A 72,089-nucleotide genomic window follows, 5' to 3' on the forward strand; every position below is an offset into this window, starting at 1 on the left:
AACTCCACCCTTACGCTGCGCTGCAGCTCTGGAGAGCATCAAGTCTGGGCTACCGCTGCACATGGCAACCACAGAGGTGAAGGGGCTGGGTCCACGGAGAACCCACCAGACTCTTGTGGTGCGGTGGCTGTGTCCCCAAGACCAGCTCTCAACGGGCCTAGAAACTATAATTGACACCAGCATTGTGCCCCCCTGGGGTGCCGCTTCGTAGCTCATCCCTGCTGGGGGGCACTACGACCCTCACTCCTCCAAGCTACCTCGACACCGAAGCACAGCTTGAGATCGATTCTTGACCAGATATGGTGTTCAGCTGGAGGCGGCGCACCTAAGACACAGCAGGCTATCTGCACATCACCTAGGAGCACTTAGCACCTGCAGATATTTCACACTGCCTAGGCCCATCACTGTTGTGAGATGCACCCGTAAGCACAATTGTGGTTCTTTCATGCATTTGGCCCCTGCAAGGCCCAACAAGCACCCGATGCCTACAGGCTTACTATCAGCTATCAGTTTGGACACCCATGAAGCTTCTAGAATAACATCAGCCCAACACCACCTGCATTCTAGACCTTGTTCTCAAAGAACTATTGCTCCCATATGTCCAAATTGCTCACTTTACATTAATAGTTGTCGCCTTCTACCAACATACTCCCACTCTAGATGTGTAGTGAGTTATTTTATTGACAGAGACATCTGTCAAGAGAGTGGGTAAGAGGGGGGGGGGGGGGTGTCACATTCTATACAGTACCTCCTGTAGCAGATGAACCTAGAGGTGATGCCGGGATCACACTGACAGTTTTACGTACTGTATTGCTCTGCCATGAAGGGAAAGTTAAAATCTGCCACGCCTCAGCCACAAGATACAGCGCCTCCGGCCTGACAGATGGTACTGCCAAGGCCTTGACTTACCTGGAGACTACTCTCCCAACACACCGCCCAGTTCAACGAGGTCCTGCAAGCTATCCTAGAAACCAGGACATCTTTAGAGAGTAGGACAGATGGAATCTTCATTGATGTAAATTTGTTGCTGATGGATCACTGCAACTTGACAGACCGTGCAGACGCAACAGAATACTTACTCACCTCTATTCACCCCTAAGGTACAAAATTACAAAAGCAAATGACAGCTGCAGGCAGACGTGGCTTCCCTACACCGGAGAGCAGAAGACACCAAGGGGAGGTCTAGATGTAACTAGATCAGGATAATGGGCTTCCCTGAACGAGTAGAAAGTCCCAGTATGGAGCTCTTAATAGAAAACTGGTTGATAACCAGTGTGTTGGCAAGTAAACCAACTAAGTTCTTCTCCGTGGAGCAGGCCTGTAGGATACCTGGGAAACACCCCCATCCCGGGTGCCCCGCCACACGCTACTATTGCACGCATTAATTTTTGGGACCCTGTTCTGGTGCTACAGTTGATCTGCACAAAAGGCCCATGGCACTTTGAGGATGTCATGATCAAGGCCTACCCAGATCTTACAGCCAAGGTACAGAAGCTTTGTAGGTCTTATGGCAAAGTCAAGCAACATTTCATTATAAATATGCACTAATTTCTGGCGAAGCTCCGAGTAATAGACCACGAAACGATCCATGTGTTCGTGACACCAGATGTGTGGAACTGGCTGCACGCAAAAGGTCTAATACAGTCAGTCCCAGAGAATCCCCACTGATGAACCCCAGTTGACAGCTCACCCTCCTAGGCGTAAACGCAAGACCCCTAAGGCTAGACCCTCCCGAGCCCAGGTAGGAGTTGAACAAGCTAAAGCAGTGCTTGAGGAATCACAACTGACACTGAACTCCTTTTCTCAACTACAAATGACTCACCTAGCAGACTCTGGTTATGATGCAGGCACTTCGACGTCCTACCAGGTCGCGCCTCTGGCAGACCCGGTGCTCACCCTGCATTCAGCTGATGATCTATGAGCTAGTGAATTGCCAGTAAGGGGAAGTCTTCCCCCATAGATATGAACGCCCATGACGGCCCGACCCAAGAGTCTGCACCTACCTTATGCTGGCTCCGGTTGCCTGTTCTTTTACCTCTGTGGGCCCAATTTATGGACTTCCCTCATTGGATTGCTCAACACCTTCTGCTGTATTTTCACTGCATGGACATTGCTGAAATATACGCTCAACATACACACCAGTCAAATTTCTTTGAGGGTTTTGGTACAACACCTACAGGTGTTCAGGCCAGGGATCGGAGAGTTGTTCTGCATCTTGGTATTACCGTATTAGTTACTCTGGCTGGAAAACTTGATAACCCAAACGCAGCGGAGAGGGTGGCGGGAGGCAATGAGGGTTGGGGACACTATTACCATTTGTTCTTATGGTCATTATATACACCACTATCTTGGAACATCCGTGGTATAGCCACCCCTACTAAAAGACATCAGATATATGCTTACCTAAGGCACAGGGGCATATATTTTGCATGTCTCCATAAGACACCTCATGATGGGGGAACTTGCTAAAATACCAGACGTTGGAGTGGACAGATGTATGGAACAGGATACTCTGCTTATGTCGGGGGGGGTACTTATATGGGTTGCTCCAGAGGTTCCATTTGTTAAACTTAAAGTACACACTGATACAGAAGGCCAGTATATTTTCCTGGAAGGCACCCTGGATAGTCGCCCCATCACTACAACCTCCATTTATGCCCCCAAACCGCACAGGGTACATTCCTGTACTCCCTTTCCCAAACTATGTTTCTGAACCCCCACACACCCAGACTCTGGGGATGCAATTTCAGTTGCATACATGACACTGATTTGGATCGCTCTGTACCTCACTCCAGAATACAGCTAGCTCAATAGCCAACAAACATTTCCGACTCTGAACCAAATCCTTTGATCTGCATGATGTTTTGCAACTCAGACACCAGAGTGATAGGGAATACTCCTATTGCGCATTAGGCCATCAAATACACACACAACTGCACTATTTCCTTTGTACTACTGATTGCTGGACGCTTATCCAGAGTTCTGAGTACTTGGGCAGAACTCAGATCACAATCCACTCAAGCTCACGTTTCAATGGGGAGCAGAGAGAACGCCTAGGCAGAGGCACTACAAGACAACATACAAACAAGGAAAAGGTACACATATTTACACATACGTCAAAGAAAACACGGGCTTGGTTGGCAGCAGTGGGATTGAGGGGTCATTGTAGCACCACAACTTTCAGAGTTAAATCCTCTCTTACATGCAGTATATCAGCACTAGAAGATCATATAAGAGTCCATGAGAACGAGGCTGTCACATCCCAAGAGGCGCATTCCCTCCTGACTAATTTGCAGCACCAATATCAAGATGAACTGCGACTCCTTTGTGATGCAGACTAATCCTACCTGACCTAACAACATGCAGACGGAGACAAACCAGGGAATACAGAGAGAGCATGGTTGTTGCGCTCGGAAATACCTAGAACCATTTGATGGGCGATATGTGATGATAGGACTCAGGTGAGAAACACCCAGGCAAACATTAATGTAGTCTTCACTTGTTATTACAAGCAATTGTACTCTTTCCCCTCTGGACCCCCCCCCTGTTGCGAATTCAAGCATACCTGCTGCGTCAGACGCTGCCTCAATTGACTCCCATCCAATTATTAGACATGGAGCAACCTCTACAAATGGAGATTAATTTAGCGATTCGTCAGATGTCCCACAGCAAGACCCCGGGCACTCACGGTTTTCTGGTTGAGTACTACGCTGCCTTTCAGACTGCCCTGGCTCCTCAAATACTAGAAATGTACACTGAGGCTACAGACAGGGTGAATTGCCAAGGTCGCTGCGAGAAGCACTTAAAGTAGTGCTGCCCAAACCAGGCAAAGACCCTCTCCAGGTGGGCTCCTACTGACCATTACAGATGTTGAACATTGACTAAGCTATTGAGCAAGATCCTCTCTAATAGACTGCTTCTGATGTTTGGCACCTTTATCCACCCAGATCAATGTGGCTTTGTGCCACAGACAGCAACACATTATAATATACAGTGCTTATACCATATAATCGATGCAGTCTCTGGGGATGCTGCCCACCCAGAGACGGTCTCCCTGGACTTTGAAAAAGCGCTTGATACATTGAGATGGTCTTACGTGCTACGGGTATTAGAGCAGATTGGGACAGGACCCAATTTCTTAGACTAGATAAAACTCCTATATACTACACCGCAGGTGAGTAGCACGGACACCCAGATCTCCTGTCCTTTTCTCATCCAAAGAGGAACACGCCACGGATGTTCTCTAATGCTGCTACGCTTTACCCTGGCTATGGAACCCCAGGCAGCTTTGTGGCGCAGTAAGTGGCCTGGTTGGGGAGTCCGCGGTGGACAAAACTGGCACGTAATATTGTTATATGCAGACGATGTATTGTTCTGAAAGACTAGGCCTTCACTTTATCAGCCCTGTATGACCTGCTTGACTAATTTGGGATGATAGCAGACCTTAAAGTAAATTGGGGTAAATCCTCCATCTTTCCCCTTCGTGCACTAGAACCGGAATACCAATTAGTCCCCGAGGAGGGGAAGCCTTCCATGGTCCTTTGAAACCTTCTGCTATTTTGGAATCGATAAATAACACACAGACGCTTACTTGTTAGACGCCAATCACAGGAGGGCCTTAACCTCAATACAACAATCCCTATCATTCTAGACTCGACTTCCCCTTACACCTATGGGGAGCAGGTCAGTCACCAAAATGTTAATCCTTCTGTGGCTTTTATACCTTTACGCGCCCCTACCAATGATACCCCCGCAATCCTACTTTAGGTCCGAGTAGCTTAAAGGCTGCGCTCTTGTGGGATGCAGGAAGTAAACAGGTCTCCATTGCTTCACTCCAGCAACCTTTGCTGGAGGGAAGTAAACAGGTCTCTATGGCTTCACTCCAGCAACCTTTGCTGGAGGGAAGTAAACAGGTCTCTATGGCTTCACTCCAGCAACCTTTGCTGGAGGGGGGACTGGCAGTTCTGGAGGTGGGACGCTACTTTGCAGTGGCCAATGCGCTGGATTGCTGGTGACACAACGATGGAGGGTATTATTGTTAGGGCAGACCTTGGAGATGAGTACGTCCTGGTGTGGCTTCTTTCACCGGGCTCGCACAGACCGCCGTTGGCCCCATTCGCACCACAGCTCCATTTATAGAGCATCCCTAAACTGAGGCGACGCCTACTGCAAGTACACAATTCCACCCCATGGGGAGGGGCCGGGATTACTCTGGTGGGAGATTTGTACAGAGAGGGCACTCTACTGTCCTTCCACGATCTCACAGTTAACTATAATCTAGTGGCAGGGCATTTCCTCCCATATGCTGCAGTCAGGAAAGTCTTTGGAGGGATCTGGGGGTCTGACTTGGCTGACCCATGAGGGACTACAATGTGTGCTAACCCATGGCTTAGGGCAGTCTCAATGTTTTAAACTGCTTTAATTGGGGATGGTTTGTCCCAGATTCATAGTTAGTCTAAGTGGCACAACTCCCTTGGCACAGCTTTGATCGCTAAGCAATGGTCCATGGCCCTGCAACAGGTGAAGTGTCTCACAATGCACACCTGAAATTCAGTTTAATTACATGCAACAAACATACCATACACCACATCATAGGCATGTTTCCAGGAACGCCACTGGTTTTTCCCCAGTGTGACCACAGAGATACCACCTTTACTCACATGACAAGGGACTGCCTGCTGCTGCAAAACATGGGCCCAAGTGATGGAACCTATGGCAGAGGTGATAGACATCATGCTCCCTCTGGAACGCTTTTTCTGCTCGCTAGGGATCACGAACCGAACTAAACAGAAAAAACACTATTTGAAATTTGTAGACCCAGCACTGGTTTATTTAAACGCTTAGTTGCCAGGTCCTGCAAGACCACCCCCCCTCCCCCCCATATATGATTAATTGATGGCTGCGAGCAGCCTCTCCCTGGGCCTCGGCAGAAACAAGATGCCCTTACATGCGACTGTAAGATACATGGGAGAGGTGATTAGGCCACACAATGGAATACTTATGTATTGAAATTATCAGATAAATGACATCCACCCCCTCCCTTGGGGAAGGAGTGACTATATGTATAGAGCCCTCCAATATCTACTATACTGAACCCCCATCCCAACGCCATGCAATTTCTGATGACTATACCTGGGCCATTTCTGCTCACCCAACCACTATCAGCAGTACTAAACTCACGGGGCGCCTTCCCCCTGCTCCTAACCCACACCATGTACACAAACCACCAATAAGTTGGCCATACCTCCGTAACATCAAGTTTCATGGTACGCACATAAGCTACTTTGATGATTGACAGCCCCGCCAACCAGAGTGTTATTTAGAGGTTCAATTATTATTTGTTCTTTTGTGTTTTTATTTTTGGAATGATCATTCCTAGGCATGATAGCTGGTACTGTGATCACTTACCTAATTAATCACTCTCACTGGTTCTCAATCTAAGAAGCTGTAACCCTCAGACCAACCTATTAGTTTTTCTTTATACTGGCGTAAATGTTACTGTGACAGGAGATGTATCCATGCCTTTGATATATTTGAGAATTGCCTATTATATGTTTTCATACCGGTTATTAATATCTGACAAATGCAAGTAAAGAAGTTTAAACAAAAATGTGGCTCCCCACCAACACAAGAAAGACAGTAATGCATGCCCTCATAACCTGCTGAATGGACTACGGCAACACACTATGTAGGCACCACCAAACTCATGCAAAATTTCCAATCGATCCTGAACGCAACCACCAGACTGATCCTCAACCTGCCCAACAGAACATCACCACCTAGCTCCCTAAGAGACCTCCACTGGCTTCCGGTCCAGAAGAGATGCCACTTCAAGCTCCTGCCCCACACCTACAAAGCCCTCCATGACCAAGGACCCAGCTACTTGAACCAGCACCTGCACTTGCACCACCCCCACAGGAACCTCCGCTAGGCACACTTAACCCTCACACAAGCCGTTGTGGAGGACACTCCTTCGCCCATCTCACTGCCAAAGCCACCTTCACACCTCCCCCTCGCTGTCCAAATTTAGGAAGGTGCTCAAAACCTGGCTCTTCAAATGAGACCTAAAACAAGCACCTGGATTCCCTGGCAGGTGAGAATCCGTGCTTTACAAATACCAGATTTTGTGACTGCCTAGACACCTTAGAGGACAGCCAAACATGAGCAGTTTGAGGAAGCATCTTAAAAAGGAAGCTCTATTCCATCTCTGTGTAGTGCATTGCTCTTACAGATGTTGGCACCAAGACGCCTTGGGGCATTTGCTGCACTCTACAAATTTATCAATATCTCTTTGGGGCTGCCTTACCATGATCGAAAAATAATTACTTGCAGCATCTTGGGCTGTGCAACGGTTCAGGTTATACATTTGGGGAAGGAAATTTAAAGTATGTACGGATCACAAACCCCTGGTGAACATACTTAGGCCTGGGTGTGGTAGGAGTGTAACTCCTAGGTTAGCAAGATTAGCTTCTAAATTGCAAAAGTACCATTTTGAAATTGAATTTGTTCCTGGTAGAGCTAACGTGATGGATGGATTGTCGCATCTGCCTATGAAATGTGGAACTAAATAAGAAGATAATAAGCAAATGGAATGTGCGGTTGCCTTCACACAAGAAGCTGTGATGAGTAGTATGTGTGGAGTGACAGACCAAGGTGTGTTGGGTGTACCATTATGTGAAGAAGAGTGGCTACCAGGATTGGAGAAAGAAGATGAATTACAATCCATTGTAACTTACATAAAGAAAGGGTGGCCAAGTGAACGAGCAATGAGAAAGGACAATGCCACTTTTTGAAAGTTAAAGGAGGAACTGTCTGTGAGCAATGATGTGGTTTTTCGAGGTGACAGTTATTCCGCCTGTAGGTGTACGTGAGATTTTGGTGAAGAACAATTATGTAGGACATGCTGTAATGTCCTGCACAAAAAGGCAAGTTAAAGAAAAATGTTGGTGGCCTGGTATTGATGGAATGGTGGACAGATGGGTAAGGAATTGTACAGTATGTGCACAAAGTGACAAAAGTGTGAAACCATGTAAAAGTACCTTTGGTTACTGTAGCATTACCAGATAGACCTCGGAGGAAGTTATCTATAGACTTCATGAGACCTTTTACAACGCTCCCATCAAGAGCGTGTTACGCTCTAGTTCGGATTGATTATTTTAGCAAATGGACTGAAGGTCTTATGGTTGGGAAGATCACAACTGAAGTGGTGATAGAACTTTTGGAAGACATATTTGCAAGGAAAAGAGTACCAGAAGTATTGGTATCAGACCATGGGGTACAACTAGTGTCTAATAAAATGAAATTGTTCCTGAGTAATCATGGAATTAAGCACAGCAGAGTAGCCCTATATCACCCTGCTGTGAACAGTCAAGTTGAAAGATTTAACAGGGTAATTAAAGAAGCTAGCTTTAAAAGCAGGTATTCCAGAGAAGAAATCCTTACAAAGAATTATTTTGCTGTAAAGAATAACACCACATTCAGTTAAAGAAAAAAATATATATTTTTTTAATTATTAAGAGGAAGAAAACGGACAACTAGTTTAATACATTGGTGGTTAATGGAGAACAATTCCAAGAACTTTGGCTATCTAGTGAACAAGGAAATGGTGGAAAGGGTGAACCAGTATCAATCATGCATGAGGACATACCATGCTAATGATATTCTTAAGATAGTGGAAGGTCAGTATATCCACATAAAGAAAAGCTGGATTTATTGAGAAAGGGACACCCTGTTTGTCGGAACCGGTAAGGGTCAGTAAAGTATTGGGCAGTGCTGTTCAAGGAGAGAACGGGAAAAATATGGATTCTGCGACGTGTGGCTGTTTGCAAAAAAGAGCATGTCAAATCAGACAGATTGTATGAGGAACATGAGTGTGCAGGATATAGGATGGGAAGTGAAGGTAGTTTGGAAACAAATGCAATTGAACACAAGAGGAAGTGAATTATGATCATTTTCAGGTGCAGAAAAGTAACAGGTGCAGTGAGAGGGACAAAAGGGTTCCAACTTATCTAGAGAATTAGGTTATAGGATGAACCTCGTAGGCTGGCCACAAGGAAGGACTAAACTCACAATTACAACCTGGAACATGGCACACCTTAGGTCAATTTGACAAACAAATCCACGCTGACCTATCTGGACAGAAGTGACATCCCCGGCCTGCAGAAGACCTGGGCTCTCACACTATCGATTTTATATGGCTACTATGAACTCTTTAAACCTGCAAAACACACCAGTCCTTTTCTCCACCTGTCAAGGGGCCTCTCAATTTTTAATCAAACATTCCTGCAAAATCAAGGCCGTGCCCAATAATCAAAAATTTCCAGCTTGATAGGCAGTGCTAATTTGTGCCACATGATGCAACAATAAAGACACCATGTTCCTTCTAATAAATTGTTACCACAACACTTTGCCTGCCATTGAATCTCTACAGGACAGCCTAGATCTTTTCCTGGAGTTCGCCTCATATGAGATTCTGTTTGTTGGAGACTTCAACATCAGGGCACTCAGGACCTAATACCTCTTTATGTAAAAGCAAAGGATCCACTGAACAACCTTTTGTCCAATTGTAATCTACTTTCTGCTGAACACATTTCAAGAACCCTACTTGCAGTTCCCTTCTACATATAGAGGTATTTCAACTATTGACTACATCTTCCTTTCATCCACTTTATCCAGCCACCAGGTCAACCTTGAGATTCTCAACTGTCCCGAAACTGACCATAATCCTGTGACCGCAACACTTGATCTGAATGCGGTCAGAGCTACCAACCTTCAAGAAGTGGGTCGATCCACGCAGGCAGAAGCAGTTAAGTTAGTCAGGAGAATCAAATGGCGACCCTCAGACACTACCAAGTTGGGAAAGGCGCTAGAAGAGGCAACCTCAAGGTTCAACCCCAACCTTCAGGGAGACTTTGATTACAGATGGGACAGCCAAATTAACAAGCTAAGGGTCCACTTGTTGGGATCTTGCACCTTCGAGCATTGCCTCAAGACTCCTGCAAAGGAGGATCCCTGACTACTATAACAGTCATTACTTCTGCCTGAAGAGCACTAAGATTGGCACTCCATGCTCATAAGCTAAACCACACCACAAATTCAGCGAAGTTTATCATTCACATGCGTAAAATACACACACAAAAATGTCTGGGAGGAAAAAAATAATAATAAACAAACACACAAGCAAAACAACTGCCTAAAAATTCATCAAGTGTTACAAGAAAAAAGACTTGCTCACTTCTGGAACTATGTTAATATTACTCTTCCCCCCCCCCCCCCCCCCCCAAAATAAGTAACAGGCATACATAATGCAGTTTCAGATGTGCTCTAGGCAGGACACATTAAAGCATTATACAACAGCTCATCAAAAGGCCCAAAGGACGCCCCAGTTTGGGTGGGGTGGAAGATCAAATGCCTGGAGACAGTCAAGCCCTTGCCACGGAGGCTCATGTCTGCAAACTGATAAAAGCTATGAAAAACAATGGCGTGCCAGGCCCCAAAGGCCTTCCAGCCAACATATTGAAATGTACTCCAGGGGACTAGGCAAAGGTGTTAACTTCCCTTTTTAATTAAGCCTACAGTGATGCGCAGACCCCAAACTTCTGGAGGAGATCCATTTTATGGCCCATAACTTTTTTTTTTTTTTTTTTTTTTTTTTAAAAGGGAGACCCGCCAGTGTCATCCAACTACTGTGAGGTCAAGGCCTACGCTCACATTTTTCTTTAAAGAGCTAGAGGACTGGGCTGTGGTAAATCACATCTAACCTTTCTTCCAAACCGGACAACTGACAATATTACAGCATTTGCTATTTTGAGCCACTGAGCAGCCCAAATGTCCGCCTCACCTGGTTAGCTGTTTTATGGATTATAGCACAGCATTCAACAAGGTGGTTCGCAATCTGTTATGGAGGACAGTAAACGCATTAGGTTAGCCCAGCAACTGCTCAGTGCCATTATTTCTCTGTACTCTAATACCTGAGTTTGCGTAAGAACAAGCTGCAACACAGTAATCTCTAAAATTACAACCGAGGACAGCCTGAGCAGGGATGTGTCCTCACCCCTCTACTCTTTAACCTATATACGCCCAACCTGTGCAAGTGTCTGGCGAGCAACTTCCTGATACAACCACTTCTTGGCCACTCAAAAATGCACATCCTACAATACGCTGACATTGGCATCATGGACCATTCAAAAGAAGGTCTTCAGCGGCCCCTAAACAAACTCCAGGAACACAACGATGCAAATGTCCTTATCAATCATGGCAAAACCAAAGTACTTATCAGTGGCCGATATAAATAGAAGTGTCTTCAAACCTGGCACATGGGGGCTGCGACTATCAAAACTACCACAAACTATAGCTATCTGGAGGTATGGTTCCATGAGACCTCCAGCCCAAAGGCCCACTTAGCCACCCTGAAAAATAAACCTGGAGCTAATAAATACAGCCCGACTCACCTCAACAAGACCTTACACAGTGCTGAACCTTTACTAAGGGTCATGAAGGCTGCGCTCCTCCAGGCAGTACACTATGGGCTACTGGCTTTCCTAGAGGCGTGTGCCCCCCCCACTTTAGAAAACATCCAATGAGCTGGCTATGGGAAGGTATTCAAACTGCCCAGATATATAAGGAGGTCCAGACTCTGCTTGGAATTTGCCCTCCCAAGACAAACGCTTGCATATGAGGCTGATAGCTTGAAATTTTACACAAGGTTCCTTAATGCTCCACCAAACATGCAAAAATCAGTCTAAAAGACATTTGAGGCACCAAGGAACCCCTGGTACTGACAAGTTCCAAGGGCGTCATCATCTCTAATCAGAATGCCTTCCATTGAACTCGGATGCTATTCCTTACTTAGCCTGGAAAAAGGCAATTAACAGGAAGCTGAACTCAATCTCATACCTACTGGACTTTTGCATTTTTGAGCCTTCAAACCTGTTCTCCACCCTGAACAATTCTTACACCCTGAACAACTAAGGGGAAGACACAACCATGTCCTCCAGAAGCCATGAGCAGACAAGTCAAGCATTCTATTCATGCGACTTTTGAGTCTTCAAGTGGCGGATTTTATTCCATGGGTACAACCGGACGAGGAGAGGGCCTGCAGACTTTGCAACTTCAAGTATGAATCTTGGCTACATCTTCTGTGCTGTTGCCCTGAACTTGACACCTAGAGGAGACCCCTTCTAAAACCAATGCATCAACGGATGGGAATTTGTTCTTGTCAGGAGGCTTCCTCACTGTGCTTTTCCCACACAGAAATAAGATTCCTATCAAAATGTAGCAAACATGTTAAATTACTTAACAACTGATTTCGACCCCACACAGCAGAGACTCCTTCCGATACCTTCTCGGACTACTTCAGACTTAATGCCAGAACCAGATGCAGGCGTGTCAAGGACTCCCCTGGGTAAACTTAATACTCTAGCAGGGGAAGTGGTTTCCTTTGTCATCTCCTGTGTTCCATGCCACCTAAATCTACTTTGTTAAGATCAGGCTTGATGCACTCACATTTCTTTCACACCCCTTGGGGTCATCAACAATTGTTTAATCGTTTGAATTGTTTTTACTTATAAGTTGTGGGTGACCGGTATGGCCACTCATTCATATTTATTTCTAACTTATTTTTAATGGAAAATTGTTGCTTTTAATTAACCCAAGAATAATTCATTCATTCACAAGTACTTTATAAGAGAGGTATATTTATTTAAACATTTAGAAAAATGAAATGTAATCCCGTGTATTGAGATTATATCCGTGTGGAAAGGTTATTGGTTTTAATCCAATTTCGCAGAATATTATGGTGAGATTGTTACCTTGGCAAAATTTGGTATGTTCTATAAATGCTGTAAGGTTTATGAAGTATCCCCAAAAAAATTAGGGGGAAGATGTGTGGTATTCCATGGAAAATAGCGCGCGTGTCAAGTCTACCTACTAACGTGGGCAAGAGGATTCAGAGGGGTGGCCGCTGGAGTGAGAGAGTTCTATATAGTGGTACGGATGCTGAGGGAAGCACTGCCCAGGATTATTGCATCTTTTTTCAAATAAATGTTAACTACAAATGAAACCATGTGCTTGAAGAGGAACAGTGTTTCCTTTCTGGGGCAAAGGCCACAGTATTGTATGTGCACATGATCAGTATTCACTAATATGCTTTAGCTCAGACAGTTTAAGAGGGTCAGTGCTTCATTCAGGTGGTGTGTACCAGTCTGGTTACTAACTCTTGACCTGAATGAGGAAGGCCTTCGACAGACCAGAGTCCAGATTTGCCCTCAATGAAGGGCCTCGATTTGAGAACAGCAGGTATTTGGGATTGTTCCCCAAGTATTTTCAGTGTCCACAGCATCAGAAACAAGCCACATTCTGCCTCCTCACTTGTGACAGGGGTGGATGTGGACCTCCTGCAGCCAACACATTCTTCAGAGAATTAAAAAAACAGGATGTTACAATCTTGGTAAAGACCCGGGGAGTAGCATGGGCACCAAATGGTAGATTCCTGCACAGGTACTGTTTGTTATACATGTTTAAGTTATTCTTCACTTTGTGACAATAGAGAACAAGCGTATCACAAACGGTTTATTCATTTAGCACTGACTGGAGCCAAAGTTAGGTCTTTATCTTCTGAAAGGCATGAGCATTAATATGGACAAGAAATCTAAGCATGTGAGCACTGCCATTTTCCCTTATTAGGAATTAGAGGGGGAAATAATACTATGAGCAGGGCCACCACCAAAGCTTCTAAAAAAGGAAGCTTTTTGTCTGCCCATGTTTTCGTGGGATGCCCACTGGGTCAAAGGTGGCTTGGATGGGGACATCTATGAGAGCTGTATAGCATAGATGTTCCTTCCAAATGAGTAAACCCATGCATCAGTCGCTAGCGGGATAGAGGCGAGAAAACCCTTCTTGCACCATTGGGGGTTGCGCTGCAACAGCACAGAGGACAGCAAACCCCATGGAAGTCACTGAAACTTCCTGGCCTCTGGTGCAGTCTCCCCTTTTCTTCAAATAGGAGCAGCATACAGAAGCTTCAGCCAGGGATGGGCAGCCAAAGAACAACCTAAACGTGAAGGAGACGTCACCAGCAGAAAGATAGCAAATGGTCTTACTGAAATCACTTGAATGCTACTTTCTGATTCCGATGCGACCTTGTCTGTTTTGCACTAGTGCAGAAGCTCGTTGGTTGAGGGAATCAAATAACCTTTCTTTTGAAAAGAGACTCTGGCTTAAGGTCAGAGGGTGTACTTACAGTGCCAGCACAAACCAAAGTACTTTGTCCAAACGTTAGTTTTGACAACATCCCAACAATCATTTGCAGCATTTTAGTCCAGCTCATAACAGTCATGGTCTGGAAGTGAGGCAGTCTGATAGAACTGTTATAAGTATACTATAGGTGCAATCCTGCATCTGGCCATGTCGGGAAGGCATTTTTAAAAAGGTGCAGGGCCAATTTTCTAATTCACTGGAGCCGGTCTCAGAACACCAATTCCTGGTTTATTTTTCCTATGTCAAGCTAAAATTTTGGTGAGTTCAGTCTAATGAAAATGTATTTAACAGATTTGGTTTGAGTATTAAAACAGAATTTAGAAATAAATGTGTCCTACAGGGCAATTTTGGTTTTAAATTAAATCCACAAATACAACTATATATTTTTACTGTTGGGTCTCGCACGGCGAGGGGAGTTATTCTACTGTTTGTGAATATTGAGCTGACCATTATGGGGCAGCATTTTTATTTTTTCATGTGCATTGCCAGTTTAACTCATTGAAACATATCCTTAGAAGCACATACACCTTGCTTATTTACCTCTGGCAGGCTGTGATTTTCAGGATTTCAGTCTGTTATTTTAAATTTACTTGTTATAGCGCATGAATCATCCCGAGGGGGGTATCTCAGGCACCTAGAAGGGCAGAGCATATGTTGCTGTTAAATTAAGAGACTACAAACAGAAAGTATGCTGCAAGGAAGGGAGAACATACAGATGAAACTGAGAAGGCCCAAGTTCTTGAGCGGACTAATCCAGAGTTGGTGTTACAACCCATCTCCATCCACCCCTCCGAGATGAATAGCATCAAGCTAGCCACTTGCACATTGGGTGGTCCTATTTACAATGTGGTGGCCTGTAGCAGACAATGTCTGAGGGCACTGTGCTACAGGCAGATCAGAGTAGTAATAGAGATACAGTCAAGGGGCAGTGAAAGGTACCACATTCCACAGACGTACAAGGCTTGGTTACTGCATCACAATGTGAAAGCCACAATGGTCATTACTGCACATACACAGGTTTAAGGCCAGTTGCTCTTCTGTGCTGGGGCTGTGAAAGCAGTCAAGCTAACTGTTGAGCACTATGAATAGGATTATCAACTTCATGGAGACAACTGTGCAGTGGCGGGTGGCTATTCAAGGAGAACAAAAGTGCCACCCCAGTTGCATGTACAGGTCAGATCCTTCCTCAGTGACTGAAAGCTAAGCGCACCAGGGAGCTCCCATGCAGTGCATGTCCAGTTCCCCTCCCCAGTTATGTAGAGTGCAGTACTCACACCATGATAAAACCCAGAACATACATTTCCTTCTCATGTCTGATATCATTCATGACACCAGAATCCAAATTGTCAGCTTGATGGTGTACATTATCACCCAAAATCCACAGGCACGACTACTAACAAAGAAGCGACAAAAGTTTTAAGAACTTCTTTTATTTCACAAGTTTCCCCATGAAATGCACCAAACCTCTTGAAGACGTCAGGTCCATGTGTAGTTTTTATTCAAAAAAGAATCCAGTCACAAAACTCCTTACAGCAAATTTGGAAAACTCCAGCAGCAGCAGAAATCCGTGTGGTTATGACACTCAGAACCAGAACTTGGATCTTAAGAGTCCAACCAGAAGGACATTCTTGACCAACCTCAGATGAGAGGGCACCAATCTTTTTTTTTTTTTTTTTTCTTTTTAATTGTTAAAAAGGTTGCTGTTTGGAAAAAGATTACTACAAACGGAAGTAGACTCCGGTACTCGAGTACTGAGCTACTCCCCTCTCCCACAACCCAGGTGATAAAAGGAGCAGCGGTAGCATCTGGTCTCATACTCATTCCAGCCAGAGAAGGGCCCCATTTTAATTAACTACTTCTGTTTAAGATCTCCTGCTGGGGTACTCTCCACAATACACCAGCTTTCTGCCCATCTTTCCTCCATAATCTCATATTGGCCAGGCCCTTACATTATTTCATCACAACAATCAAGCATGTATTTTGATTTCTTTTATGGGTCAACAAAGCCCCAATGTGCACAGGCTCAGAAGAGTCACACCTCTTCTGAAATCACTGTCCAAGGAACACACTTCCAGGTCTAGTCGCATGCCAAAGTCTTTTCCAAAAGCCACCATGACTGACATTCCAGGCAAGGAGTCGAGGCGTTTACGTGCAGCCACAGTGGAAATCTGCGTCCTTGACTGCATTGTAGTTACAACCCACACAAGCCAGGTGGTACCACGCATCGCAGTCGTCACACTGCACCCACTGCACAGTGTCATCTTGCGGCAGGTGGCATCGCTCTGCAGCACACTGCTCCACAGTGTACAGGGTCTGGGTCTGCACCTGGCAGCTGCTCCACGGTGGATGCTTGCGAGGCCGGCCACGGCGCTTCCTGAAAGAAGACATTGTGCGTCAGTTCTTCTACATGCATCTATCTAGTAAAATTGGTAACAATACAATGATACAAATGAGAAACATCAGGAGGGCGAAAATCAGGCACCTGGAGTGACGGTCATGTTCCTGGAGGGCTCTGTCTGCGCCGTCACAGAGCAAGGTCACTCCAGGAACTGGAAATCAAGCCACCCAAAGGCCAGAGATTGCAGTGTCAGCTTGTGGGTAGTATACGTACACATAAAAACTCCCAGTTTAGTTTATTAAACTAAGATTAGTCTGGAATTCCCTCAAACCAAGCAACCAGAGGTGCAACAAAATTCTCAAACACCTTGCCCATTTAAAGAAAGCAATCAGAAGAATGGCAAGAACTAGAGTTCATAGTTTACGGGCAGAGGAGTTTCAGATCTCACAAACTTCCCCAGTCTTTCTGGCCTTTCTACACAGGTCAACTGGAAGGGTCAAGTTTCCATACCCATCTCTCTTCTGCCAGCTCTCTCTAAGATACTGGAGAAGCTGGTCAATTGCCAGTTGTCTAATTATTTAGAACAAAGCCAGCTGCTGCATCCTTCCCAGTCTGGTTCCAGTTCCTGCTTTATCACAGAATCCATATTAGTGGAGGTCACTGACACCATTAAGCTGGCGGTAGATCATTGGAAACAGGTTACATTGTTACTTCTAGATTTATCAGCAGTCTTTGATATATGTTCTCACCTCATTCTCTTGCCACGGCTGGAAAATATAGGTGTAAGTGGATCTGCACTGGCCTGGATTTGCTCGTTTCTGTCTGACAGAAGCCTATCGGTTTGGATGGTGTCTTAGTCCTTTGATCAAACCATTAAAGTTTGGATTCTCCCAGGCCTCCTCCCTGAGCCAGACGCTATTCAATATACACAGCACCCTTGGCTGTATTGGTGGAATCTTTCGGTACCCAGATTGTGTCCTATGCAGAAGATACTCGGATCCTTCACACTCGACAAACTCACCAAATGCCTTTTGCAGATTTAAGACCCGTTTGCCATTTTCTATTGGATACATCACAGCAACTTACATTATAATGCGAGCAAAACAGAAATCCTGTTATTTGGCACACCTAGAATGGGGAATTCTGGCCCAGACTTGTCCCATCACCATAGCTCGAAATTTAGGGATGACATTGGACAGTCAAACTTTTTTTTTTTGGGGGGGGGGGGGGGAGAGGGAGGGGGAAATTGGGAGCAATCCTGCTTTGGACTTCTACAAAATCTCTAAAGAAATGTTTGTACCTGCTGCCTATTCAGTTTCAGTGCCCTCATCACTTCCCAGCTCGACTATGTCAATTCTCTTTACTACGGTCTACCTGCATAGCAACTCCGCTGTTACAAAATCCCACTTCCTGGCTTTTATTAAAACTTCCTAGAGGGGCTCATATTTGCCAACATCTTAAGGAGCTACACTGGCTGCCAATTAAGGAGAGAGTACAGTTCAAGGGCTCATGTTGGCCCATAGAGCCTTCTATCAGGCAGGTCCTCAGTGCCTGGCCAACAGGATTATTCCATATCATCCATTAAGAAGTCTCCACTACTGACGCTGTGCTGGCATTGGTACCACGAATCGAAAGAAACAAAAAAAAAAAAAAAAAAAAAAAATCAGCCTCTCAATAACTGTTTCAGTTAGAGGTGGTGAACGAGTGTCCGCGCCAGGACACTCCCCGAGTAGCTGTGCACTCTATAAAACTTTAGACTGATTGAGGCGTAGAGTCTTCCTTTTCCAAAGAGAACTCTCCCATCTGCATTGATGCTTTGGGGTGGCAGAGATGTGACCCTCGAACACTCCTGCAGTGACATTGAAATGAGCGGATCAGCTAATTTCACATACATTTTATCTGTAATGAGGTCAGCGTGACAATTTTTTCCCCTCTCTGTAATGACAAACAGCCTTGGTTGCTGGAGAAGCTCTTCCCAGCTCCACAGGCTGAAAAGTGTGAAAGTCAATCTCTCTAATGCTGGCACCAGAGAGATTTCCTGCCCCTGGTGCCAGGTCAGGCTGGAGCCATCCTCAGCACCAGATACGGCTTCAGCACGTCCTTAGTACCAGAGGTTAAAATGAACATACTTTGTAGGACCGTTGGCCCCCAGACAGGCACTGTGTTCATATTTTATTAAAAGAAACATTGTTTGCACCATATATCTCGAGCCACAGTCACTTTGAAGACTGCCTATTAGTTCATGTTGGACGTAGGGATCCAAGTTATGTTTTTATACTACAAGGGATCCTACAATTCCTATGTAAAAGCCCTATCCAATTTTGTTACTAGAGGCAACTTGTGACACAGCCCGCTGCATGTAATAAAGAAATTATGTAGCTGTTTGACTGTAAAAACGTATTACAGTTGAGTTCTGACATCACATTTGCTGCCAGCAGCTGAAGAGAAAGGCAGAACATGCACCATAATTAAAAATACAATTTAAAAAAGAAAAACTGCCTTCTCTTTGTTCTGCTCAGCTTTTCCACATAGCAGTGATGAGCAGAAAGGAGATATCCATGGCAACATTTTTTGCACATGTTTAAAAACTATAAGATCAACAGAATCTCTGCATGTTTCTACACAATCCAAGCTACCGTTTTTTTTAAACTGACTTCTATTTAACAGATTGTAATATATATTTTCAACAAATAACTGATTTTTCTGTGTGTAATGTTGGATTGGATATTTTACCTAAAATTCTTCATGTTTACAAACATCCTAACTTTCATAGGAAAGAGCAACACAACAAGGATTTAAGATGTTTGTGGGCAAGGTGATCAGGAATAAAGTACACCCAGGCATGCATTATGAGCATACTGGACGCCACCTTGGGGTCCCATTACCTTGTACAGGAACACTGCCTTCTGTCTCCATCAAGCTTGTCATGGCACTACTCGCTGACTTGCAATATCCCTATAATATATGGCATGGGTTACAATATCTCATAAACAAGAGAGCCTGCAATCCCTCTATAAAAGCCTTATCTAACTTCCTTATTACAGGCATCATCTGACATCCCTAATCACCTGTAATGACGAAATGTTGTAACTGTTCACCTGTAATAAGTTGTTACAATGGAATTTCAATGTCACAATGGCTGCTGCCAGCAGCCAAGGTAAAAGGCAAGTCATGGAGCGAATTTACAGCTGCAGTTTAAACAGTGAAAACGGGAACTGGCTTCTTATAATATTTTTTTCCTAAGAAGAAAAAGTGATCAGCAGAAAGGAAGACAATCTGTGTGCATGTTTCTACACGTTCCGGGCTGAAGCTTTTTTTTTTAAATCTGTTTTGCATTCAACTGATTCAATTATCGTTTTGCAACAAATATCTGAGTGCTATTTGATGTACTTAATCTCGCACTACCGATTTTACTGCATTCTTCATGTGTACAAATATTCCATCTCCTTCAAATAAAAGAGCAAGACACAAAGAAATTTAGCGGTTTGTGGGAGGCGCTAAGGTCTGCCCACGTATTGTAAGGACTAAAGTACCTCCATACATAGATTAAGAGGTATTGCAAGTCACCTCCATGTATAAAGGAACAACACTGCCTTCAGTCTCGTTCCTCTGTAAATGTATCCAACTCCTCAATATTCATAGGATTTACAGCAGGAGGACCATTATCCTGTACATACAACACATAATAGTGTGGTTAAACTTAATACATTTGGGGGTCACATCCAGGTTCCAAACGGTGCCAGCACATTATCTGTTTTGAGTGCATCAGCTTTTACTGCTCTTTTTAAATAAGATAGAGTCCTATTCTTCAAAGAGTTCTGTAAGAGACCACAATATTTATTGTATTATACTCATCTGAACCTGTAACTATTGCCTAGTAACCAAAGATTGCCTCAATGCTTCAATAAAAGGGCTCAGGGCGGACAACATTTGAAAGCAATTTTATACTTCAAACAGAATGTTATGAACCCCCCCTGGTGGTTAATTTTTGGTATACTTATGACTGCCTTGCTTCTAGGGGTATTCATCTATTTTTTCAATTTCTCATATTCTATAATACACTGAAGTGACTTCATAGAACAAAATAAATAGGAAGTCTTTTTAGAGTAATGGACAAGAAGCAGGAGGATCACCTCTAAACAGCATACTGGACAAGCCAATGCAAAAAACATTGATCAATATCCTGTTAAGAGTCTACAGCCCTACCAGCACAGGAAAACTGAAATTTTTCTAGAAAACCGTTGAACTGGATGCTCTCTCGTCTTACAATTAAATCGAATCAAAATTGAATTTACTCTCCTTTACTCCAATGACCCTCTCCCTCCTATAAATGGCTAATACCCCCCACAGACTCTAGGGTGCTTCCCCAGTCTGATGCCTCGAATTGAAATTTGTGGGCTTCTCGAAGACCTAATGGGTCACATCAGCAAACCGACTCAATCATCCTCATTTCCACAAAACCTGTTTAGGTAACTAAATCCATACATTCCAAAATCGGACTTAAAGATCAACAGTTCAAGCTCTAGTCAAGAGCCAATTGAATGGATGAAATGAAATCTTTGCAGGTCTTCTTAGAGCTTTGCTGGTGCCTATAAAATCTGTACTAAGTTCAGCTTCTTGCCTTGTCAAGGAAGCCATAAAATGTAATCACATTACTTCCAACGTAAAACACCTTCACTGTCTCTCACGGGGCTTGAGGGGTGACTGCAACATTGCTTGCTCAACAAGAAGCATTATATCATGGCAAAGCATACTATCTGATGGATAAACTTCAACACACCAGGAACACACTATGAACAGAAGCCATTTAATGATGGATTACTCTGCACTCAGAGCAAAAAAAAAAAAAAAAACAGGCTTTCTCCTGTCTAGTTCCCAGACTGTCGAACTCTATCCCTGACTAAATCTGAACCACCTACTCACGCAAGAATCTAAAAACCATCCCATCAAAATGTATCTACCCCACTGTTTCTCTAAATCCTCTGTTCCCCAACTCAACAATGTAGGTTACAGGTTTCCTTTTCAAGTTGTATATCAAGCACTCAAATGCCCCTGTGACTAGGTATGCACTATGGATATAGTGCAAATTCTCAAAACAACTGTCTTTAGCAAACTGTCAATGTTAAGCTGGCTACTGGTGTGTTGAAGTTTATCCATCAGATAGTATGCTTTGCCATGATATAATGCAAAATCACCTACAATAACACAACCAAAAATGTTCACTAAGCTGCGTGAACAGCAAACCTTGCTCAACAATTCGAACCCTGAAAAACTAGAAATCAGTCATTCCAACCTTGATTTAATCCATGCAACATCCCCACAAACACTCCAATACAAAATGGTAGTGATCCCCCCACTCTTCAACTGAGGCCCACTAAGCATCCACTCATATTGTTCTCCTGCAGCCCCTCGAGGTTATGGCCAAGGCATTTTAATGAACTCAGTTACCCAATTAAAAAGTAGGAAACGCCTCACCCATCTGAAAATGTTAAGATGTAACATTAGCCTTATACAGAGAAGCTGCCTTAACGAAGCACAAGTCTCAAGCTAAAAGAAAACTGTCCAGGAGAACAATGGTGTTGCAATACTCTACACATAAGCTTCAAGCGCTATAGCAATCTCAACCAAAAACTTAGATAATATTGGAGTAATCATCGTTTCAGATCATGCCCCTATAAGGATCACACTGAAGAACAGAATGATCAACACTACCACCCTAGCAAGAGGCTCAACACTGAACTGCTGAATGCCTCAAATATCTTACAACATTTCAGAAGAATTCTTTCTTTAACAACAATAACACAAAGTCACTCTCTTCAGAAACTTTCTGGAAGGATGCAATGCTACTCTAAGAAGCAAAATCATAACCATTGTTGCTAAGAAGAAAAAAGAAGCTGCTAAAGAAGTGAAAAAGCGTACTGCGTCTGGTGTTGGGCATTGTAAAAAAAAAAAAAGAAAATCTCCACACAGCTTAAAGCTCTGAAAACTGAAATGATAGCTATCCTAGCAGATGCCAACAATGCAAAGGGCATCAGTCTTGAAAACAAAGAACAATTTGCCATTCTTAGCCAGGATATGCTGGCCACCCAATCGGCACTGGTTTGAATGGAGTAACAGCTGAAACAGTGATTAATTTGCAGACCTTGAGGATCGGTATTGCAGTGATAACAAAAGAATACAGAAGGCAAAAGAAGCAAGGGAAGCCTCAGATTTTGGAAAGTTTTGCACAGACCTGTTCAGTTCTTATCTTGGGTGAGAACGAGACCCATGTAACCCCAGTTGTGCAAGGCAAGAGAATAGGAGCTCGAAGCCTCGGGGGTCCTGTCCCAGAGACATGTTGGTGAAGCTAGGCTGCCACGAGCTGAAGGACAGATTCATTAGGGAAGTGGTCTACTGACTCAGGAGAGAAGGCTGGCCTACTGGGGGAACGTGGTTACTAAATATAGGTCCTCTTACAAACTACCCTCGGCAAATGACACACTGGGAGCAATCACGTCAACTTCTGCTGCAGCAAAACTGATATGCCCGTCTTCCCATTGGCACTCTGGTTCCGAATTGGATCCAAAACCCATGTAATCTGCACTGTGGAAGAGGGGAACGAAGGCTTGGGGTATTGAACTTTTCACAGCCAGAGACTTCTCAGGAAATTCCAAGCACTCCTTTAAAATCCTTTTCGAGCTGTCCATCAAAATCTTGGGTGTAGAGTCTGTAACCACTCTTAGAAGTTCAGTAAGGTTGAATTGAAGTTGTATGTTGCTATTCAGTCTATATGCTATGTGTGCACACCCCTGAGCTACTGGACAGTGGGGAAGGGCCCCAGGCAGGTACATTTGGCAGGAAACATTCCACTGAAGCATCAGGGATGCATCCAATTCACTCCCGAGAAGATTGTTCTTATGTTAGAGTTGGCAATCACTTTAGCGTCAAGGGATAGGGAGGAAAGATACCTATATAGGGGACAAGGGCATATTGATGGTGGGACACCCAATTGTTAAGCTTGGTCCCAACAGTCAGAACCGATATCTCACCCAGCATCGTCATGGTAAAGATAATCTGGCGTGTCAGAAGCTTAAACTTCACTTGTCATAAGGCAAAAAATTTGGAGGGCAACTACGGATGAGCAGCCCAACATAAATTACCTCCAAGAAGCTCACCTTTTTAAAAAGGATGTCCTCAAAATAAAAGGTATTCCCCAAAACACCTTCATGTAACAGCAGAGGCCAAGAGATGGAGTTAAGACAGCACAAGGATTGTAATAAAAATAAGCTTAGACTCCCAGGAAGGAGGATTTATCTATGTTACAGTGGCCACGGGAGAAAAGGGTGAGCTATTCTTACCACATATGCACCAATCGCAAGCCATGAACTTTTATTCATGACAATACTCAAAGTGAAGTAATGGGTCCAATAGATGTGGAAAACTTAAATTTTCTCCCGGACCTCCCACACTTGCTCACCACCCACAGAAGATACTCACAGGGTACTATGTCAAGCAAACTGCAGGAAAAATATGCTAGAACAAGTGCAAGCTGGTATTAGGTGGGGACTATGAACAATTGAAAAAGATTCAACATTTTTTCCTTATTTCCACAGGTCATATTCATGGAAATGATCAAGCCTGAGGCTCTCCGCGACTCCGTGAGAGTTAGTGGAGATTGTGATCGCAGACCACACAATGTTGGGCTTGGGGAGGATGGGGACCTCAGACCTAACATGAAGGTGAATTGTAAATATGATAAATTTCTGTTGAAGAATAGACTGAAAGGCCATCAACTAAGGGAGATTATAATTCAAAATGTCCAGAAGGACACAGGTGAAGTATCACCCAGCACCTTGGGGGATGCCTTCAATGTAGTCACCGGACACCAATGCATTGCGGTGAGACTATAGCAAAAAAGAAAGAGTAATCTAGTAAAGCAGAAATTGACATGACCGGAGAAACACAGGCTTAATCAGATGCCTTAGACCTGTGATCTCCCTAAACAGCCAACTGACTCTTAGCTACAGAGAAATAGAAAAAGTGCTCCTGTTTGAAAGAGGTTTTCTGAGAAGGCTAATTAAGTGGATAGCCTGCATGCACATTTGCATCAGCCATCCTCAAACACAAACCTCTCACCCCCTCCCCCAAAACATCAGAGACTTGCAAGGTGTGGCCTTGCAGGGTGAACAAGCAAAACAAGAACTTTAGGGAACACAAGCACAGGCTCTGTATTGAGAACCCTGTGAATTGAAGATATCAAAAAACGTTCTGCCCAACAGTATGAATGCACTCTTTGTGACCAAGACGTAGATCTACCCTGCAAGCCCATAACAGTGGAAGTAGCAGCAACAGCCATTAAACAACTGCAAACCAGTAAAAGTCCAGGTCAAGATGGATTCACAAAATAGCTTTGACAAACACTTGAACATCGCTCGCTCCACACCTCGTGAAAACGTATAATTCTTTTCTCCGGTCCAAAATGATAATGGCATCACTGAAGGAAGCAAACATTACCATGATATACCAACTGGGGAACTCTGTGGATTCCTACACCTCTTCAAGCAGAAAAAGAAAAAAACTCTCCACCAAGCCATATACATCAATTTCATTCAGTCAATGGGTTAGTTTCCTAAAGTTTCAGTCTCTCAAGAGGAACCAGGAAAGGCTGTCTTCTGACCTCTACTCTTTATCTAAGCCCTTGAACTGGTACAGACGAGAATTAGATTAAACCCAAAGATCCAGGGCAGCAAAATACAAGCTCACTAATATAAAAACAATCAGTGTAAACGGACAATATCCTATTCATAAACAATCATGTAAGATCAATTCTCCCAGATGAGGAAAACAGGAAATAAAGTTTTAGGATGCAAACTTAAATAGGACAAAGACAAAGCTGAGCTCCTCCCCTTAGCCAAGCGTTGCCCTAAACGCCGGTTAACTAACTACACTTAGTGCCCCAAATCAAGTAACTTAACATGGATATTTTTTTCCAACAAATTATACTTTTGCCTATCTTTAAACCAGAATAAAACCTTAGAGGGTATCACAGGTAAAACATCGAACTGATTTCAACCCCCCCCCCAACACCACCTTGACACCATCAAAATGATGCGTAAACCACTTATCCAATACACTTTGACCATGCTTCCAAGCCTTTGCATGGAAATGACAAATTTGAAAACCTCCCTTGCCAAACTCAACAGCCTACGTATTTGGGTGACATCAACTTCATTACTTATCACACAGTCACTCAGACTAATGCAAGCTCAACATTGGTTGCTCTCCCTTGCAGTAACATTGACTATCATGGGGGAAACTTGAAAAATTCTTAACTCAAAGCCCTTTAACATCATTCCACTCAACTAGCAACAGAAGGGACAGCTCTTTATCCATCACCCATTTAGCCAAGAAAAGCATAATTAATCCTAACAAACTCTAGGCTTCACCGAAACAGTTGAATAACTCCCTAAGGTACAATGTAGAAATATGTACCCTTTGCTCACTGGATTGCTGGGACTCTTGGATGCAGCACTCTACACCATAGGTCAATGTGGTATTTTCAAAGCATTCAGAATTTGGCCTACAACATTAAATAGAAAAGAACTAAAAGAAAATAGTAATCTATATAACAAGTTCCCCCTATAAAGAAATTCCAACAACAAAAACACAATAATTCCCTCTGTTTCAATGCTATATAGGAAAATCCACAGCACTTATGGAAGGAACCCTTACAACCCCCAATGCTCTAGATTTATGGACAAATTCTCCAAACCTGCAGCTACATTAGACATGCACGAATCATTCTGGAAAAGAGCAAGCAACAGAGAACCCTATGGTCCACCTGAAGAATGCTCAGCTTGACTGCGATACAACGAATCACCAGTCACTGGAAAGACTTCACACAGCCCACCCAAAAGCAATGGCTGAACTCTGTCCATTCAACTCACAGTCCAAACAAGCACTCATCTGAGGAATATCTAAAAGACATACGGCTCCAATGTCTGTGTTCTTACCCACGTGACTTTCTTTCATTTCCATCTCCATCTGATCTTACTGTCTGGGGGAAAAAACCTTCCAGACAAATCAATAATCGGGATCCTACAGGTGTTGCAACTAGACCTTATTATATACATTATGAATGATTCTAACCATCGGCCTTTCTGTAATTCACAATGCTTTAAATAACCAGTTTCCTTACTTCTTCCTCTTTCCTACCACTCTATGATGAGCTGCATGTGTTAACATATTTAGTTGTATCGTTTTTATTGTAATTTAACAAAATTCAAGTTTTGTTCCACACACAAAAAAAAAAAAAAAAATCAGAAGGCATGAAAGGTGATAAATAACATTTAGGAAATAAGAGCATATGAGGGTGGAGAAATAACTGAAACGAGAGCTGGAGGCAGCTGGAAGTGCACTTTTGGTAAAGACAGTAGCAACCCAGTAGATGACATGGTGTGTATGGCTACAGTTCTGGCAGCGGAAGATTAACAGTCTTTTCTAGGCTATCCGGTACCCAGTAAATTACATCAAAACATTTCATAAAGAGTACACAAGTATGCTAAATCACGACCCAAAAGATGCAAGCAATAAAAAAAGATCCTGGATCTATATTTCTACATTCAAGAGATAGAACTGAGAACTTAGAATCACTAATTTCTACACATCTAGTTCCTTCCTTTAACTCTCCGTGATATCTGACTGGCAGACAGCTTGTCTACTTGAGAAACAGTTGACCATCTTCTCACCTGTTTGGAGGTGTTGCATTAAGTGGCTGCTCTCCCTCCTCTTCTGCTTTGATCCTCTTTTGTCCGCCTCCAACCTCTGACGCTCTCCTTCCTCTTTCAGGACAAACAGCGCTGTAATGACTGGGCTCATCCGCCTTGTCAATGTTCAGTTTTAGTCCCTCCACTTCCTGAGACACCCTCCTACCACCTACAGCCCAAGTTGTACTGAAATGGCTGGTCATCTCCTCCCTTTCACTTTTTGGCTTCTTTAGCCCAGTTTCATCAGGTGTTCTTTTGCCAATCACAGACCAGGCTGCACTGTAATGGCTAAATTCGTCCTCACTCTCAATTTTTGGCCTTTTCAGAGGGGGTGGTACTTCAGCATCCTGTGGAACTTCATCCTCCAGTTCAGGCAACACTGTGTGCGCTGACTTGCGCCGATTCCGGCCTTTGGGCTTGTCCTTAAGAGAGGCGGAGCGGGAAGGGGTGACTGGTGAAGCTGCGGGGGCAGCAGCTGCCACCTCCTCTTCCGCAGTTCGGGATGGCTGTGGCAAGCTTGCCTGAGCCTGCTTGCCAGTCCATCCTGGGCTATCACCTTTGGTGCGGGAGAAGGTCAATGGCTGAGGCTTGAATTTGCTGATGCTGCCAATGGAGTTCAAGATGAGTGTGGCACCTGAGCTGGGAGGGAACTTGGTCAGCTCACGGATCCGATCGCCACTAGAGTTCATACCCTTGTCAGTGAATTTCACCGGCTGGAAGCCACAGAGGCTCTGCACCTTAGGGGCAGTGATGGCATCGAAGTCCTGTGGCCTGACACGGACTTTCTGGAACATGAAGTAGAACTCAGACTCCTGTTGCATGGATAGTGATCCCTCCGGCAGACTATCAGAATCTTCGTGGCCAAAGGTGATCATGTCCCCATCAGAAAGCTCCACCCTCTGGCTACGTGTCATACGGATGTCATTTATAAAAGTGCCTACAGTGGAACAAAAGGAAACCACATTAAGATAGGACAACACTCGCAAACAGTATCACAGCTAGATCACTGCCAAATTCCACCAACATGCTCTTCTATTATGCTCAAACTAGGCTAGCTTCCAAATACAGAAACATTATCATGCATACATTTCAATATACTATCGCAGATACTGAAATCAACTCATTTAGCATAACATCATTCACAACTTCAAATGTATTTTGAATATAAAATGTCAAAAAATTCCATCTAAGTTCAAGGGTACAGGACTGCGTTAAGTCCAGGATCAAGCATTTTCTCTGAACTTTGGAATTCTGGAACATGCATATAGGTAACCACAGGACTGAATAGCTGGTGGCAAACGAGAGCTAAATAAGGTGGTTTAAGAGGAGGCAAACAAGAAGAACGTGGTACAATAGCTGTACTGAACTCGATGGTCCATGAAGGCCAGAGCTGAAGAGTGGAAGACTGTGCTGGCAATCCTTGTGGAAGTGGCCTCAGTCTCCATCCACACACCTCAAAGTTCTAAAAAGATCCCACACCTCTGCAGGTACACTACCACATAATGGATTAAACATGTCTGCCCTGATTTGCAGGGTCCAAAATGGGGTGGCATGGCGGGCAAAAAAAAAAAAAACATGATGGATTAAACACCGATCTTTGTGACAGGAGGTGAATGGTCGCATTGTTCAGCATTCCGTCCATCTGTTCTTTTTGCCTGCATAGACCCTGGAAACAATTTCAGTTCAGGCTCCAGCGCCAACCAGAACAATGCTATCCCAATGTCAGTCATAAATGGCCAGGCTGCTTCTAAAGTTTACAAAGCCATAAAAAGCCAGGCCTGATTAAAGAAACTGCAGAGCCAGGTGTAAGGCCGGTGGTTACCTTGTTGAGGAAGAGGATGGCCTTAGACAACAAAGCCCACTACCATGGAAGATACAGTCCATCCATTTGAAGATGGAGATCCCCAGATACAGGGAAACTCAGTAACTGAGTAGTTATTTGCCTCTAGAGTGGCATAAAATCAAGCCCCTCAATTAAAATCCCCATTATTCACCGTAGACAATGTTTAACCATTTTGTTCTCTCTCTGTGCCAAAAAAGCAAATCAGACATAACTTCACAAGAAGGATGCATACCAACATCTAAAGTGGTTGAGGGGAGTGGTGAAGAGACGGGGCACAACATGACCTGACAACTATGGTAAACACTATGACCAACCCCAGGATACGACTCGCCAAACAACCCTAAAGTAAGGTGTCCCAACCAAGCCCAGATGAACCAATGAAGTTTTTCAGCAGCAGGCTAGTCGCTGATGAGAGCCAATGTCAGAAAGTAGCATTTCAATGAGATACAAAGCCCTCGTCTCACACTCACCTGCAAGCCAGAGCAGATCTCAGTGAAAAGCAGAACTAAAGCAGGACATTGCGTCTTCCACCTTGCAGTGTAGGGCAATTACGAAGATCTCAGTGGTGGATACAGTACTACATTGCCAAGGAGACACATAAACTGATTTGTCTCCCAGGTGCCCTGCTGGAATGGAAAAACGACACATACTCCGGCAGCAGTCAGTACCTGTGTGCATTAGCTAGCAGCGACAGGTAAAGGTAAACAGAGTGGCACGTCCCAGCAGAGGGCTGGGTGCCACAGGAACCCGTTCCCCAAGCTTGGAGTTATGGCACAGAAGCAGCATGCAGGAATAGCTGCTAGGCATTTAATTGGAAGTGTGATAGGGCAATTCAAAGAAGAGCAAAGACAATAAGGATGGACAGACTAACTCAGCCTGGCCATTACCCAGACTTACCGCCGTGGAATCAGATATACGCCTAGCTCGAAATAAATGAACCGTTCCTCTGTTAGGGCTGGGAGGTCAGTCACGAGGCTGTGTAAGACCAATTAGAAGAACTAGATAAGTCTGACACTTTTCTATATAAAATATAACTACAGTGGGCTTTGGCTCCAACCAGATGAGTATTACCCACTCACCACGATATCACCTTTTTTGCCTGTCGTTCCACCACCCACGGTGTTTGTTTTGCAATGCACAAGACCCTAATTTACATCTGAAAGACAATATATTATTTGGCTCATACATGCATTGTATGCACAAAGCAATCATTTTTTCTGCAATAAACCTTGTCACTAATTTTCTCCGCACGAGGGTGCAAGCTTGACATGTAGATATCCACCTAATTTGTTTGCACATTCCTCGTTAGATCATTCCAACCTCAATCAAAACCACTCTACCAGGTTCCACCATAAAAAAGCATGTACTACAGTCAACATTAATGCCACATTTTGAAATCCCCATCTACATTTCTCACACCGCATCTCGTTCCTCATCAATGTTTCCTTCTGGACAAAATTCCTCTCATCTTCTCCAATTCAAAACACACACACCATTTTCTTTTCCGGTAGTGCTGTTCAAATTTCAGTAGCACCGACTTTCTTCACACATTTTCCACAGTTACAAATGGCACATGTGGGAGCATCGCCCTGTGCACGCTACAGAGAGGCCAGAGACTGGATGTGCAAGCAGTCTGGCCATCATTATGCCTCACTGACAGGCACTGAGACGCTTGCACTGCCTCAAGCCTCGGCTGCACAGCCCCCTGTCGTTTCCCATCCTCAAGAACTCAGACTAGAGGCCGCTCAGCTCACAGGATGCATCATGCAGGCGTCAGTAATATGTTTGAAAAAAAACTAAAGAAACGGCATCTGGGAAAAACACACAATCTAGGGAGACGCAGATGAACTAACAACATGTGAAGTGCAAATAGGAACTCATCGTTGACGTACATTACCTTAAGGGTGTTTCCAGTCATTGATGGGAACATGGCCAATGGCTGCCTGTAAACTTAAGGAAGGGAGCAGTTTTTAGCCAGGTACATTACCGTAAGGGTTTTTACAGTCACTGGCCAATGCCTGCCTGTAAATTTAAGAAAGGGAGCAGTTTTTAGTCCGGTACATTACCTTAAGGGTATTTACAGTCACCAGCCAGCACCTGCCTGTAAAGTTAAGGAAGGGAGCAGTTTTTAGTCAGGTACATGACTTTTAGGGTGTTTACAGTCACCAGCCAGCGCCTGCCTGTAAAGCTAAGGATGGGAGCAGTTTTTAGTCAGGGATTGCTACTGTAAGGCCGTTTACAGTCACCAGCCAACACCTGTCTGTAAAGTTAAGGAAGAGAGCAGTTTTAGCCAGGTGCCTTATCTTAAGGGTGTTTACAGTCACTGGACAGCACTTGTCTGTAAAGTTAGGGAAGAGAGCAGTTTTTAGCCTGGTGCCTTATCCTTAACGGCGTTTACAGTCACCAGCCAGAGCTTGCAGGGAAAGTTAAGAAAGCGTGCAGTTTTTAGACAGGTATTGCTACCATAGGGGTGTTTACAGTCACTGGTCAGTGCCTGCAAAGTTAAAGAAAAGAGTGCCTGCAAAGTTAAATAAAGGAGCAGTTTTAGCCAGGCACATTACCTTACCGGTGTTTACATCCACTGGCCAGTGCCTGCCTGCCTGTAAAGTTAAGGAAGGGAGCAGGGTTTAACCAGGCACATTACTGTAAGAGTGTTTAAGGTCAATTACAAGAACTTGGCCAGTGTCTGTCTATAAAGTTCAGAGAAGGGAGCAATTTTTAGCCATCACCTTAAGGACGTTTACAGTCATTAGCCAATGTTTGCCTATCAAATTAAGAAAGGGAGTAGTTTTTATCCAGGTACTTTACCTTAAGGAAGTTTACAGTCACCGGCCATGGCCTGCCTGTAAAGTTAAGGAAGGGAGCAGTTTTTAGCCAGGTACATCGCCTTAAGGATGTTTACAGCACCAGCCAGGGCATGCCTGTAAAGTTAAGGAAGGGAGTAGTTTTTAGCCATCACCTTCAGGACGTTTACAGTCATTGGCCAATGTTTGCCTGTCAAATTAAGAAAGGGAGTAGTTTTTATCCAGGTACATTACCTTAAGGATGTTTACAGTCACCGGCCAAGGCCTGTCTGTAAAGGTAAGGAAGGGAGCAGTTCTTAGCCAGGTACATTACCTTAAGGATGTTTACAGTCACTGCCAGCACCTGCCTGTAAAGTTAAGGGAGCAGTTTTTAGGCCTCACCTTATGGGCGTTTACAGTCATTGGCCAATGTTTGCCTGTCAAATTAAGGAAGGGAGCAGTTTTTATCCAGGTACATTACCTTAAGGGTGTTTACAGTCACTGGCCAGGGCCTGTCTGTAAAGTTAAGGAAGGGAGAAGTTTTTAGACAGGTACATTAGCTTAAGGGTTTTTATAGACACAGGCCAGTGCCCGCCTGCAAAGTTAAGGAAGGGAAGAGTTTTTCCAGATATATTACCTTAAGGATGTTTACAGTCACTGATGAGAACTCGCCCAGTGCTTGCCTGTAAAGTTAAGGAAGGGAGCAGTTGTTAAGCAAGCCAGGGATCACACCTACCATGAGAACTGCAGTCCACCAGATAGACTCGCCACTCCCCAGACGGTGAGTCGCCCTCCCTCTCGGCGTGGATCTCAGCATGGACACGGGAGATGAGCTCAGGGTTCCGCTCAGATATTAGGGTGACATCGCACACCTCGGCCCGCCGGCCCAGGCGGAAGGTGCAGCGGGGTACCTCGGGCCGGAAGGTGTACAGATCCGGGGAGACAGGGCTGTTGGAACCAGGGGCTGGGGTCAGGCCAATACGCAGGAGCTGGAAGCACGGCAGCGCCTCTGACAGCATGGCAGGATTCCCTCTCAGTGCCACCTTCCTTCAGTCATCTGCATAAACCCAGAGCCCAGAAACCTTCTGATCTCCTCCAAAAGTATATATTTGAATTTAGAATTATTCTTGGGAGCTACTAAACTGTGTGCAGTAGCCTGTTTGATTCTGGGCACTTAGCAGCCAAAAAAAAAAACCTCCAGCAACAAAGGGGGCGTTCTTTGGGGAAGCTTGGAGGTATACAGAGAGCCCTGCAGAATAAAAACAGTGCAAACGGAAGACAGATATGGAGTGGTCTCAAGCTACACAGACTACGATCCTACTGCAATCAAACCCCAGGCAAGGCACCCACCACTCGGAAGGAACGAGAGGGGAGGGGGAGCAAGCGTAGCCACAAACTGTTCAAAGAGTTTAAGTTACTAAATCTTTTCATTAGCTGGCATATAAAAAGCACACCTTTCTTTAAATTAAACGGACATAAAATGTGCTTTCTTTGAAGATATAAATATATATACACATTTATTTCGTTCTCTGCCAGCGGGGGCACGAGAGGTGCAAAGTACAGCAGCTGGTGAAGGTGGGGAAGGGGACATCCACTTAGTGCAGAAGACACAGGTCAAGGTATGTCACAGTGTAGACAGGTCAAGAAGTCAGGCACCAGGTTGGCAGACAGACAAGTGGAACAGAAGCCCACGATCACAGTGTTTGTGGAAGCCTTGTCCACTACAAGGCCGGGAGAAAGGGAAATCTGAGGACCTGTACTGCCACCACACAGACAGAGCCCATGTGCCAGTAGGGCCAAGGGCATAAAAAGGAAGGGAGGTTAGGGATCCCAGATCCGATTGCTCCTATGCTTTAGTTTATAAACCCACCCGTAGTGTCCTCAATGTATCTGTCCCCTGCTCCCTCCGAACTGCAGCAGCTATGATACAACCCACCAACAGAAGAGCAGCTTACCCTGCCTATTGCAAAGGCCAGACACAGAAACTCCCGTATACACAATGTATCTGAAAGGATCCCGACTGAACTATTCAAGGAATATACCATCCCTTTCTATTTCAATGGAACTGCCTGTCGACGAACACCTATGATGTAATATCTGAGCCCTGCCCACATCTACCAATAAAGTGATGTCTTAAACTCAGACAGCAAAGCATTGCAGCTCAAGTCCTTCCTCAGTAAGATACCCCCATGCTATAGCATCGGGCTAGAAATAAATCCTCTGTGAATGTGCTCAACATATACTGGTTAGCCGCCTTGAAGGTTGTGTTGGGATTAGAGGGAATTAAGACGCCCAGTTTATGATGATAGTGGCTCAAAAGCAGAATCTGCTATCACAGGCTGTCCTTTCACTGGACCCAACAAGTACCACTACCACTGGGGGGCGGGGGGGGGGGGGGGGAAACTTGATCAATATTTAAGTAAGGGTGCCACACAGCAATAAAGGGTCCTCAAAATAATCCATTGAAAAGGTGGGTCAAACTCCCTTCCTGGCTCTTTCCCTGCAGAACACACTCTATATGTGATGTCTCCTTGGGTAGAACCCCTGTTTGTAAACCGCAGTTCTGTGCGTGTCAGGCTTCAGCCTCTCCAGCAACCTCCCCGAGGATCAGCCCAGCTTCCTCAAGCTCTAACCATTCGAGGTTTAGACTCTCAAGTTGCCTCAGATCCACTCTAAGCTCAGACCACGCAACTCCTGAAACTAACACCACACGTAGGCCTGCTCCCAAGCTCAGATACCTTTTAATCACCTCGGCCGAAGCGCACTCTCCCGTTTAACAATGACACCCCCACTCATGTCTCTGCCTCTCAGAGTATTTATTCCCTGGAGCAGCTCAGACTCTCAACCTCAATTACAATTCTCAGTTTTAAGTCCAAACCTTTAAGTCTTCAGAACAGCCCCTTAGCGCTTCAGCCTTAGAATAACCCCGTCAGACCCTGGAATGCTTCTGATACCACCCCGAGCCCTCGCATCCCAAAATCTTCAGGCTGCAGACACCCAGGCTCAGACACCCCCTGCTGCCCAGGCCCCACCCCCTTAGGTCAGACCCCACACAGCTTCTCGGTCACTGCTACACCCCCCTTAGCTCAGACCCCTGAACCTTCAGGCTACAGAACTGACACCCACTGCTGCCCAGGCCACACCCCCTTAGGTCAGACCCCCCCCCCACACAGCCTCTCGGTCACTGCCACACACCCTTAGCTCAGACCCCTGAACCTTCAGGCTGCAGACACCCCCTGCTGCCCAGACCCCACCCCCTTAGGTCAGACCGCCACAGCCTTTCAGTCACTGCCACACCCCCTTAGCTCAGACCCTTGAACCTTCAGGCTGCAGACACCCCCTGCTGCTCAGACCCCACCCCCTTAGGTCAGACCCCCACAGCCTCTCAGTCACAGCCACACCCCCTTAGCTCAGACCCTTGAACCTTCAGGCTGCAGACACCCAGGCTCAGACACCCCCTGCTGCCCAGACCCCACCCCCTTAGAGCCACGCCCCCTTAGCTCAGACACCAGACCCTAAAGACAGCAGACACCCAGGCTCAGACCCCACCCCTAAGGTTCTGCCCCTCCAGGTACCACCCCCTCTCAGGATCCTGACCCCTGAGGCTCCAGACAACTCTGCCCAGGCCCCACCCCCTAAGATGAGACCCCACAGCACCTCAGGGTCACGGCCACGCCCTCTGAGCTCAGGCCCCTGACCCTTCAGGCTGCAGACACCCGGGGTCAGGCCTCCACCCCCTTCGGGCTCTGCCCCCCAGACCCAACCAGGGGTACTTGAGCGCAGCTCCCTCTCTGAAGCTCCCAGGGCTCAGCCCCGCTCCGTGTCTAGGCACATTCCTCGGAGCTCAGACCCGGCTGTGCCCTTCCCCACCCTGGTTCCTGCCCACCCCCCCAAGACGGCGCCGCTTCCCTCCCCCTCCGGCGCGCGGTGCCCCTTTTCTCTTCCCTTCTCCGATTGGCTGCGGCCTGGCGCGAGGCCCCTCTTGGTAACTGCCGCCGGGCTCGCGCTGCCTCCTTCTCCCGCCACCCCCCCTCCCTCGCGCCCCTCGGCCGGCACCCGCGCGCAGCTGCTCCGTCCGCTTCCGGCAGAGACAGTGGGTGGAGCCCGAGTCAAAGAGGAGGAGCTAGAGGCGGGGCCACGACCGCGGCGCTTTGAAACTCTAGCGCGCGCCGCCGTCACGTGATCCCCCTCTGCCCAAAGTGGCGCGTGTGCTGCCGAGGGCAGGCTTGACGTGACCTGCGTAGGCGACGCCATCTTGAAAAAGGTATGTTCCACTAAGAGACTGGCGATAGGAACGCGCAGAGGGAGACAGCGCATGCGCAGACCGTGACAGTACCCATTGAATGCCCGTTTTAGTTGCATGAAGAGCTAGTGCGCTAACCTTCGATTAAGAACTAATTAGATTGGAGAAACTACCCACCTCGACTTTCACACGTACTCTGGTGACCTCGTAACAGGGTCATTGAAATAAAGCGACAGGAGACCACCAAATCCTTGCACATGGTAATACTGTCTAGGTAAAGATTTCATCTAATCACGACCAAATACAGACATAAGCAACCGAAAGATGACCAGTTAACCTTTGCAAATGTGTTTCTACTACGTACAAACATTTGTTGCAACTTTTTTAGTAACTTCTGATCCGTTTGACATAGAAACATTTTTTTAAATATGGAAATTATGCAGCAGATCATGACTTATGTGCATGCATGCACGCACAATAGACCGGATGCAGGCTGGAGAATCTAAAATTTTCTAGCTTTTGAAACAAGAATTTTCAATTCTATTAAGGACAGGGAGGCGAGGATTAGGCTTTTCTCCCTACTGTCAACACACAGCAGCCAATAGAAACACATTAAAATAAAACTACATTTCCCATAATTACAGAGCCTTGAAATGAACCCCCCCCTCCCCCAACCAGGGTCAGCCATCCCTTATATAACACAGTCATTAAAGTCCATCCTCTTTCTTTGCACATCTATGCCAAGGAGAACATAATAACGAACCAATTGCCAAGAACTCTGAAATCCCAAACTCAACAATGTCTTCCCAACAAGAAAGCTGCAACATTGCACAACGGTGCAAAGGAATCAATTCACCCTCCTCCGGATCTGAAGAAGATTTCCAAAACGTGTCCTTCAAGTAGGTTTCTCATCTAGAAAAAGATTACAAAGCGGTAACATCCTAAACTACAACTCCATGTAAACAAATACCGGGTGGGACAACAAACATTTCAATCTGATATTAATGACAATACTTTGCAACATAATCTAGATATCCAGGGTGGGATAATCCTCGCTTCCGTGTCCTTAATACAACTGAAAATTCTTGTCACGGAAGCTAGAACATTTTTTATTCTATGTCAGGACCGGAGGCTTCAGATTATGCTAGTTTAAAGCTGAGCGATCACTCCAAAAGCTACATCAACAATTGGTTTATGATAGAACAATTTAAAAGTAGAATTTGATGACCAGTCAGCTAATGTCATGATATCTTCCAACCTAGAAGCTGAATTGAAAGCCTTGGAGGCCATAGTTCCATGAACAGAATGAGCCCCAAAAATAGAGGTATCAATGCCTGTCTCTTGCAACAACCACCTGACCCATCTCGCAAGAGTTGTGGAAGAAACAGGACCAAAAGGCTTTTGCAAGGAAATCAATAATTGCCAAGCTTGATCCCTTCGCAATTCTCGAGTAACATCTTCATATACCTTTAGGAAATTTACCACCCATAATTTAGAGTAATCTCTAAATGGCGGATGACTAATACATTTTGCGTTTGATTTTGTACACTTAGAAATGCAAAAAGAGACTCCAGTAGGAGTAAAAACTCTACCTGCAATGTCCAAGGCTTTTACGTCAAAGACTCTCCTGCATGATATTAGACAAAGTAACATGGTCAATTTTGCTGACAATTGCTTCCTTGAAAGACCTTCATAGGCTGGCCAAGTCACCAAAAACTTAAAAATTATATTGACATCCCAAAGAGTTGAATATTTTGGAAGAGGAGGTGGAAGCGTATGAACACCATGTAGTAATTTGCAGAGTAGCGGGTGTTCACCCACTCGTTTACCATCAATGTGAGCGTGGTTAGCTGAAATAGCTGACCTAAAATGATTCACCGTTCTGTATGCTAAAGCTTGTGCTGCAATATGCGACAAAAGGTTTGCTGTCATCTGCACTGAGGACCCCAAGGGATCCACGCCCCTCCGACCGCACCAATCCAACCATCTCCTCCAGGCGGAGGCATACCGTTTATGCGTACTAGGTGACAAGGACTGAGAAAGGAAAAATCTAGTGTCTTCCGAAATTCCTGTGCCCTGAGACGATCCCCTGATATCCTCCAAGTCATGAGCAACAACTGTTCCTCCAGAATCAGAGGATGTGGACTCCCCATTTGGTCCAATAAGAGTTCATCTGAAGGAAGGATTCGAACTGGAGCAGCACAACATAGCATCAACACCACCGGAACCCACAACTGAGCTTTCCAGCACAGGGCTATCAGAACTAATTCTGCTCGCTGACTAATTACCTGGGAGAGAAATCGGTGAATCATGGAGAACGGGGGAAAGGCATAATGCAATCTTCCCGTCCAAACTTGGAGAAAGGCATCCAAGCAGAGAGCGTTCAGGGCTGGTCTCCAGCTGTAAAATTTTGGAAGATGTTTATTCAGTCAGGACGCAAACAAGTCTATCGAGGACAGACCCCAAAGCTGATTTAGAAATTGAAATATTCTGGGGTGAAGACACCAGTCGCTGGCATCCCTCAGATGTCTGGAGTTCCAGACCGCAACCACATTCACTTTCCCCGGGATATATTCCGCCGTTATGGAAATCTGATGTTCTAGACAAAAATGCCAGCAGTCCTTTGCAATTTCCGCCAACTTCTGAGACCGTGGTCCCCCCAACTTGTTAATGTACCGTACTTCTGAAAAGTTGTCCATCTTCAGAAGGATACAACATTTCGATTTGAAGGGGTACAAATTCTATGTCAGGACCGAAGGCTCAGATTATGCTTCTCTTTCCATGCTTTATTTTTAACAGCAGCCAATGCGCTATTAATTACTTGTTTCTTCTTATCATCACCGGCTCAGCTCCCCAACTACACCCCAGTGCCTGGACACTGGGGTTGAAATTATTATTATTCAGGCTGGGCCTGCTTCCAGGGTTATTGGACCTATTCACAGGGCAGCTCCCTCCACATCTTATCTGAGTATTTTGTTTTCTGCCCTGCTTCTTAAGACTTTTGACTGCTCCTCTGGGGCACCTTCTGCTGTTACACAGTATGGCTGGCTATGATGACCAGGTCGAAGAATTGTACTATCTGGATGAGACAACTGGGTCATTTGACCAGGATTTGGTGTATGGTCTTGATGCAGGAGTGCGTCACTCAGTTAATCAGGCTTTAGCTCAAGCCATTCAGCCCATCAAGCACCATCTTTTGGGTTTGGTAGAGCATCAGGGCTGGGTAGCCCCGGCGAGTGCCCAACCCATTGGGGAATCTTCCCTTTCATCAAGCACTCAAGCTTCTAAACAGGTTACTAACCCGCATGCTGCAGACGTTGAATCCCTTATAAGAAACATGGCAAGGGAGCATGACTATAATGCGGGCTCGCAAAAGAAAGTTGTTAGTGACCCAGCTTCTTCTTCTTCCTCCGAGCACTCCTCAGAGCAGGGTGATCCCCCCCCTCGTAAGCGCAAGAAGAAAGCTCATCATCAGGAGGCTCCTGCCCCTAAGGTTCTGACTTTCGAACCAGAGGACATAGTGCACCCCAGATCTTCACTGTGGTTACCACCCCCTGAGGTAGCGGATTATGTAGAGGCCCACATTAGGCACAGCTTCGATAAAGATATTCGCTCCAGGCTGAGATCCGAGTGCCCCAGGCCAGATTTTCCCTCCAAAGTTACAGAGACTCACGAATTAGACCCTACTCTGGTCACATTCCTCAAGAAATCCGCTAAAGACCCTAAGAAGGGTATAGATCGTGCCTGGCGCGGATGCCAAGATAAGCTTTTGGATATTTCCAGTCCTTTAAAAAAAATCTTAGAATTGGCTTTTCAGGCCAAAGAGTCCGGGGATCCTATCAATCCGGACATTCTTGTGGGTTGGGCTCAGAGAGCTCTTTGCTTCTTAGGCAATCCCAATTGCGCCATTTCTTCGGAACGTCGCAGATCTGTGTTGATGAAGCTAGACCCCAAATTGGCAGACCTCGCTGCATCTGAATCAGGCCCCATAGCCCAAGGTTTGCTGTTTGGGTCCCCCTTTATGAAAGAACTTTCCAAGTTCGTTTACGCTTACGCCAGTTTGGACAAGGCACAAGGATCCATCCGGAGAGTGCTACGTCCACTTTTTAGAGGGGCCGGATGCTACAGAGGGCATGCCTTCGGCCGCTTCAATCAACAAGGCCCTCAACGTGGCTTCTACCAGCAAGGGTGAGGAGGTTTCCAGGAGTACGATTTCTCTTCCTCCACCTTCTACCCGTCGAGACCAAGATATGGTTGGGGCAGATTCCGCAGGGGGAGAGCCAAAGGCCAACAATCTTTCTCCCAGGATTCGGGAGCCACAAGTGAGCTTGATTGTAAGTTCAAGTGTAATGTTGGGGGGCAGAACTCAGAATTTCTTGGAGGCTTGGTGCCTGATTTCCTCAGATGCTTGGGTCTTAGAGACCGTGCAGGGATTCAAGCTAGAATTTTACGAATCCCCGTATCAACAGTGCCTTCCCAGGCAGGTATATTTTTCCCGTCAAGAACTCAATCTCATTTCCACAGAAATTTCAGCTCTGGTAAAGAAAGGCGCCGTTGTCAGAGTGCCTCGTCACCCTTCGCGCTTTGTCAGCCCAGTGTTTCTAGTAGACAAGAAAGGTGGCGGTTCTCGCCTGGTGTTAAACTTAAAAGACTTCAACGTTTTTTTGCTATATCGTCATTTCAAGATGGAGGGCATCCACTTGCTGAGAGACGTTCTCCAGGAGGGAGACTGGTTGGTCCGACTAGATCTAAAGGACGCTTACCTAACCATTCCTATTTTTCCTCCACATCGGAGATTTCTCCAGTTCTGTTGGGAGAACGTATATTACGAGTACAAAGTTCTCCCTTTTGGTCTATCTTCTGCCCCTTGGTGTTTCACGAAAATAATGCGTCCAGTCGTGGAATTCCTTCGGTCTCAAGGGGTCAGGTTAATCATTTATCTAGACGACATTCTGATCATGGCCCAGGATCGAGGTCTTCTTTTGTCCCATCTGGAATGTTCAGTGTCCCTGCTTCAGAGTCTGGGCTTCATAATCAATGCCCAAAAATCCATTCTGGTCCCATCTCAACGGATAGATATTCTGGGGTTCCAGATAGACTCAATGCAGTCTCTATTGATTCTTCCCCCTGGGAAGATTCATTCGATCAAGAGAGAGTTGAGGTCTCTATTATCCAAACAGACTGTATCCTTGAGGGCGATTGCCCGCATGGTGGGCCTACTTTCTTCTTCGATTCAGGCAATCTTTCCGGGTCCCTTGCATTACCGAGCCCTTCAACGTTTGAAGATATCTCATCTTCAGAAAGGCCTCCGTTATGCGGATCAGGTTCCCCTATCAGAGGAGTCTCGTGCAGAGATGAATTGGTGGTTAGATCATATGGAATCCTGGAACAGCAGAGCCATCTTCAGCTCTTATCTGGATGTAGTGATAGAATCCGACGCCAGTCGTTGGGGCTGGGGAGCCCGGTGCGGATCAGTGTCCACGGGAGGCAGATGGTCCAGCACGGAGTTGAGCCTCCACATCAATTGCTTGGAACTCCTAGCCGGCTCTTTTGCAATCAAGAGTCTCTCTCCCATCAGAGCGAATTGTTGTATCCTACTTCGCATGGACAATATCTTGGCGGTGAGATACGTCAACAAGTTGGGAGGAACTCGTTCCCGCATTCTTGCGGAGATAGCCAAAGAGTTTTGGCACTTTTGCCTTCAGCACAGGATTTCAGTTGTGGCAGAGTGCCTTCCGGGGACCAACAACTTGGTAGCGGACTGGAACTCTCGCCATCTGAGAGACTTCAGCGATTGGAGGTTGCATCCCAGAGTTTTCAGGACTCTGTCAGCACGGTGGGGCCCCTTTTCAATCGACCTGTTTGCATCTCGCCTCAACCGGCAGATAAAACGTTTTTTCAGTTGGAGGCCAGATCCGGAAGCATCAGAGACAGATGCCTTTCTTCAGGACTGGTCACAGGAATGGAGTTACGCCTTTCCTCCTTTCTTGATGATTTCCAGGGTCTTGGCGCAGATCAGGCGTCAACAAGCGGAGTTGGTCCTGGTGACTCCTCTTTGGAGATCTCATGCTTGGTTCCCGTTGGCAATGGAATTGAGCTACGATCATCCGATCCTTCTTCCATTCCGGGAGAATCTCCTCTAGGACCCTCTGGGGTTGTTTCATCCTTTAATCCTGTCGGGTCAGCTATCCTTGGTGGCTTGGCGTCTTTCAGGGAAAGATGGAGCATCCTAGGGCTTTTGCAAGAGTCTTCCGAGTTCATTGCAAGTTCCTGGTCCTCCAGTACTCACAAGAGATACGCTTCGGCCTGGAAGCGATGGGATTCTTGGTGTAGTGCTAGGAGTGCGGATCTTTCTTCAGCAGGTTGCTGTCTGGTCGTAAATTTCTTATCCTCTCTTGCAGCGTCAGGTCTAGCATATCGCTCTATCAATAATTATCGTTCTGCTATTTCGGCAGGTCATTTGCCAGTGGAAGGTAAACCCATCGGGGAGTCTCCAATTGTGTGTAAGTTAATGAGAGGTATCAGATTTTCTAGTCCCCCTCGTCCTCATTATTTGTCCCTTTGGGATGTGAATATTGTTCTTCGTTTGTTAGAAGCTTGGCCTGCCAATAGATTTTTGTCTAGGAAACAACTGTCAGCTAAACTAACTATGTTGTTATGCTTAATTTCTTGTAAAAGAGTTTCAGACGTTAAGACCCTGGATCTGGCTGGGAGAGTTTTTTCCCCTGATGGGGTTTCTTTTTCTATTTCACGTAGAACTAAATGCAATCTGAAGACTGTTTCTTATCCCTGTTTTGTGGATAATCCCAAACTTTGTGTGGTGCAGTGCCTTAGAGCTTATGAGGTGAGTACAGAAAAATTTCGTTCTGATATGGGGGGTCAGTTACTCATTTCTTTAGTTAAGCCATATCATCCTGTTTCCTCAGCCAGCATTGCAAGGTGGATGCGTTGGTTACTGAGTGAAGCAGGCATTGATATTTCTGTTTTTGGTGCTCATTCTGCCAGAGGCGCTATGGCTTCAAAATCTTTAGCTTTGGGTTCTCGTTTAGAGGACATTTTAAAGGCGGCAGATAGGTCTTCCCCGTTGACTTTTAAAACCTTTTATTGTAAACCTATTGTAGATATTGCATTGGTGGTGGTAAATCAGCTTTAAACAAGCATAATCTGAGCCTCCGGTCCTGACATAGAATAAAAAAAATTCTAGCATTTGCGCTAAGAATTTTTCAATTCTATTAAGGACACGGAGGCGAGGATTATCCCACCGCACTGTTATATATTATTCATTGTGGTACATATTATTTTCATTGAAGTTCATGTACGAGTTACTGTTTTTCAGTGCTTCCCATCCTGTTTAATAGTTGATATAAATATCTGTTATGATATTCAGTTTTTATGGCCTGAATTTTCCTTTTTCCTAGGAAATGATGAGAAGTAGTTTGGCCGCTTCGACATCGTTCTACTTCCAGTCAAGTGGGATTCAAGTTCTTCTGTTTTCAGGATTTCGTTTTCAAGTTCATATTAAGACTTTGTTTTTTTCTGTTGCGAATTTTGGACAAAGAAAGAGGAGTGGCTGGGTGTGATGCAACACTTTATAGGCTTCCTCCTCTATGGTTCATCACGTGTTATTACTAGTATTGGGAAATGTAGTTTTTACTTTCCATGGTTTTTCATTGGCTGCTGTTAAAAATAAAGCATGGAAAGAGAAGCATAATCCTCGCCTCCATGTCCTTAATAGAATTGAAAAATTCTTAGCGCGAATGCTAGAAAATTTTTTAGTCTTCACTGCAAAGGAACCCGCCAAAAGTTCCAAGCAATTGATGTGCAGTTGAAGTTCCTCTGGGGACCACCGTTCCCCCGTCTCCATCTGACCACATCTGGCTCCCCAGCCTCATCTGCTGGCATCTGATTCTATGATCACTTCCAGAACCGAGGCAAATATCGCCTTGCCATTCCAAGCGTCCAAATGAGTCAGCCACCACTGAAACTCCGTCCACACTTTTTGAGAAAGAACAATCAGTTCAGAATAAGTCATACCTCTAGGAAGGTGAAGAATTTTGAACCTCTGGAGAGCTCTATAGTGTGGTAGACCCGGGAAAATGGCCTGAATGGACGATGCTAGGAGGCCCACCGATCGGGCCACTACTCTCAAGGAAACCGAATGAGTAGACAATGCTTTCTTCAACTCTTTCTTTATAGCCAGTCTCTTGGTTAAAGGAAGCTTCAGCTCAGTCAAGACGGAGTCTATCTTGAAGCCCAGGAAGTCTATATTTTGTAATAATACTAACCAGGATTTTTCCACGTTGATTATGAACCCTAAGTTTTGAAGGAGTTGAATTGTCCAGGAAAGATGGAGACGAGCTTGACGCTCCTCCTGAGCCATGATGAGGATGTCATCTAAATAGACTATCAGACGTACACCCTTTTCCCTTAGCCATTGCATCACTGGGCGCATGACCTTGGTGGAGCACCAGGGGGCAGTGGAAAGACCAAAAGGAAGGGTGTAAAACTCGTAACATTGGTTTTTCCAAAACAACTGAAGGAATCTGCGATGGGCAAAAATAGGAATGGTCAGATACACATCCTTGAGGTCCAAACGGACCATCCAGTCCCCTTCCAATAAGAGATCTCTGAGAAGGTGGATGCCCTCCATCTTGAAATGTTGGTAAACAATCCATGAGTTGAAGTGTTGCAGGTTGGGTACCAAACAGGAACCCCCTCCATTCTTTTGGACCAGAAAGATCATACTTATAAAACCTCTCGGATGAGGATGAGAAGTGACAATCGCACCTTTTTGAAGAAGGGCCTCTATTTCTTGATCTATGAAAACTGTCTCTTGATGGGAAAAACTGAAAGGAGGAGGGATCTCAGCTTGCTGGGGGTTGGAATAGAACTCTAGATGATAACCTGAGATTGTGTCCAGTACCCAAGCAAATAAAGACCAATTTTGTGCAAATAGATTCACTCTTATCCCCAGAACAACAACCTGAGAAGATATCATTGTTACCTGTTTGAGAGGAATTTGGATTGTAATATCCTCCTTTGTGGGGTCCTCTAGGATTGCGGCCTCTATATCCTCGACCTCTGGTTGGATAGGAGTTGGAGTTAGATTGGAAATTTGAGTCCCTCAACTTCTCTGATACGGACAAGAGGTCTGGGTTGCGAAACGGCCAGACGATCGACCCCTGAAATGCCCAGCCCGGTGAAAAAGACCACAGTTGAATACTTTTTTAATTGAGGTTTGGGCCTTGTCCAAGGCCGAAAAGGTAGTGACATATTTAGCAACATCCTTGACGAACCTGTCGTCAAACAAAAGGCCTTTAGCAGCTGGCCCATCATCCGCCGAGGCCAATTCCGCTAATTTCAGATCAATGCGCAACAAAAACAATTTCCTGCATTCGGTGGATATAGAGCAGTTCGAGTTCCCCAAAAGGCAAATGGCCCGTTGGGCCCATTCCAACAAAATGTTCGGGTCAATGGGTTCTTGCGACTCTTTGGCCTGGACTGCTAAGTTAAGAATCTTAGTGTGTGGACCGGAAATATCCAGAAGTTTGTCTTGGCATCCACGCCAGGCCCTGTCAATACCTTTATTGGGTCCTTTCTCCTTGAGAGCTGGGCGCGGACATTCCGAACGTAGCGTACTATGAATGTCCTTTTCAAAACCTTTTCTGAGACGGGATTGAACATTAGAAGCCACCTCATGACAAGGAGTCCACTCTGAGAATGCACTATATTATCTGGGTCAAATAGGAGATTTTTTGTCAGAGGGGGAGAAGGATCTGAGTTTTCAGAATGGCGCGTTTTGCATTTGTGCTTGCCCATGCGCTTATCAGAAGGTGGATTCTCGAAATCCGAAACTGAAGAGTCATCAGTGGAATTGCACGCGGAGTGCAAACTTGAATCAGCCCCTTGACTGAGGAAGGCACTATATTTGTGGTCATTTAACACCGAATTAATGGTGTGCTCCAAAGGGTAAAAATCTGACCGGCCAGGCTCATTTACATTGACCTCAACTGGGGTGGGTTTCCCCGAGTCTGCGCCACAACGCCTCAGACCAAAATTAAATATAGGCTGCGCAAAAGGACATAAGGCCTTTACCAAAGCTTTATTTACAAAGTCTTGCACATGAAAATCCACGGCCTCCTCCAGGCGTTCCTCCATGTGCTGGTCAGGCTGTCCAATATAGTTCCCAAAGTATTCATCCTCATTATATTGGTCCATATTTGCAGTGTAAGTATCAATAATAGAGGTCTCAGTACACACTGCGTCAGTTATAAGAGGAGGAAGACCCTGATGCCAAAACGGTCAAGTAGACCCTCGCCGGTAGCAAGGCAAACAGAGGAGCCCAGCACCACTTTCCCCTAGAGCAATGCTCTGACAGATATTATTGCAGCCCCCCCACGGGCGTAGGACGGGGAGCGCCAGAGCCACAAGACGTCCTTTCACTGCCAATGCAGATCGCGAGCTCACAAACTTGAAAAACACGAGTTGTGCACATGCGCGATCATCGCGGCAGAGAGAGGACTGCTCTGTCCAGGCTGCGCTTCCCCATAGGCTCCTCACCAGCTTCGATCGTCACAGTCGGAAGGTCCATTAAACTACAGCAATGCAGTGCACGCCGTCGAAACAAACAAGGAAAAGGGCTCCTGTAGGCAAATCGCTGCGCTTTATAAAGAAACAGTCAGTTCAATAAAGTTAAAAAGACCCAAGATACAAGATTGGTAGTACTTATCTCTGCGTGAAGAAGCAAAGAAAGAGGACAGCCTTTAATGACTGTGTGTTATATATGGGATGGCTGACCCTGATTGGGGGGGTCGTATCTAAGCTCTGTGACTATGGGAAATGTAGTTTTATTTTAATGTGTTTCTATTGGCTACTGTGTGTTGACAGTAAAGAAAGAGAAAAGCATAATCCGAAGCCTCCGGTCCTGACATAGAATCACGATTTTTGAAGCCAAAAGTGGCTTTATTTAGGCTGCCACCCACTTTCAAATGCTTCTGCTTCAGTAGAAGACAATGAAGGAAATGCCATCTCTGATTATTTTTTAAAATTCTCCCACTTGCCTCTTCTCAAATGTTGGCATGTATGTCATATATGTGAGAAATCCATAATTATGCGAAAAAAGGGGCTGCAGAAATTGGATGATTTCATAGCTGCCAAGTTATCACTTTGCTTATGCATGGCATTTCTATGTGTACAGAATAGTACGCAGGGCATTTCTATGTGTGCAGAATAGTACGCAGGGCATTTCTATGTGTACAGAATAGTACGCAGGGCATTTCTATGTGTACAGAATAGTACGCAGGGCATGTCTATGTGTGCAGAATAGTACGCATGGCATTTCTATGTGTGCAGAATAGTACGCAGGACATTTCTATGTGTGCAGAATAGTACGCATGGCATTTCTATGTGTGCAGAATAGTACGCAGGGCATTTCTATGTGTGCAGAATAGTACGCATGGCATTTCTATGTGTGCAGAATAGTACGCAGGGCATTTCTATGTGTGCAGAATAGTACGCATGGCATTTCTATGTGTGCAGAATAGTACGCAGGGCATTTCTATGTGTGCAGAATAGTACGCATGGCATTTCTATGTGTGCAGAATAGTACGCAGGGCATTTCTATGTGTGCAGAATAGTACGCATGGCATTTCTATGTGTGCAGAATAGTACGCAGGGCATTTCTATGTGTGCAGAATAGTACGCATGGCATTTCTATGTGTGCAGAATAGTACGCAGGGCATTTCTATGTGTGCAGAATAGTACGCATGGCATTTCTATGTGTGCAGAATAGTACGCAGGGCATTTCTATGTGTGCAGAATAGTACGCATGGCATTTCTATGTGTGCAGAATAGTACGCAGGGCATTTCTATGTGTGCAGAATAGTACGCATGGCATTTCTATGTGTGCAGAATAGTACGCATGGCATTTCTATGTGTGCAGAATAGTACGCATGGCATTTCCATGTGTACAGAATAGTATGCGCATTTCTATGTGTACAGAATAGTATGCGCATTTCTATGTGTACAGAATAGTATGCGCATTTCTATGTGTACAGAATAGTACGCAGGGCATTTCTATGTGTGCAGAATAGTATGCATGGCATTTCCATGTGTGCAGAATAGTACGCAGGGCATTTCTATGTGTGAAGAATAGTATGCATGGCATTTCCATGTGTGCAGAATAGTACGCAGGGCATTTCTATGTGTGCAGAATAGTACGCAGGGCATTTCTATGTGTGCAGAATAGTACGCAGGGCATTTCTATGTGTACAGAATAGTACGCAGGGCATGTCTATGTGTACAGAATAGTACGCATGGCATTTCTATGTGTGCAGAATAGTACGCATGGCATTTCTATGTGTGCAGAATAGTACGCAGGGCATTTCTATGTGTGCAGAATAGTACGCAGGGCATTTCTATGTGTGCAGAATAGTACGCAGGGCATTTCTATGTGTACAGAATAGTACGCAGGGCATTTCTATGTGTACAGAATAGTACGCAGGGCATGTCTATGTGTACAGAATAGTACGCATGGCATTTCTATGTGTGCAGAATAGTACGCATGGCATGTCTATGTGTACAGAATAGTACGCAGGGCATTTCTATGTGTGCAGAATAGTACGCAGGGCATTTCTATGTGTGCAGAATAGTACGCAGGGCATTTCTATGTGTACAGAATAGTATGCAGGCACTTCAAGGCCTCATGTGAAGCTGTGATTGACACTTTATTTTGAACTAAACAAGGCAACTGTGCCTGCCTGTGTAAAGAGATTACTTAAAAAAAACTACAACCTTTTCTGAAATGTAAACATCAAATAGATGCTTTTAAAGCAGTAAACAGCTTTAAACTATTAGACACACGCAATGAGTTTATTGGCATATGTTACCTGATTCCAAGAGCCATAAAGTATGCACCATCTGATATTGGGGGTCTTTCCTGTTGCATCTCAGTCTTTCAAGAGTTGGGTTCGGGAAAAGAGAACAGGATCAGCTTGGAGTAACATGCCTCATTGTGTTAGCGCCTGGCTCCAAGGAACAAACAACCTGAGAGTACAACAATGGTACTTTCTCCAGTATCATAACCTGATGGTGGAAGACATTCAACATTCGCATTTAGCGCTTTATCCAAAATCAGGAATTTTCAATTTCGGGTTGTCATCCTTGCAAGAGAAGAATACTCATCACCATTTGATGTGGTTTCAGGAGTCTGCAAAGGCCTGTACATAATACTAAATTGCACTTCAAACAACATCATATGTATTTTTTTCTAACACGACTGCCTTTCTGCCAACTCCTGGTTGTGGTTGGACCTCTTGCAAAAATTCTAGAACTGGATGAAGAAGAAAAATCTTCGGGCAGTTCTATGCTGGCTGGTGTAGTCTCTGGCCCCAGCGGACTGTGCGCATGTTGGGCAATGCCAACTATTTTGTTTTTTAAACACATTTATATTGTTTTGCAGAGAGAGGACACCGGAAAACCATTAGTGCATATAATTCACAGTACTCTAGCAACATTTAGCAGATACTGAATTCCATCCAACAGTCCACTCTTGGTTAACCCTGCATCCCCTGTCCACCCCAACTCAACCCTTCTTTCTTCCCCGTGTGCAGTGCGGAACTTTAGAATACCTCCAATCTCCCTGCTCAACCAGCTGAAACGCTATATGCGCCCAGCCTATGTCAGACCCTAGGACAGCTAAGATCGTCCCAGCCCTTTGCAGAACGGGATGGGGCTTTGTAGAAGGAGAGTTTGCCTGTCTGAATTATTCTACTAACACCATCTAAGCCATAGCACCTTCTGACGATTGACCATTCCGGTGGGCTTCTGTGGCCAAGGTTTCCCCTTCGTCATCTGCCCATCTCAGAAGTTTCCTTTGCCATGTTAGCACCTGGAGACCCCGAGGAGACTTCCAGTTGCGGGTAATCTCCCGTTTGGCCAGGATAAAGCCCAGATCCATAAATTTACTGGATATTTTTGTTTTCAAAGTGTGGGGAAAATCACTTAATAGACAATATGCAGAGTCCCTGAGTACTTCCCTTTCACCTAATTTTGAGATGGAGTCCACCACCACTTGCCAGAAGGGGACAACTCCAAACCATATGAAACAAATTGGCACCCGCTTGATCAAATTTTGGGCATCTTATCTCGTCAAGCTAAGAATTCTATTCAGCCTATGGGGGGGTTAGGTAGGCTCTGTGTAAAATATACAAAGTAATTCATTTGTGTAGGAAGTTGGCTCTGTATGTGCTATTTCAAAGTAAGGAATAGCATGCACAGAGTCCAAGGGTTCCCCTTAGAGGTAAAATAGTGGTAAAAAGAGATAATACTAATGCTCTATTTTGTGGTAGTGTGGTCGAGCAGTAGGCTTATCCAAGGAGTAGTGTTAAGCATTTGTTGTACATACACATAGACAATAAATGAGGTACACACACTCAGAGACAAATCCAGCCAATAGGTTTTTATATAGAAAAATATCTTTTCTTAGTTTATTTTAAGAACCACAGGTTCAAATTCTACATGTAATATCTCATTCGAAAGGTATTGCAGGTAAGTACTTTAGGAACTTCAAATCATCAAAATTGCATGTATACTTTTCAAGTTATTCACAAATAGCTGTTTTAAAAGTGGACACTTAGTGCAATTTTCACAGTTCCTAGGGGAGGTAAGTATTTGTTAGGTTAACCAGGTAAGTAAGACACTTACAGGGCTTAGTTCTTGGTCCAAGGTAGCCCACCGTTGGGGGTTCAGAGCAACCCCAAAGTCACCACACCAGCAGCTCAGGGCCGGTCAGGTGCAGAGTTCAAAGTGGTGCCCAAAACACATAGGCTAGAATGGAGAGAAGGGGGTGCCCCGGTTCCGGTCTGCTTGCAGGTAAGTACCCGCGTCTTCGGAGGGCAGACCAGGGGGGTTTTGTAGGGCACCGGGGGGGACACAAGCCCACACAGAAATTTCACCCTCAGCGGCGCGGGGGCGGCCGTGTGCAGTGTAGAAACAAGCGTCGGGTTCGCAGTGTTAGTCTATGAGAGATCTCGGGATCTCTTCAGCGCTGCAGGCAGGCAAGGGGGGGGTTCCTCGGGGAAACCTCCACTTGGTCAAGGGAGAGGGACTCCTGGGGGTCACTCCTCCAGTGAAAGTCCGGTCCTTCAGGTCCTGGGGGCTGCGGGTGCAGGGTCTCTCCCAGGTGTCGGGACTTTGGATTCAAAGAGTCGCGGTCAGGGGAAGCCTCGGGATTCCCTCTGCAGGCGGCGCTGTGGGGGCTCAGGGGGGACAGGTTTTTGTACTCACAGTCTTAGAGTAGTCCTGGGGTCCCTCCTGAGGTGTTGGATCGCCACCAGCCGAGTCGGGGTCGCCGGGTGCAGTGTTGCAAGTCTCACGCTTCTTGCGGGGAGCTTGCAGGGATCTTTAAAGCTGCTGGAAACAAAGTTGCAGCTTTTCTTGGAGCAGGTCCGCTGTCCTCGGGAGTTTCTTGTCTTTTCGAAGCAGGGGCAGTCCTCAGAGGATGTCGAGGTCGCTGGTCCCTTTGGAAGGCGTCGCTGGAGCAGGATCTTTGGAAGGCAGGAGACAGGCCGGTGAGTTTCTGGAGCCAAGGCAGTTGTCGTCTTCTGGTCTTCCGCTGCAGGGGTTTTCAGCTAGGCAGTCCTTCTTCTTGTAGTTGCAGGAATCTAATTTTCTAGGGTTCAGGGTAGCCCTTAAATACTAAATTTAAGGGCGTGTTTAGGTCTGGGGGGTTAGTAGCCAATGGCTACTAGCCCTGAGGGTGGGTACACCCTCTTTGTGCCTCCTCCCAAGGGGAGGGGGTCACAATCCTAACCCTATTGGGGGAATCCTCCATCTGCAAGATGGAGGATTTCTAAAAGTCAGAGTCACCTCAGCTCAGGACACCTTAGGGGCTGTCCTGACTGGCCAGTGACTCCTCCTTGTTGCTTTCTTTGTTCCCTCCAGCCTTGCCGCCAAAAGTGGGGGCCGTGGCCGGAGGGGGCGGGCAACTCCACTAAGCTGGAGTGCCCTGCTGGGCTGTGACAAAGGGGTGAGCCTTTGAGGCTCACCGCCAGGTGTTACAGCTCCTGCCTGGGGGAGGTGTTAGCATCTCCACCCAGTGCAGGCTTTGTTACTGGCCTCAGAGTGACAAAGGCACTCTCCCCATGGGGCCAGCAACATGTCTCTGGTGTGGCAGGCTGCTGGAACTAGTCAGCCTACACAGAAAGTCGGTTAAGTTTCAGGGGGCACCTCTAAGGTGCCCTCTGTGGTGTATTTTACAATAAAATGTACACTGGCATCAGTGTGCATTTATTATGCTGAGAAGTTTGATACCAAACTTCCCAGTTTTCAGTGTAGCCATTATGGTGCTGTGGAGTTCGTGTGAAACAGACTCCCAGACCATATACTCTTATGGCTACCCTGCACTTACAATGTCTAAGGTTTTGTTTAGACACTGTAGGGGCACAGTGCTCATGCACTGGTACCCTCACCTATGGTATAGTGCACCCTGCCTTAGGGCTGTAAGGCCTGCTAGAGGGGTGTCTTACCTATACTGCATAGGCAGTGAGAGGCTGGCATGGCACCCGGAGGGGAGTGCCATGTCGACTTACTCATTTTGTTCTCACTAGCACACACAGGCTGGCAAGCAGTGTGTCTGTGCTGAGTGAGAGGTCTCCAGGGTGGCATAAGACATGCTGCAGCCCTTAGAGACCTTCCTTGGCATCAGGGCCCTTGGTACTAGAAGTACCAGTTACAAGGGACTTATCTGGATGCCAGGGTGTGCCAATTGTGGATACAATGGTACATTTTAGGTGAAGGAACACTGGTGCTGGGGCCTGGTTAGCAGGGTCCCAGCACTCTTCTCAGTCAAGTCAGCATCAGTATCAGGCAAAAAGTGGGGGGTAACTGCAACAGGGAGCCATTTCTTTACACAAGCCCCCCCCAGCCCACAGGCCAGGAGACTCAGCCCAAGCTGGGAGAGTCTTCCTAGTCTGTCAGGCGAGGAAGAGTAGGAGAAATAGGCTGGTTAGTTGCAGGGCCTACTCTGCCTTACATCCTTCTGTTCAGGTCATTCCCTTTGGGGAACTGACCCACTTCCACAGTGATAGGACCTAGTCTGAATTGCCTCTTGTCTGCTTCTTCAATGTCTCCACCCATTCTTTTTATTTTGGGTTTAGAGGTATCCACCTCTGCTAATCTTATCTTAGCCAGGGTCATCCCTAGCTTACCCAAAGAGGTTACCCAGAGCTGGAGTAACCCCACCATGACCAACAGGGTCAGGGGGCCTAACTTGCTATTTGGCATGGGGTCTGACCACCATGCCAAGGATAGTGCAGCCACAAAGGCGAACACCCAGCAGAGGCCACTGACAGCTGTCAGTGCCCAGAACCACACCTTTAGCTCTTCACCTAAAAGGGAAGGGGCTAAGTTACAGGCTTCTTTGGGTTCAGGTTGCCTGTCTGCTGTATTGGAGTGGGGGGTTACCACAGCTTGTAGTAAACACCCTTCTTCCACTCTTTCTTCTGTTAGCTGAGGAGCCACCCACTCAGGTTTAACAGTTGCCTGACTAGCCAGGACTTCTTGTGGGTCAGGTTGGACTTTATCAGGGCCATTTTTGGAGTTCTCCCCTACTGGAGCAGAATCTCCTTGGCTTGCTGTAACCTTGGCTAAAGGTTGTCCACCCTTCCTACTCTGTTTTCTTTTCTTCTTCTTCTGGGGCCTGCTTGCATTTACTGCAGAGGCAGGACTTCCAGAATCCTTGGGAGAGGACTGGCACTGGACCAGTTCCTCTCTTGAGCTCTGACTAACCTCTGGGTAGTCATTTCCAAGGAGACAATCAAGGGGGAGGTCTGTACTGACTACTACCCTTCTCCAGCTAAGAGTGCCACCCACTTCTATGGGCACTAAAGCCACAGGCCTCTTGGTGACCCTGTCTAGGCTAACTCTTACCCTGGCAGTCTCACCTGGGATGTACTGGTTTGAGAGCACCAGCCTGTCATGCACAATAGTGTGACTGGCACAAGTGTCTCTCAGGGCAGTGGTTGGGATTCCATTCACCAGTAGGTGGTGGAAGTGTCTGCTTCCCTCTGGAATCTCCAACTCACCTGTTGGGCCCTGCTTCCAGTTGAAGGCTAGGAAGACCTCCTCATCTGAGGAGTCATCTCCCATGGCTACACTGGTTACCCCAGGAATTTTGTTCTGGGGTTGGTTTTTGGGACAAGAAGTGTCCTTGGTGTGGTGCCCAGACTGTTTACAGTTGTGGCACCATGCCTTAGTGGCATCCCAGTTCTTACCCTGGTACCCACCTTTGTTTTGGGTTGTGTCCTGGGGCCCACCCACCTGTTCTGGTTTTTGGGGGCCTATAGAGGACTCTTTTTCTTTGTTTCTAGTGTTACCCACTTTCTCCTGGGGAGTTTTTGTAACCCCTTTCTTTTGGTCACCCCCAGTGGAAGTTTTGGTTACCCTAGTCTTGACCCAGTGGTCTGCCTTCTTTCCCAATTCTTGGGGAGAAATTGGACCTAGGTCTACCAGATACTGATGCAACTTTTCATTGAAGCAGTTACTTAAAATGTGTTCTTTCATAAACAAATTATAAAGCCCAACATAGTCACACACTTCATTTCCAGTTAACCAACCATCTAGTGTTTTTACTGAGTAGTCTACAAAATCAACCCAGGTCTGGCTCGAGGATTTTTGAGCCCCCCTGAACCTAATTCTATACTCCTCAGTGGAGAATCCAAAGCCCTCAATCAGGGTACCCTTCATGAGGTCATAAGATTCTGCATCTTTTCCAGAGAGTGTGAGGAGTCTATCCCTACACTTTCCAGTGAACATTTCCCAAAGGAGAGCACCCCAGTGAGATCTGTTCACTTTTCTGGTTACACAAGCCCTCTCAAAAGCTGTGAACCATTTGGTGATGTCATCACCATCTTCATATTTTGTTACAATCCCTTTGGGGATTTTTAGGATGTCAGGAGAATCTCTGACCCTATTTAAGTTGCTGCCACCATTGATGGGACCTAGGCCCATCTCTTTTCTTTCCCTTTCTATGGCTAGGAGCTGCTTTTCCAAAGCCAATCTTTTGACCATCCTGGCTAACAGGGGGTCATCCTCACTGAGAGCATCCTCAGTGATTTCAGAAATGCTGGACCCTCCTGTGAGGGAAGCAACATTTCTGACTATCATTTTTGGAGACAGGGCTTGAGAGGCCCTGGTCTCCCTATTTAGGACTGGAAGGGGGGAATTGCCCTCCAAGTCACTAATTTCTTCCTCTGTGAAGTCATCCTCAGAGGGGTTGGCTTTTTCAAACTCTGCCAACAGCTCCTGGAGCTGAATTTTGGTAGGTCTGGAGCCAATGGTTATTTTCTTTATATTACAGAGAGACCTTAGCTCCCTCATCTTAAGATGGAGGTAAGGTGTGGTGTCGAGTTCCACCACATTCATCTCTGTATCAGACATTATTTTGCTAAAAGTCGGAAGACTTTTTAAAGAATCTAAAACTGTTTCTAGAATCTAATTTCAAACCTTTAACAAACTTTTAAACTCTAAAAGACAATGCTAAACAGGGACTTAACACACAAGGCCCTAGCAGGACTTTTAAGAATTTAGAAAAATTTCAAATTGCAAAAATGAATTTCTAATGACAATTTTGGAATTTGTCGTGTGATCAGGTATTGGCTGAGTAGTCCAGCAAATGCAAAGTCTTGTACCCCACCGCTGATCCACCAATGTAGGAAGTTGGCTCTGTATGTGCTATTTCAAAGTAAGGAATAGCATGCACAGAGTCCAAGGGTTCCCCTTAGAGGTAAAATAGTGGTAAAAAGAGATAATACTAATGCTCTATTTTGTGGTAGTGTGGTCGAGCAGTAGGCTTATCCAAGGAGTAGTGTTAAGCATTTGTTGTACATACACATAGACAATAAATGAGGTACACACACTCAGAGACAAATCCAGCCAATAGGTTTTTATATAGAAAAATATCTTTTCTTAGTTTATTTTAAGAACCACAGGTTCAAATTCTACATGTAATATCTCATTCGAAAGGTATTGCAGGTAAGTACTTTAGGAACTTCAAATCATCAAAATTGCATGTATACTTTTCAAGTTATTCACAAATAGCTGTTTTAAAAGTGGACACTTAGTGCAATTTTCACAGTTCCTAGGGGAGGTAAGTATTTGTTAGGTTAACCAGGTAAGTAAGACACTTACAGGGCTTAGTTCTTGGTCCAAGGTAGCCCACCGTTGGGGGTTCAGAGCAACCCCAAAGTCACCACACCAGCAGCTCAGGGCCGGTCAGGTGCAGAGTTCAAAGTGGTGCCCAAAACACATAGGCTAGAATGGAGAGAAGGGGGTGCCCCGGTTCCGGTCTGCTTGCAGGTAAGTACCCGCGTCTTCGGAGGGCAGACCAGGGGGGTTTTGTAGGGCACCGGGGGGGACACAAGCCCACACAGAAATTTCACCCTCAGCGGCGCGGGGGCGGCCGTGTGCAGTGTAGAAACAAGCGTCGGGTTCGCAGTGTTAGTCTATGAGAGATCTCGGGATCTCTTCAGCGCTGCAGGCAGGCAAGGGGGGGGTTCCTCGGGGAAACCTCCACTTGGTCAAGGGAGAGGGACTCCTGGGGGTCACTCCTCCAGTGAAAGTCCGGTCCTTCAGGTCCTGGGGGCTGCGGGTGCAGGGTCTCTCCCAGGTGTCGGGACTTTGGATTCAAAGAGTCGCGGTCAGGGGAAGCCTCGGGATTCCCTCTGCAGGCGGCGCTGTGGGGGCTCAGGGGGGACAGGTTTTTGTACTCACAGTCTTAGAGTAGTCCTGGGGTCCCTCCTGAGGTGTTGGATCGCCACCAGCCGAGTCGGGGTCGCCGGGTGCAGTGTTGCAAGTCTCACGCTTCTTGCGGGGAGCTTGCAGGGATCTTTAAAGCTGCTGGAAACAAAGTTGCAGCTTTTCTTGGAGCAGGTCCGCTGTCCTCGGGAGTTTCTTGTCTTTTCGAAGCAGGGGCAGTCCTCAGAGGATGTCGAGGTCGCTGGTCCCTTTGGAAGGCGTCGCTGGAGCAGGATCTTTGGAAGGCAGGAGACAGGCCGGTGAGTTTCTGGAGCCAAGGCAGTTGTCGTCTTCTGGTCTTCCGCTGCAGGGGTTTTCAGCTAGGCAGTCCTTCTTCTTGTAGTTGCAGGAATCTAATTTTCTAGGGTTCAGGGTAGCCCTTAAATACTAAATTTAAGGGCGTGTTTAGGTCTGGGGGGTTAGTAGCCAATGGCTACTAGCCCTGAGGGTGGGTACACCCTCTTTGTGCCTCCTCCCAAGGGGAGGGGGTCACAATCCTAACCCTATTGGGGGAATCCTCCATCTGCAAGATGGAGGATTTCTAAAAGTCAGAGTCACCTCAGCTCAGGACACCTTAGGGGCTGTCCTGACTGGCCAGTGACTCCTCCTTGTTGCTTTCTTTGTTCCCTCCAGCCTTGCCGCCAAAAGTGGGGGCCGTGGCCGGAGGGGGCGGGCAACTCCACTAAGCTGGAGTGCCCTGCTGGGCTGTGACAAAGGGGTGAGCCTTTGAGGCTCACCGCCAGGTGTTACAGCTCCTGCCTGGGGGAGGTGTTAGCATCTCCACCCAGTGCAGGCTTTGTTACTGGCCTCAGAGTGACAAAGGCACTCTCCCCATGGGGCCAGCAACATGTCTCTGGTGTGGCAGGCTGCTGGAACTAGTCAGCCTACACAGAAAGTCGGTTAAGTTTCAGGGGGCACCTCTAAGGTGCCCTCTGTGGTGTATTTTACAATAAAATGTACACTGGCATCAGTGTGCATTTATTATGCTGAGAAGTTTGATACCAAACTTCCCAGTTTTCAGTGTAGCCATTATGGTGCTGTGGAGTTCGTGTGAAACAGACTCCCAGACCATATACTCTTATGGCTACCCTGCACTTACAATGTCTAAGGTTTTGTTTAGACACTGTAGGGGCACAGTGCTCATGCACTGGTACCCTCACCTATGGTATAGTGCACCCTGCCTTAGGGCTGTAAGGCCTGCTAGAGGGGTGTCTTACCTATACTGCATAGGCAGTGAGAGGCTGGCATGGCACCCGGAGGGGAGTGCCATGTCGACTTACTCATTTTGTTCTCACTAGCACACACAGGCTGGCAAGCAGTGTGTCTGTGCTGAGTGAGAGGTCTCCAGGGTGGCATAAGACATGCTGCAGCCCTTAGAGACCTTCCTTGGCATCAGGGCCCTTGGTACTAGAAGTACCAGTTACAAGGGACTTATCTGGATGCCAGGGTGTGCCAATTGTGGATACAATGGTACATTTTAGGTGAAGGAACACTGGTGCTGGGGCCTGGTTAGCAGGGTCCCAGCACTCTTCTCAGTCAAGTCAGCATCAGTATCAGGCAAAAAGTGGGGGGTAACTGCAACAGGGAGCCATTTCTTTACACAAGCCCCCCCCAGCCCACAGGCCAGGAGACTCAGCCCAAGCTGGGAGAGTCTTCCTAGTCTGTCAGGCGAGGAAGAGTAGGAGAAATAGGCTGGTTAGTTGCAGGGCCTACTCTGCCTTACATCCTTCTGTTCAGGTCATTCCCTTTGGGGAACTGACCCACTTCCACAGTGATAGGACCTAGTCTGAATTGCCTCTTGTCTGCTTCTTCAATGTCTCCACCCATTCTTTTTATTTTGGGTTTAGAGGTATCCACCTCTGCTAATCTTATCTTAGCCAGGGTCATCCCTAGCTTACCCAAAGAGGTTACCCAGAGCTGGAGTAACCCCACCATGACCAACAGGGTCAGGGGGCCTAACTTGCTATTTGGCATGGGGTCTGACCACCATGCCAAGGATAGTGCAGCCACAAAGGCGAACACCCAGCAGAGGCCACTGACAGCTGTCAGTGCCCAGAACCACACCTTTAGCTCTTCACCTAAAAGGGAAGGGGCTAAGTTACAGGCTTCTTTGGGTTCAGGTTGCCTGTCTGCTGTATTGGAGTGGGGGGTTACCACAGCTTGTAGTAAACACCCTTCTTCCACTCTTTCTTCTGTTAGCTGAGGAGCCACCCACTCAGGTTTAACAGTTGCCTGACTAGCCAGGACTTCTTGTGGGTCAGGTTGGACTTTATCAGGGCCATTTTTGGAGTTCTCCCCTACTGGAGCAGAATCTCCTTGGCTTGCTGTAACCTTGGCTAAAGGTTGTCCACCCTTCCTACTCTGTTTTCTTTTCTTCTTCTTCTGGGGCCTGCTTGCATTTACTGCAGAGGCAGGACTTCCAGAATCCTTGGGAGAGGACTGGCACTGGACCAGTTCCTCTCTTGAGCTCTGACTAACCTCTGGGTAGTCATTTCCAAGGAGACAATCAAGGGGGAGGTCTGTACTGACTACTACCCTTCTCCAGCTAAGAGTGCCACCCACTTCTATGGGCACTAAAGCCACAGGCCTCTTGGTGACCCTGTCTAGGCTAACTCTTACCCTGGCAGTCTCACCTGGGATGTACTGGTTTGAGAGCACCAGCCTGTCATGCACAATAGTGTGACTGGCACAAGTGTCTCTCAGGGCAGTGGTTGGGATTCCATTCACCAGTAGGTGGTGGAAGTGTCTGCTTCCCTCTGGAATCTCCAACTCACCTGTTGGGCCCTGCTTCCAGTTGAAGGCTAGGAAGACCTCCTCATCTGAGGAGTCATCTCCCATGGCTACACTGGTTACCCCAGGAATTTTGTTCTGGGGTTGGTTTTTGGGACAAGAAGTGTCCTTGGTGTGGTGCCCAGACTGTTTACAGTTGTGGCACCATGCCTTAGTGGCATCCCAGTTCTTACCCTGGTACCCACCTTTGTTTTGGGTTGTGTCCTGGGGCCCACCCACCTGTTCTGGTTTTTGGGGGCCTATAGAGGACTCTTTTTCTTTGTTTCTAGTGTTACCCACTTTCTCCTGGGGAGTTTTTGTAACCCCTTTCTTTTGGTCACCCCCAGTGGAAGTTTTGGTTACCCTAGTCTTGACCCAGTGGTCTGCCTTCTTTCCCAATTCTTGGGGAGAAATTGGACCTAGGTCTACCAGATACTGATGCAACTTTTCATTGAAGCAGTTACTTAAAATGTGTTCTTTCATAAACAAATTATAAAGCCCAACATAGTCACACACTTCATTTCCAGTTAACCAACCATCTAGTGTTTTTACTGAGTAGTCTACAAAATCAACCCAGGTCTGGCTCGAGGATTTTTGAGCCCCCCTGAACCTAATTCTATACTCCTCAGTGGAGAATCCAAAGCCCTCAATCAGGGTACCCTTCATGAGGTCATAAGATTCTGCATCTTTTCCAGAGAGTGTGAGGAGTCTATCCCTACACTTTCCAGTGAACATTTCCCAAAGGAGAGCACCCCAGTGAGATCTGTTCACTTTTCTGGTTACACAAGCCCTCTCAAAAGCTGTGAACCATTTGGTGATGTCATCACCATCTTCATATTTTGTTACAATCCCTTTGGGGATTTTTAGGATGTCAGGAGAATCTCTGACCCTATTTAAGTTGCTGCCACCATTGATGGGACCTAGGCCCATCTCTTTTCTTTCCCTTTCTATGGCTAGGAGCTGCTTTTCCAAAGCCAATCTTTTGACCATCCTGGCTAACAGGGGGTCATCCTCACTGAGAGCATCCTCAGTGATTTCAGAAATGCTGGACCCTCCTGTGAGGGAAGCAACATTTCTGACTATCATTTTTGGAGACAGGGCTTGAGAGGCCCTGGTCTCCCTATTTAGGACTGGAAGGGGGGAATTGCCCTCCAAGTCACTAATTTCTTCCTCTGTGAAGTCATCCTCAGAGGGGTTGGCTTTTTCAAACTCTGCCAACAGCTCCTGGAGCTGAATTTTGGTAGGTCTGGAGCCAATGGTTATTTTCTTTATATTACAGAGAGACCTTAGCTCCCTCATCTTAAGATGGAGGTAAGGTGTGGTGTCGAGTTCCACCACATTCATCTCTGTATCAGACATTATTTTGCTAAAAGTCGGAAGACTTTTTAAAGAATCTAAAACTGTTTCTAGAATCTAATTTCAAACCTTTAACAAACTTTTAAACTCTAAAAGACAATGCTAAACAGGGACTTAACACACAAGGCCCTAGCAGGACTTTTAAGAATTTAGAAAAATTTCAAATTGCAAAAATGAATTTCTAATGACAATTTTGGAATTTGTCGTGTGATCAGGTATTGGCTGAGTAGTCCAGCAAATGCAAAGTCTTGTACCCCACCGCTGATCCACCAATGTAGGAAGTTGGCTCTGTATGTGCTATTTCAAAGTAAGGAATAGCATGCACAGAGTCCAAGGGTTCCCCTTAGAGGTAAAATAGTGGTAAAAAGAGATAATACTAATGCTCTATTTTGTGGTAGTGTGGTCGAGCAGTAGGCTTATCCAAGGAGTAGTGTTAAGCATTTGTTGTACATACACATAGACAATAAATGAGGTACACACACTCAGAGACAAATCCAGCCAATAGGTTTTTATATAGAAAAATATCTTTTCTTAGTTTATTTTAAGAACCACAGGTTCAAATTCTACATGTAATATCTCATTCGAAAGGTATTGCAGGTAAGTACTTTAGGAACTTCAAATCATCAAAATTGCATGTATACTTTTCAAGTTATTCACAAATAGCTGTTTTAAAAGTGGACACTTAGTGCAATTTTCACAGTTCCTAGGGGAGGTAAGTATTTGTTAGGTTAACCAGGTAAGTAAGACACTTACAGGGCTTAGTTCTTGGTCCAAGGTAGCCCACCGTTGGGGGTTCAGAGCAACCCCAAAGTCACCACACCAGCAGCTCAGGGCCGGTCAGGTGCAGAGTTCAAAGTGGTGCCCAAAACACATAGGCTAGAATGGAGAGAAGGGGGTGCCCCGGTTCCGGTCTGCTTGCAGGTAAGTACCCGCGTCTTCGGAGGGCAGACCAGGGGGGTTTTGTAGGGCACCGGGGGGGACACAAGCCCACACAGAAATTTCACCCTCAGCGGCGCGGGGGCGGCCGTGTGCAGTGTAGAAACAAGCGTCGGGTTCGCAGTGTTAGTCTATGAGAGATCTCGGGATCTCTTCAGCGCTGCAGGCAGGCAAGGGGGGGGTTCCTCGGGGAAACCTCCACTTGGTCAAGGGAGAGGGACTCCTGGGGGTCACTCCTCCAGTGAAAGTCCGGTCCTTCAGGTCCTGGGGGCTGCGGGTGCAGGGTCTCTCCCAGGTGTCGGGACTTTGGATTCAAAGAGTCGCGGTCAGGGGAAGCCTCGGGATTCCCTCTGCAGGCGGCGCTGTGGGGGCTCAGGGGGGACAGGTTTTTGTACTCACAGTCTTAGAGTAGTCCTGGGGTCCCTCCTGAGGTGTTGGATCGCCACCAGCCGAGTCGGGGTCGCCGGGTGCAGTGTTGCAAGTCTCACGCTTCTTGCGGGGAGCTTGCAGGGATCTTTAAAGCTGCTGGAAACAAAGTTGCAGCTTTTCTTGGAGCAGGTCCGCTGTCCTCGGGAGTTTCTTGTCTTTTCGAAGCAGGGGCAGTCCTCAGAGGATGTCGAGGTCGCTGGTCCCTTTGGAAGGCGTCGCTGGAGCAGGATCTTTGGAAGGCAGGAGACAGGCCGGTGAGTTTCTGGAGCCAAGGCAGTTGTCGTCTTCTGGTCTTCCGCTGCAGGGGTTTTCAGCTAGGCAGTCCTTCTTCTTGTAGTTGCAGGAATCTAATTTTCTAGGGTTCAGGGTAGCCCTTAAATACTAAATTTAAGGGCGTGTTTAGGTCTGGGGGGTTAGTAGCCAATGGCTACTAGCCCTGAGGGTGGGTACACCCTCTTTGTGCCTCCTCCCAAGGGGAGGGGGTCACAATCCTAACCCTATTGGGGGAATCCTCCATCTGCAAGATGGAGGATTTCTAAAAGTCAGAGTCACCTCAGCTCAGGACACCTTAGGGGCTGTCCTGACTGGCCAGTGACTCCTCCTTGTTGCTTTCTTTGTTCCCTCCAGCCTTGCCGCCAAAAGTGGGGGCCGTGGCCGGAGGGGGCGGGCAACTCCACTAAGCTGGAGTGCCCTGCTGGGCTGTGACAAAGGGGTGAGCCTTTGAGGCTCACCGCCAGGTGTTACAGCTCCTGCCTGGGGGAGGTGTTAGCATCTCCACCCAGTGCAGGCTTTGTTACTGGCCTCAGAGTGACAAAGGCACTCTCCCCATGGGGCCAGCAACATGTCTCTGGTGTGGCAGGCTGCTGGAACTAGTCAGCCTACACAGAAAGTCGGTTAAGTTTCAGGGGGCACCTCTAAGGTGCCCTCTGTGGTGTATTTTACAATAAAATGTACACTGGCATCAGTGTGCATTTATTATGCTGAGAAGTTTGATACCAAACTTCCCAGTTTTCAGTGTAGCCATTATGGTGCTGTGGAGTTCGTGTGAAACAGACTCCCAGACCATATACTCTTATGGCTACCCTGCACTTACAATGTCTAAGGTTTTGTTTAGACACTGTAGGGGCACAGTGCTCATGCACTGGTACCCTCACCTATGGTATAGTGCACCCTGCCTTAGGGCTGTAAGGCCTGCTAGAGGGGTGTCTTACCTATACTGCATAGGCAGTGAGAGGCTGGCATGGCACCCGGAGGGGAGTGCCATGTCGACTTACTCATTTTGTTCTCACTAGCACACACAGGCTGGCAAGCAGTGTGTCTGTGCTGAGTGAGAGGTCTCCAGGGTGGCATAAGACATGCTGCAGCCCTTAGAGACCTTCCTTGGCATCAGGGCCCTTGGTACTAGAAGTACCAGTTACAAGGGACTTATCTGGATGCCAGGGTGTGCCAATTGTGGATACAATGGTACATTTTAGGTGAAGGAACACTGGTGCTGGGGCCTGGTTAGCAGGGTCCCAGCACTCTTCTCAGTCAAGTCAGCATCAGTATCAGGCAAAAAGTGGGGGGTAACTGCAACAGGGAGCCATTTCTTTACAATTTGGATCTGGCATTACCTGATATTTTAGGTGTTTTATCTAGTACCATGTCCCATCTATCATCAGTGAATGTTTTGCCCATCTCAGTTTTCCATTCCTGGAGTATGTGTGTTCGGGGCTATAAAGAGTCCATGTTTATCCTGCGATATAGGCAGGTGTTAGACCTGGCAGCTTTTTAGCGTGTCTCCCCTGTCTTTTTGCCTTCTGACCTCCTGGTTTTGGACTCTGTTTTTGCTGGTTTATTGTCTCTGCACACTTTACCACTGCTAATCAGCGCTAAAGTGCAAGGGCTCCCCATATACATTGTACTGTGGATAGGTTTATCCATAATTGGCATATTTGATTTACTAATAAGTCCCTAGTAACGTGCCCTAGAGGTGCACAGGGCCTGTGAATCAAATGGTACTAGTGGGCCTGCAGCACTGGTTGTGCCACCCACATTAGTAGCTCTGTAAACATGACTCAGACCTGCCATTGAAGTGTCTGTGTGTGCAGCTGTAAACTGCCAAATCGACTTGGCAAGTGTACCCACTTGCCAGGCCTCAACCTTCCCCTTTACTACATGTAAGGCACCCCTACGTTAGGCCCTAGGAAGCCCCATGGGCAGGGTGCAGTGTATGTTTAAGATAGGACATATACTAGTGTGCTTTATATATTCTAACAGTGAAATACTGCCAAAATTCAGTTTTCACTGTGCAGGGCCTATTTCTCTCATAGATTAACATGGGGGCTGCCTTTAAATATCCTTAAAGCTCAGATTCTCTTCGAGAGCAGATAAAAATGTGGAGTTTAGGGTCTCTGAGCTCACAATTTAAAAATACATCTTTTAGTGAAGTTGCTTTTTAGTTAGTTAGTTTGAAAATGCCACTTTTAGAAAGTAGGCATTTTTTTGCTTTATCCATTCTGTGACTCTGCCTGTTAGTGGATTCCCCGTCTGGGTCAGTTTGACAGTTGGGCTGTTCACACCTCTCCTCTAGACATTGACACAAAGAGGGCTGGGGTGTAGCCTGCATATCTTGATTAGCCATCTGTGCTGAAGGGGAGGAGTGGTCACTCACACCTGAAAGGACTGTGCCTGCCCTCACACAATGCCGTCTCCGACCCCCTGGTGAGTGTCTGGGGCCTGGCGTGGCCATGGAAGGATCTTGCAAACACTTGAGACTTTGCTTTGAAGTTTGCCAACTTCAAAGGCAGAACTGGGTATAAGAAGAAGACCTAAAACCCCAGAATATTTTTGATGTTTCTGGAACCAAGAGGAACCTCTGCCCAGGAGAAGAGCTGAAGAGCTGGAGGAGGAGTACTGTCCCTTTGCTGTGTTGCTTTGCTGGACTGGCCTGCAGTTGCTGCTTCTGCCTGAAAGGAGTGCAAAGGGTGAACTTTGCTGTGTGTCCTGCTTGAGAGAGTTCTCCAAGGGCTTGGAGTAGAGCTTGCCTCCTGTTGGAAGTCTCAGGGACACCAAAGACTTCAGTTTCCTCGACCTGCAGCACTGGGAACTGTGTGTTTTGTGCTGTTCAAGAGGAGAAACCACTGCGCCGCTGCCAACGATGCCACTGGCCTGCTCCGTGACCTGCCGATGCCACACGGAGTCGCATTGCCCCGCTTCGCACCGCGACCCTGGTCTCCCCGACGCCATCATCGGACGACTTCACCGAGCTGCTGCTCGCACTGCGACCTGTGGGCCCCGTACTCTGGCATTACCTGCTCAAACGGCAGCTGGGGCATCCCCAACGACACCGCTCCTGCTGACACCGGTGCCAGCACCATCGACTCCTGTGCTGTTACCAGGCATCCTGCCTGCACCGTGGCCTGTTGACACCACTTGTGAGGGTCACAAAGCACCGTCCCGCACTGCTGGCTTGGGCCTACCGACGACAGCCCTTCAGCAACAACGATGCCACTGCCTGCACCATGACCTGTGGACATCGCACCGCCCCGATTCACACCCACGCCGCTGTGCTGCCTGCACCGTGACTGGTGGGCACCGCACGTCGCATCGTCATGCTTCGCACCGCAGCCCGACGCCATCTACGCCAGCACACCTGACTTCATCAGCCTGGAGTTCGATCCGCAATGCATGTGACCTCAAGGGCCCAATGACTCCAAAACCGACACCACAACGTCAGCGACGCTGCTCTCCGGAGCTCACAGCGAGGATCATGACGCCCTGCAAATCCAAGGTACTGTTTGTGGGTCTTCCCGACACCGTAGCTGGCCCGCAACGCCACAGCCGGCCTGAACTGTTGGTTTTGTTGATCATGACGCCGTGATAGCCCCAGGTGGAGCCACTGTATTTTTGAGTAAATCTTGCAGAATTCATATTTTTATTACTGTATGTTGGATTTTTATCATATTTGGTCTTGTTTTATATAGATAAATATTGGCTATTTTTCTAAAACTGGTATGGTGTCCGTTTGTAGTGTTTTCACTTATTACTGTGTGTTATGTGCAAATGCTTTACACATTGCTTCCGAGATAAGCCGGACTGCTTGTGCCAAGCTACCAAGGGGGTGAGCAGGGGTTATCTGAGGGGGTATCTCCCTTATCCTGACTAGAGTGAGGATCTCTACTTGGACAGGGTTCAAACCGACTGCCAACTAGAGACCCCATTTCTAACAGCAGGTTACTGCCTTCACAGTGCCTGCTGCTGTTGCATTGTATGCACAACCATTGTGTGTTGACAGTTCCTTCTAGCCCGCCCCTGGTGTTGTCTTATTGTAGCTACTGAAGCTCCATGTACCAGGAAGTGGTGGGGGTGCAAATCGAATTCCGCTTGCAATTCGTTGCATGGGAGTAACATACCGTCTCTGAACAAGTCCCCCACTGTATTTATTCCAGCCCCTTTGAGGCGGGAGAGCCCTTGCCTGTTATTTCCATGCAGGAGACTCGTTAAATAATCAATTGGGAGATCTAGAGAGTATGAGCGTTTAGTTCCGGTTTTCAGCAGGTGTCTACGCCAGCAGTACGCTACTGCCCCATGCTCCATTGTTGCATATTGCTGCAGGTCCCTCACCCCCAAAACGGATATAGAGCATCTGGAGGCCATCCAGCGTACCGAGTCACCTGTCATTTGCCGGGCTCTGGTGACTCTTCACCCACTGCGTAAAGTATTGCTACTGAACTGCTATGTAGTAAGCTTCGAAATTAGGTGCTGCCAGGCCACCCAGAGCTGTGGGTCGCTGCAACGTGGATAGTGCCCCTCGCTTGCGCCCTATTCCCCAAATAAAGGATATGGTCATAGAGTCTAACTTTGTAAATAAGAACTAGTGGAATTTTAAGGGACAGCGTCTTGAAATAATAGAGGAGCCGGGGCAGCACGACCATTTTTAACAGCGCTACCCTCCCATCACTGACAGAGGAGAGTGCTCAAGAAGTCCATGCTGTGTTTCTCTCTGGTGGTCTGCGGGAAGACTTTTAACCCCTTAGCTTCATTGTACAGCTCCACTAGTTTAGGTGTTAGTTGCTTCACGAAGGTAGCGTAAAACTCTATTGGGAAGCTGTTGGTGCCCAAGGGTTTCCCCCGCTCCATATGCTTAATGGCTACTTGCACCTCAGGCAGCGTGACCTCCCCCACCAAACTGGCCTGCCTCTTCTAGCGTCAGCTCAGCGAATCTGAGCGGCACCAGAAAGGCCTCAATTTCATAATTGGTAACTTGGGTCTTACTTTTATACAACATTGTATAGTAATCATAGAAAGCTCTATTAATATCTGCTTGTTTATATACCGAGAGCCCGTGATCTGATCGGATCTCCATTATCAGGGAGCCCCTAGGATTAGGATTTGCCAGTCAGGCCAAGAGCCGGCCTGTTTTGTACCTGCACGCACGTGCTGAGATCATGTAATTTCGATAGTCGTAGTGGAGCCGCTCCACCTGCACCGCTACCTTTTCTTTAGCCGCCAGGAAGTCTTCGAGATCCGGCAAGCCGTATGAGCCACCTAGTTCAATGCGTCTCAGCGTGGCTTCGGCTGATTGAACCTCGCGTAGCAGGGTCTTCCGGACCCCAATCGTCTCAGCCATGCAACAGCCCTTCAGGACTGCCTTAAATGCTTCTCCAGGAAATATTGCTGGACATATAATCCAACCTGCGCCCTAAAAGGAGGGTCAGTCGAGGTTTCAGGTTTAAGTTTCCAAGTAGGTATCGAGTAGGATCATCCCCCCGGTCTAAGCACAGCAGGGCTGGATTATGGTCATATATAGTTCTGGCAAGATACTCTACATTAAGTATTTTCTGGTGGGTGGATGGGATGCTCAGAAACTTACCTAGATGCACTTGGAGTTGATATACAGGAGAATAATAGTAGTAATCCCTGCCCTGTGGATGGAAAGAGTGCCATAGTCAACCAAATTCCACTTCTCTCTCCAGGACGTGTTTGCATGGTCTTGTTTGTGCACTGGGGAATCTATCAGTGGGGTACGTGATCTCTCCAGGCTCGGATCCTTCACACAGTTAAAGTTCCCCCCAATGAGCACTTCTTCTGTCAAGTAGGGGGAAAGCTGACGGGACAGTTGTGCAAAGAAACTATAGCCTGGTTGATTTTTGGGGCACAGATGTTAATGACCATGACGTCTTTCACGTCCAATCGGTCCCGTACCACCACATACCACCCCTCGGGGTATACTTTTTGAGCCGTGTATTGGAACGGGACCCCTGGCCTTACCAGACCAGTACCCCACTGGCATATGCAGAATAGGTCGGATAATATAATTGCACTCTCCAGCGGAGCTGCAGGGCGAGGCCGTCTTTCTGTAGAGTGTGCGTTTCCTGGAGGAGGGTCAGGTGGGCACCCGGGCAAGCCAAGTAGGAAAATACCTTCTAGCGTTTTGTTAGAGAGTGAATCTCTCTCAAATCACAGAAGTCTATATCATAGCGTGTAGGAGTAGACATGGCGTGGTGTAAAGGGGAAGGAGCCTAGCAGGGCTTTTGCCATCCAACTGATGTGAGGTTGAGGCCTAGCAATGTTCGGCCCATGGAGGAGATCATCTGCTATTCTGCACACAATACAATCCCCAACAATACAAAGCTGCAACAAAATAACCCAACTCCCCCTCCCTAGGACCGGTTTATAAACCCTACCTGTCCAAACCAAAGTAACAGACACTGTGTTAGCGGCACCTTCCACCCCCAAAGTTGAGCAGTGGATGAGGACAATGGACTGGTGCGGCCCGCTGCATCAACCAGGGAGCTAGTGTAGTGAACAGCTGTACAGGTCAGAGTATTTCGGACCTTTGGATGCGACTGCCAACTACACTATCCTGTGTAGAGAACCAATTGCCCACCCATTCCTGACCCCCAAGCCATCCAACAAGAAGAACCCCTAAGCCCCACTGCGGGAAGATCTCAAATGAAATCATCTGCTGTGCGGGGTGTGACAATGGGGAGTTCCAGCTCAGAGTCCGAGGGTTTGAATGGTGAGAACTGGCCGTGGTGTTGCCAGAGGTAGGATCTTTGTCTTCTCCTAGGACATCTGGGTCATCTTGCTGCGAGGTATGGCTGACTGGTTTCCTCGGGCGGAAGGCCACAACATCCTCGAGGGCCTGCCTCCTCGGCCGATGGGGGTCCTCCCGAGAACATTCTTTTTTTACATTTTGGGTGATTCAATTGCTGCTTCTGAGAATCCTGTGTTTCCCGGGGGAGCCAGAGTGGGATGCACCTCTATCCATGTCCACGCCTCGTGAGGCGTATTAAATAAGAGAGTGGTCCTGTGTCACACTATCTAAAGTCAGGCCGGATATAGCATGGTGTAGGAGACTCCCATTTGCCGGAGCTTTCGCTTTCACTGCCAGGAACGTATTGTGGCGAATCTGAACTTGATTGGAATAATCAGGGAGCATCATAATCTTGCTATTGCCCATTGTCCCCTTTTTTTCGGGCTTGAGCCAGGATAGTGTCTCTATCTTTGTAGTATAGTAATCTTGCAATGACCTCTCAAAGTGGCGCACCAGGATGAGGCGGACGAGGGAGAACGCTATCTGCACGCTCCAGAGCAAAGAATGGCAAAAGATCAGTTGGCCCTTGATCCTCCCTTATCCAGGTCTCCAAGAACGCAATCATTTCACAGCCCTCTGAGTTCTCAGGCATTCCCACAATGCGGATATTGTTTCTCCTGGAGATGCATACTCAGCTTGCTGTTCCAACGAACAGACTTTGTCCTCCGTCACAAATAACCTTAAACGCGCTTCAGATATACTGGCCGGAACCTTTGTGACCTCTCTCTCCACTACAGTGACCCTCTTGGTCAGGCGGCGATGGTCATCTTTGAGCAGTCCGAACTCAGCTCCAAGAGAGTCAATTTTCATTTCCAGCGCTTCTTGTCACGCCGTAATTGCCAGCAGGATGTCCCGCAATGACGGGCCCTCCGAGCCAGCAGGTAGGTCATCTAGTAGAGTCAATGCACCAGCTCCCAGTTAAAGGCCTGGGCAGCCCGCTCGCACATCTCTCTTCTTGTTAGGCTTCACCATTGGTGCTGATGGCAGATCCAGAGGATGGCCCTCCTCCACGTCTCGACAACCCAGCAGCAACGCCCACCACTGGCCACTATCTAGGTTGCCTCATCCCTGGGAACCCAGTCGCCAAACACCTCCCATGCCAAGCGAGAGGACCAAGTCACATCGATCGGTTCGTGGATGAGAGCCACTACAGTAGGTAGAGAGGACCACCTAAAATATGGAAATGCCCGTACCTTCCGTGACTATCACCCCCTGGACTCCAAAAATGGGGGATCTAGTGCAGGGTGGAGAAAACACCACCCCAACATCCAGAAAGCCTCTGCCAAGTTTCACCACTCCACTGCGACAACGGCAAGGCTTCCCCGTCCAGAAGTACAGTACCAGTTTCCGCCTCTCTTAACCTAGGGAGCACCGCTTCGCCTCACCTTGCTTCTGTCGTGGCCCAAGTTGTACTGTCCACTCAGATCAGCTGGGCCCCATGTGTTGCCGCGTTTTCATGTGCTGCCCAGACCTATCGACCCAGCTCAGCTGTCTGTAGAGCCACCGAGGGCTGGGACCTCTCTCACCAGTCCATCCATGGCCCTCTGCTGTAGGCTCCCAGTGCATTGCTCCAGGCCCCAGCCCTCCCCGCTCAGATCTCCTGACATCTCTTCCAGGCGCGTTGCCTCCACGGCACTCCTGGACGGCAGGGGAGGCGTTCACCCCGGCCCCCTCGGTCTGCAGGTCAGGGCCTCCAAAAACTCACTGCTGCTGGGCCCTGGGTCACCACCGTCTATGCTCCAAGAGTGGTCCGATATGGGAGTCCGTCTCAGGCCTCACTCCCCCAGCTTCAGGAGGAAGGCGGCACCCAGATGATGACTGCCAGTACTGGGGACCACTCAGGACATCCGTCAAGAGGGGGAAGTGGCGTGAGCCCAATCCTCGTCCTAGTCGCCTCTTCTTCCAGGATGGGGCCTTCCAGGAGACGCCATCATGGGACCCCCACCTCTCTGGCAGTCCCCTCCCGCGGTCTTGGTGGGCTGCGCCTTCATACGCGCTCACCGCCAGACCCAGCTCCAGCTGCAAATCGAGGAGAGCAGCCCTTCCAGACCCCTCCAAGGGATCTCCAAGGGACTCGTGTGCTGCTCCAGCAGCGATACTAGTCAGGATAACCGGTGTTGATCAGTGGGCCGTGGTGGAGCAGGGAATTACTTGACTGCTCTCTCCACCATTTTGACCACACACACCCTTGGGCAATGCCAACTATGCATTATTGATGGAAAGACAAAGTTCCCTCCTTACATAGATCAATCCCAAGCTAAGAGATCTGGCCAGCCCTCAATTAAGGTTCTGGCAGAGGACACAAGAGGAATAACAGATAGGAAGACATCCACCAAGTGGGAACCTTCTACCATTATTATTATAATTAGGCTATTATTATTATTATTATTAATGAGGGGATTTGTAGAGCGCAACAGCTACTCAGGGAGTGTCCCAGCGTTGGTAGTAGGTCTGATCCCCTACTAGCATGAGGTTATAGAAAGCAGACCCAAAGAGCCAGGCTTTAAGGGAACTCTA

The 72,089-nt window shown here is 46.7% G+C and overlaps 1 protein-coding gene across 1 annotated transcript; it reads right to left on the bottom strand.

The window, feature by feature from the left end:
* Window positions 1-15,670: 15,670 nt before the first annotated feature.
* TCF19 (transcription factor 19) lies at window positions 15,671-36,056 on the bottom strand. Its single transcript, XM_069241830.1, has 3 exons — window positions 32,702-36,056; window positions 27,322-28,276; window positions 15,671-16,630 (listed from the first exon to the last, which is right to left on the bottom strand). Exons 1-3 carry the CDS (start codon window positions 32,982-32,984, stop codon window positions 16,402-16,404), a joined length of 1,467 nt encoding a protein of 488 aa, XP_069097931.1. The 5' UTR covers window positions 32,985-36,056; the 3' UTR covers window positions 15,671-16,401.
* Window positions 36,057-72,089: the final 36,033 nt, after the last annotated feature.

This window comes from Pleurodeles waltl, chromosome 6 (genome assembly GCF_031143425.1).
Source record: "Pleurodeles waltl isolate 20211129_DDA chromosome 6, aPleWal1.hap1.20221129, whole genome shotgun sequence".
In the NCBI taxonomy this organism is placed as follows: Eukaryota; Metazoa; Chordata; class Amphibia; order Caudata; family Salamandridae; genus Pleurodeles; species Pleurodeles waltl.

Excerpts from the sequence above, each read along its gene's own strand:
- TCF19 (XM_069241830.1), bottom strand. The coding sequence starts at position 32,984 with ATGCTGTCAGAGGCGCTGCCGTGCTTCCAGCTCCTGCGTATTGGCCTG. Across the intron at positions 28,277-32,701 it reads GGTGGACTGCAGTTCTCATG|GCACTTTTATAAATGACATC; the intron begins GTAGGTGTGATC and ends GTTCCACTGTAG. Across the intron at positions 16,631-27,321 it reads AATGCAACACCTCCAAACAG|GAAGCGCCGTGGCCGGCCTC; the intron begins GTGAGAAGATGG and ends GTCTTCTTTCAG.